The following is a 72,089-nucleotide window of genomic DNA, read 5'->3' as shown; positions in this document are numbered from 1 at the left end:
CAACACTTAGCTGGTCACTGATTTTTGACCTTCCCAATTAAAATCCTTAACAGAACCTACCTGGGCTCAGTGTCAGGTGACATAACACCTCTCTCAGGTGTTAACACTAACCTCAGGTACTGATGACATCACCTAATCGCCAATCAACCAGACACTATAAGGACCTGCTCAGTGCACTCCTCAAGAGTATCAATTGTGTCCATAATCGAAGTATAGCATCAATTCATGTTTCTTCAAGTCCTGTGTCCAGTGTTCAGGAGAGGAGCATGCCCATACCCGCATTTCCATGTGTGGTGTTTTAGGTAGAGTCTTTATACCAGCTAAGTACATTGCTGCATTCACAGAGGGAACCAAGTACACTGGGCAGTGACCCAGGTTCTCACAGAGCGAGGTACATATCCTCTTGCTGGGACCCCTGATAAAGAGATCCGGAGGGGGTCTTAGACTCCACACCAGTGTATTTGGTTGCGCTAATCTCGTCATATGTGCATGTGTACACCTCTACAATTGCTGTCTATCTCTGTTATAGAGGGTCACTGCAATATACTCCATTGTATCCATTTGTTTATTGCATGCTACAAGCTTTTCAAACAATGCCAACACATGCGTGTACCTTATTGCCCACTACGCACTGTTTAAACAGTGCCAATACATCTATGTACCTTATTGTATGCTACACATGCTCAAACAGTGCAAAAACATCTGTGAAACTCATTATATACTATGTGCTGTTCAACATGTGGCAACAACTTTGTGCACCATATTGCAAAATGCACTGGTCAAACAGTGTCAATACCCAGTACACATAGCATGCTGCCCAAGCAATGCCTACAAGCTCTGTGTGCTTCGTTGTATGTTACCAACCCCCATACTGATTCATTAAGGAAAGTAAGGCAAAAAAAAGTTTTCTCCTGGACAAAACCATGTTACAATGCAAGGGGTGCATATTAGTTTATTAATTTGCAAATAGCTTAAATACTGGTAGTTTTTTCATGTAGCACACAAATACTTGATAGCTTTATTTTTACACTGAAATTTACAGTTGATCTAGGACAAGCCCTTCACCAACTATAAATTTGTAACCACATTTTAAATTTAAAATCCTCCAATGCAACATGGTTTTGCCAAGGTGCAAAGTTACTCATTTCTAGAGATGGGCGGGCTCGGTTCCACTTCAGATCCAACAGCAGGGAACAGGAGGGAGGGCAGCTTTCCTGGATCCAAGAGATCTAGATGACTGCTCCCGGAGGTTTTATAGCCTGGTCCACTAAGTTTACCCCTATGACATTCACATAGGCATAACTACATCTTCCTATACTTTGCTAACCCTTAGTGAGGTCCCACTAGTTATGTACACAAACATCAGCTTTTAATTAGAGTTGGGTGGGCTCGGTTCCCCAAGAACCGAACCCACCCGAACTTTGGCTATCCAAGTACCGAGCCGAGCAGGCTCAGTACTCTCCCGCTCACTCGGAATCCAAATCGAGGCCGAACATCATCGTGACGTCGTTGGATCTCGGGGCTCGGTTCTAGCGATACTTGAAGATTATAAATACAAGCCTCCAGAGCAATCCATTGCCATTTGACAGAGGGAGAGAGCAGGGTGTAGTCACAGGCTGATTAGAGCAGGGACAGAGAATACAATATTCTGATTCCAATTGTGCTAACAAAAATCGCTGGAGAAGAGAGGAGGATAGAGGAGGTTTTTTTTTTCAATATTTGGCACTCAAAGTGCTTTTTGGGAGTCCTCCATTATTTTGCCTAAATATTTCTGGCTGTCAAAGTTAATATCTGTCAGCAGTATCTACTAAATAATTTTTAACACTCCCCAGTGCTTTTGGGGTATCCCCCATTATTTTGCCTAAATATTTCTGGCTGTCAAAAGTTATATTTGTCAGCAGTATCTATCAAATAATTTTTAGCACTACAAGTGCTTTGGGCTCAGAATGGATTCAAAGAAGTCCACATATGAGCGGAATGAGCAACCAGGTTCTGTCACCAGTCCTGATGGTAATGTTCCCAGTACGTCATCTGGGCAAGGCGATGTCAAACTACACAGTGTTTCGAAATCAGTCCAAAAAACACACACCAAAAAAACATTTACTGTGTTGAAGCGAAAAAGAAGTGTAACTGAGCAAAATTTAAGTGCCGATAAAAAAAAAAATTCTAACATGCCATTCTACACACGCAGTGGCAAAGAGAGAATGAGGCCTTCACCTTTCTTTATTAGTGGCAGATCCCAAAAAGTTACCGAGCCTACAATTGGTGCACAACTACTGTTACGCGTCAAAGCCGAGCTGCAAGATAACAGTAAGGCATTAGAGGATAATGTTTGCTCTGATTCACAAATGACACCAATCCCTGTGGAGAGTCCATCCAACAGTGAGATATCGAATCGTGAGCAGTCTGCTGATGTGTGCCATACTAGCCCGAGTGTAGCCAGTGATACATAAATTGAGGATGCCACTTTGAATTAGAAGAGGATGAGGGGGAGATTTGTGTAGGCGACGAGGGCGCTAATGAGGATGTTAATGAGGATGAGGTTGTTTGTGTAAGTCCTGCACCAGTGGCAGCAGTTCTGGCATGTGACAAGAAAAGGCCATTGTCATGCCTGGGCATAAAACAAAAAAATCCACTTCTTATGTGTGGAATTATTTCTACCCAAATCCAGACAACAATTGTATAGCCATTTGTAGTGTATGTCAAGCCACAGTCAGTCGAGGGAGGGACCTTAACCATCTTGGAACCTCATCTATGTTACGCCATTTAACGAGAGTTCATGGCAAAGTGTTGGGAAAAGCTGAAAGTTCTTCGAAAAAAATTACATGCACTCCATCATCAGCTAACACCCTCCGGTCACCGACATCCCGATGGCTACAAAGTACACCCACCACACCATCCTCATCAATATCCTCAGTAGCGCTCGGAGTTAGCCCGGCATCCCACTTATTAAGGCTGGATGGCTCGTGCACTATTATTGATTCTTCTGAGTAAAGTGTTAGTCCCACTGCTGCTGCTGCTGTTGCTGCTGCTGGGGGTGAATCGTCAGCCCAGAGGCAGGTCAAGAAAATGAGCAGTCCTACATTTCAGCAATTAACTGTGAAACAATCATTTGCTAGGGGAAGCAAATATGACAGCAGTCACCCAGTCACCAAGCGAATCACAGACGCCATGGCTGCAATGTTAGTGTTAGATCTGCGTCCAATCTCCACAATAAACGCAGCTGGTTTTTCCCAGTTAATTGAGGTTATGTGTCCGCGTTACAGAATTCCATCGCAACACCATTTCTCCCATAAAGCAATTCCACAACTATACCAAAAAGTGTGTAAAAATGTAGAGATTGCGCTGAAAAATGCCATTTTGCCCACTGTCCACTTAACCACAGATATGTGGACAAGTGGAAGTGGCCAAACCAAAGACTATATGACTGTGACAGCCCACTGGATTGGTCATTCACCTTCACCAGCAGGAACAGCAGCAGCATTTACACCACTGCATAACATTTGTCACAGGCAGGCCACTCTTTGTATTACCAGCTTCACTAACAGACATACAGCTAACAATTTGTTACGCAAACTAATAGATGTGATTGATACATGGCTTATACCACTTAAACACTCCCCAGGATATGTCATTTCTGATAACACCAACAATATAGTGCGAGCATTAAAGCTGGGTGATTTCCAACACATTCCCTGTTTTGCTCACACCATCAACTTGGTGGTGCAGAGCTTCCTACGAAATAACGGTGAGGTGCAGGAGATGCTTTCGGTGGCCCGTAAAATTTCAGGGCATTTCAGGCATTCAGCCACAGCATGTAGGAGATTACAGCAGCACCAAGAGCAGTTTAACTTGCCCTGCCACCAACTTAAGCAAGAGGTGGTAACTTGTTAGAATTCCACCCTGTAAATGCTTCAGAGGATGGAGGAACAGCGCATAGCCATCCAAGCATATTGCACAAGCCATGACATTGGGAAAGGAGGGGGGATGTATTTCACTCTTGCACAGTGGGGAATCCTTTCAGTGCTGTGCAAGGTGCTGAAACCATTTGAAGTTGTGACGTGTGAGGTGAGTGCAGACTCTGCTAGCTTGAGCCAAGTCATTCCTTTAATTAGACTATTGGAAAAACAGCTTGAGAAACTGAAGGAGAAGCTGAAAGCAAGCAATTCCACAAAGTATGTTGGCCTTGTCGATCAAGTACTTCATTCGCTTCTCAATGATCCTCAAGTTATTAAGATCTTGAACTCGGATCAGTACGTTTTGGCCACTGTGCTTGATCAAAGGTTTAAGACCTACATTGAGTCTTTACTTGTAAATGAGCGAGATGTGAACTTTTGCAAGGAGCTATTGCTCAGCAAGTTGGCCGCTGAACTGGGCCTTGGTCCTCCTTCACTTTCTCAAGCTGCTGCTGCTCGTAAAAAATTAAATTTACCAAAAAGAAGCAGGGAAGATACAGGGGGCAGACCAGAACAATTTAACATCTCGGCTGGTTTGAAGGATTTTTCAAAAAAATGTGTCACCTTGCCCATAACTCCATCCAATACGAGTATAAACATGCAAAGGATGGTGGAGCATTATTTTCAAGAGGTAATTGATATGGAAATGTCAGACAGTCCCTTTCCTTACTGGGAGGAAAAGCAGGCCATTTGGATACCCATGTACAAACTTGCTTTGCAATACCTAAGCTACCCACCCTCCAGTGTGTACTCTGAACGAGTATTCAGTACAGCCGGGAGCTTAGTCAGTGATCACCGTCAAAGGTTATTTCCAAAAGATGTGGAGAAAATGATGTTTATAAAAATGAACTATATCTTCCACAAGGAAGGCCTTCACCATCAAAGACATCCAAGCACTGACTGTTCTCTAATGGCGGATTCAAACGTCGATGAATTTATAGTCTGTGATGATGACGTACACACTGATGAGGGTGAGGATGAAGCTGAAGATGATGACGATAACATCTTTTTAAAACTTTCTATGTAAGTGTAGGGTGCAATCTACCCCCAAAGAGGAAAGGGACTTGTGGCATTTCCATATCACGTACCGTCTTGAAAGGCTGCTGTTTGGGCAATTTCTCCTTAAGGGTAGGGTGTCATAGACAGAGTGACCCCCAAACTGGCTTTGTCCATTTCTCTTAATATTGTACAGTCTATAACGGCTGAATTTTTTAGCATTTTCTACAAGTGGAGGGGGGTAATGAGGTGGTACCACTGGTAGATGTCTTAGTTCAACACAATCATCATCATACCCCTCCTCATTATCTCATTCAAGTATAACACATTCATTTTCAGATCCAGAAATATCCCCCTCATCCTCTTGCACATTTGCAAGTTCCAAAGTCGCATCATCAATTTCTATGTCTAAATTATTACTTTTGCTACTACTCATCCTAACATTTCCAAATGATTGAGACAATGTGAAAGGAGGCTGCTGTATAATGACAATGTCAGAATTTGAAACATCACTCACATATAGCACTAATGGATAACCTCCTTAGACTCTCCTCTGTATTCTGTGAGTGCCAAAGTTGCTCTTCAGCCTCAGTGTTATTTTTAGGCACTGATTTGGCTGTTTTGGAGGTGACAGACCTACAAGGTGGTGCATGGGAAGTTACAAAAGATGCATGACGGTTTTTGCTCATTTGCTTTTGTAATGGGCATTCTAGTACATACTACAATAGTGGGACCACTACTAGCAAGAAGTGGCCATGGTCTGAGCCTTTTCTTGCCATTGCACGTACTTTACAAGAGTATTGACAAGAGGAGTAAAGCTATTTGAAGTTGGAGCTATTTGTAGCTGTACTACACCAGGCAAATACCCAATACTTCAGACACTGCTCCACAATATCATTCAAATTTATACAATTGGTTCTTAAAGAACATGTTCTTTGGTTTTTGGAGGGGGTGGGCTGCTCCCAATCAGACAGAACCATGTTTTTGTCCACTAGCTAGATTAGATGTCTGAGATACTGCCTCTCACCCATTTACCTTCACAGTCAAACACTTAGATTTTAAAAGCAAGAAAATAATTATTTTTCTGAGGGTGGGTGTGCTGCTTAGAGGCAAAGAGCTCACAGAAGTGGCAGAAAAGAAGAGTGGTGCAAGATGGAATTGTCCTTGGGCTGCCCCACCCACCCATATTACAACTGGAGTGGCATTACATCTGCTTCAGACAGACTGTGACACGGAGCATGTGGGCAGCATGGAATCCGTCATGTTCGAATAGGCTGCATTGAACAAAGATTTAAACCCATATATAGACACAGTTGAGGAGACTATACTTGGGCTAAAACATGACCCACCAGATGAGATCCCAGATTTAAGAGAGCTTGTACATGAGAGATATAACGCACTTCAGAAGAATAATACAGAGGAGGCCCTGAGGCAGGATGATAAATATTTCTAGTTTAAAGAACAGCTAAGAGACCTGAGAAACCAAATGGGTGTGTCACCGGCCGCTGCAGACAAAGCTTTGGAGATGAAGACGAAGAGATTGCCGTCACCCAGAGCACTCCTATGACACAGTTGGATATAGGGAACCCAGTGAAAAACAAAGTATGTGGTCACACATACAAGAGAGAAGCAATTGAAAGGATGATTGAAAACAAACTTCCTAAGGATAAATCCGCCAGGTGTTCAAAAAATTGGCTGTGATGACTCTGACATGAGTATATCTGATCTTGTTCCAGACAATGCACTAAAAAGAGCCATTCACAGCAAAAAGCAAGGTCATCACTGAGCTTCAAATCGTCCCCAATCCCCCAAAAAATTAAATATAGCTCAGTACCTTTGACGTAAACTGCAGATTACAAACACTTTGTGCAATACTGATGAAATAGCAACAAAGTAGAAGGTTTGAGTAATACATATACACATCTATTTAAACATCCATGCCTATATTACTTCTGTAAGTAATGTTGTTCTTTGTTAATAAAATTGTTGTCTTTATACTTTTAAAAATAATTATAAATAATCCTCCACCATTCTTTGGATGTTGATAGTAGGATCAGCTGGAGTTACGGCAGAGGTGTCACTAATTTTGATCAATTTTACAGAAAACCAGACCAGTGGGTAAATGTATCAAGCTGAGAGTTTTACAGCGGGTTTGAAAAACCAATCAGATTCTAGCTATCATTTATTTAGTACATTCTAGAAAATGACAGCTAGAATCTTATTGGTTGCTATAGGCAACATCTTCACTTTTCAAACCCGCTGAAAAACTCTCAGCTTGATACATTTACCTCCAGATGTCAAAATGTTGTGCTGAGTCATCTGCATCATCAATTGGTCTCTTGGCGGAAGCTAAGTTTTGCAAAGCACACAGCAGTATATAGCACATTGAGGTAACATTGGCACACAGTGTTAGATGAAATGAAAAGTGGTGCAAGAAGGAATTGTCCTTGGGCCCTCCCACTCACCCTTATGTTGGATCTTAAAAAGGACATGCACCCTTTAACAAACCAAGCACTTCAGCAACAAGGATTGCCACTTTTGTGGCTGAAGTGCTTGGTTTGTTTGGGCCCCAAAAATTCAAGCTAACAATGAGCTTAAGGCACCTAAGGTAGCAGTGCTGTTAATGAACTCTACTGTGGGAAGTCATGCACCAGTGGAAGTAGTTCTTGCCAGTGATAAGAAGAAGGGCATTGTCATGTCTGGGCATAAGACCAATAAATCTGGCACTTATGTGTGCAATTATTTTTACACAAATCCTGACAACAGTTGTCTAGACATTTGTAGGATTGTAAAGCCACAGTCAGTAGAGGTAGGGACCTTAACCATCTAGGAACCTCATCCATGTTACGCATACTTGCCAACTCTCCCGGAATGTCCGGGAGACTCCCGCATTTTGCGAGAGTCTCCCGGACTCCCGGGCGAGTGTGGCAATCTCCCGAATTCTGCCCACTTCACTATGAAGTGCCTACTTCCTAGTGAAGTGGGCAGAATTAGATCCCAAACGCCGCGATTCCCGATGAATCGCGGCGTTTAGCCCCGCCCCCCGCTGTCAAATGACGCAATTTGCGTCATGACGTCACAGGGGGCGGGGCCGAAATGACGCGATTTTGGCCGCCCCGCCCCCTCACGCCCCCCTCCACTGGCTGGCTCCCGGAAGAGAGCTGAAGAAAGTAGGTAAGTATGATGTTACGCCATTTGAAGCGAGTTCATGAAAAGCTCTTGGGAAAACAGAAACTTTTACTAAAAAAATAACAACAAGCAGTCTAGCATCAGCAGGTAGCTCTTCTCTCAGCTAGATCCCAGCACCTGCAATCTACACCCTAAACACTTTCATCATCAATATCCTCACTAATGATCGAAGTTAGTCCTGCATCTATGTTGCTATGGCGAGATGACTCCTCCCCTATCCAGATTTCCTCAGAAGAATCATTGAGAGTTAGACCCGCTGCTGCTGCTCCTTCTGCTGGGGTGGATCTTCAACCCAGAAGCAGGCCAAGAAGAAGACTACTAATAGTTTAAAACATTTAACAGTTAAACAATCCTTTGCAAGAGGAAGCAAATATGGCAGCTGTCAGCCAGTCGCACAGCGGATCACAGGTGTCATGGTGACTATGTTATTATTAGATTTGTGTCCAACATCCACAATTAATGCAGCAGGAATAAGACAGTTTATTAAGGTCCTGTGTACCCGTTACCAAATTCCATCTCAACACCATTTTACTATACAAGCAATTCCTCACCTGTACCAGCAGGTTACAAAAAAGAAAATTATTGGGCTATAAAATGCCATTCTACCCACTGTACACTTAGCCAAAGTAATGTGGACAAGCATAGCTGGTAAAAACTAAAGATTATATGACTGTGACAGCCCACTGGGTTGGTAAATCGCTTTCAACGGCAGGAACAGCAGCAGCATCTAACAAACAACGCCAGATCTTTCAGAAGCAGGCTACTCTGTGTATCATCTGTTTCACTAAGAGGCATACCGCTGACAACCTATTTGAAAAACTAAGGGATGTCATTGCAACATGGTTTATCCTGCTTGGACTCTACTGAGGATGTGCAAATTCTGATAACGCCACCAATATTGTTAGAGCATTCATAAATTTATGTTTGCTGTTTAATCATACTTGCCAACTCTCCCGGAATGTCCGGGATACTCCTGCATTTTGTGAGAGTCTCCCGGACTCCCGGGTGAGTGTGGCAATCTCCCGAATTCTGCTCACTTCACTAGGAAGTGCCCCACTTCCTAGTGAAGTGGGCAGAATTATATCCCAAACACCGCGATTCCCGGGGCCAAAATGATGCAATTTTGGCCGTCCCGCCCCCCTCACGCCCCCCTCCACTGGCGGGCTCCCGGAAGGGAGCTGAAGAAAGTCGGCAGGTATGTGTTTAATGTGTCAAGGAAGGATACCTTAGTTCCATTGCTGCTATGGTAATGCTGTTTTATGCCTGTTTTAGCGCAGTGTGCATTTGCTATTTACATTCTTAGAGCATTGCAGAGGGGGGGAATTCTATCACATTCCATGCTCACACATCAACTTGGTGGTGCAGAGCTTTTTTAAAAATGACAGTAACATGCAGGAGATGCTGTCTGTGCCCCAAAATATTTCAGGCCATTTTTGGCATACTGCACAGCATGTAGGAGAATGCAGTAGCTGCAAGAAGAATAGAATTTCAGGGGGGATGTACTTTAGTCAAGCGTAGTGGAGAATACTTTCTGTGTTGTGCAAGGTGCTGAAACCACTCAAAGTTGTCACCTGTGAAGAAAGTGCTGTTAGCTTGAGTCAAGTGATTCCCCTAACTAGACTTTTTGAAAAGCAGCTAGAGAAATTGAAGGAGGAAATGAAACAAAGCAATTCCGCTAACTATGTTGAACTTATTGATCAAATACTTTATTTGTTTCACCAGGATCCAAGAGATATCAACACATTCAAATCGGATCACAACATTTTGGCAACTGTGCTTGATCCTACGTTTAAGACCAATGTCTTCTCTTTCTTTCCAACTGACCCAGATCTCAAGAGATGCAATAAGCTCCTGGTCAACAAGCTGACAGCTCAAGTGTTACATGACATCTCCTCCTACAGTTTCTCTGGCAAAAGCTGCTTGGAAATTACGTAGCTTTCCCAAAACACCCAGTGATGATGCAAATGAGTCAGCACAACATTTTGACATATTGTTTGGTCTAAAAGAATTGCCCAAAAATTGTGACTGCTTTGTCGTAAAATAAACTACAAATTCCATGAGAAAGACCATTACCAGCAATTACATCAAAGTACACAGACTTCTGTCATGGTGGATTCCAACGGTGATGAATTAGTATTGTTTGAGGATGATGTACACAATGATGAGAGTGAGAACGAGGGTGAGGATGATGACAGTGTAGATTGCAGGTGCTGGGATCTAGCTGAGAGAAGGGAGCTAGCTGATGCTGGTATGCTTGTTAATATTTTGAGTAGAACGGCCTTTTGGCAATTTTATGTTTTTCTACAGTAAACTTTCACCTTAGAGAGGTTTCTTTTTCTTTAAAAAGGTAAAAGTTGTTTTTTTTAAAAAAAAAAAAATATTGTTTCCCTGACTTAAAATCACTCTGCTCTTGAACATCAGCTTTAGCACATGACATAGAGGGGCTAATATCATCATGACTGAGACTAAAGAGAGACAAGACCAATGTGACGGAAGACTGGAGAGTGACAAGGACGCTGCCACCATTCCTGTTTCTGTATGAGCTATAGCACAGTATACTGTGACTGTAGACTTTTAAGAACACTGCCAGTCCTATTATTTCTCTTTCAGCACTGACAATGAGCAACGGCACATAGACTGGCAAAAACACTGGCACCTCTCCTGTTTCTGTTTGAGCTATAATAACACAGTACAATGTCTCTAGAGATTTTTAAGAACACTGTCAGCCCTATTATTAGAATTTCTCTTTCAGCACTGAACACTGCCACTTCTCCTCTTTCTGTGTGAGCTATAAATCTTTAGAATATCACTGGAGACTTTGAAGAACAATGTCACCCCTCTTTTCTCTGTTTTAGCTATGATGCTGCCCAACTGCACTGGAGACTGCCAATAACCCTGCTACCCCTTCTCTGTTAAATGGCGCCGGATCACCATGAAGGGCAGTATTTATAGAATCCAATAGTCGCGAGATCCTATGACCCGATGATGAGGTTTTGCCTCGTTTTCAGTTCCGAGAGTGCTTGTAAGTACCGACTACTGAGCCCGAGCATCTCTACTGCTTAGTAGTAGATATGTCAGTTATACTGTCCTTCACACAATTGCCTTCAGCTGAAAACACTTAGATTTTAAAAGAAAGAAATACATTTATAATTTTTTGAGTGTGCTACTCAGAATCTAAGAGCACACTGTTTTCATCTGCTCAGTACTACAGATGGCAGTGATACTGACTTTCATAAAAACACTTGGGGCCTGATTCATCAAAGCACGCATTGTTTGTGCAGCCCGCACTCAGAATTATGCATACCTATCTAGGCTTTGCGTGCACCCGAATTTATCAAGCCACAAATCTGTTGAAACCGAGTACGGCTGAATTGTAGTTCTACAATGTAAAGTAGAGTAAAAATTTGTGTTTACACTTTCATTAACCCTTTTATTGCCCCACAACTACCACACAGGGATGTGGGAAGAGCCCTAGTGCTTTCAGCACGGGGCTGGGTCTCCCTAATTTTTTTCTGGACCTAACTCTCTGGGGAATTCAACCTCGTACTAAACAGCCTGGAGTTGGTTTGTCATTATGACAGGGGGATCCCTTGCTGCCTGTTCCCCTGCTATAGTGCCACCAACCCTCCTGGTTTGCCTAGTACTGGTATTTGTAAAATCAGAGGGACCACGCTTTTTATCCCCCTGATTTCACGGCAACCAGCACTAGGCTGGCAGCACTAGGGTTAATATTAATATGCGCAGGGCCCCCACACATTCTTTTTTTTAAAAAAAATATTTTTCTTTTCCCTTTGCATAGAGCCAACGGGTCCGATGGCTGTAATTCTGCCCGACCCACCAGCTCAACTTAGTCTAGTCCCATAGTTGGAGCAAGAGATATGACAGAAAAGGGAGGTTACTTCCTCAGTTGTAGAGCTTGCTCCAGCCATGGCTACATGGCTCGAGTTTGTCACTCCCCTACTGTTTGTTGACTATGGAAACACACCACTTCCCCTCCCAGAACACTCCCCAATGCAGTAGGCTGTAGTAGTAGTAACTGTCCCTTACGCTCACCTACGCACGGAACAGGGCTGCAGTCACAGTAGTATCTGCCGATTCTGAGCATGCGCAGAGTGATTTTGCATTTGATACGCTCAAAATCAGCACATATATATATATATATATATATATATATATATATATACTGTATATAAAATGAAAATTATTATTATTATTAGCCTTTATTTATAGGGTGCCACAAAATTTGAATATTGCTTAGTGCAAGAATATATGCCTGTATTATGTAATTATGCCTGCATCAATCAAAATACAATAGACCAGTAAAGCCTTGAGTTACTTGCATAAATTCACTACATGGTTACTGATAACTCTTAGTTTACCACACCAGCTTTACGTAAATAACTTTGAAAGAGATCACTGTAGCTGAGATCCACTTTTTCCTGTGCTTCCAACGGGATATGTGGGCATAAGTGTAATGTAAACAGACAACTGCCAAATGGGATCTGTTTAAAGATGAACAGTCTGATTCATTCTAACCGCTGCATATGTAGCAGGACAATTCTGTTTGTAGAGATGTTCCACCAATGTGTTACTACCAGGAACCATAGTTACTTGTCCATGACTCATGTAATTCCACAAGTGCAAAGCATAAGAGTCATTGAAAGTTGGCAATTTTCCCCACACCTGGTAATACCTTCTCCAAGCTGGGTAAGGAATAGGATAAAACCGTTGAGGATTTAAGAAAGTGATGTTTCCACAAGTGATATCTTCTACACTCTTAAAGTTAGGTAAGACACAGTACTGTTTTAGAATACGGCTAAAGAGTCTCGGTCCTTGTTGCCCCCATATTTTGCCATTATAATTGTGAACAAAATCTATCATACTTTTCCAGTTGAAATAATCATGGGAAGAAAATCCAAAAACACCATTGCTGGAAGACTGAGAAGACTCTGCAGCCAGAAAGTTCTTATGTGGGATGGTCCGAATTGAGATAGTGTCAGTGTCCATATAAAGGCCACCAAGTTTCCACATCAGAGCCAACCTACAGCCATCAGCACTGACATGGGTCCAGTGGATTTCTTCTTTTGGATTGACCTGCAAATAAAATTAAAACACTGTTGTCAGTTTTTAATAAATATAGGTAAATATTAAACAAGTAGTGGATACTTTGCTGTTGTTATGTAAACGGATGTGAAAATAAAAATATTTCTACCAAATGAGACAAAACATATTTAAATTTTTACAAGTTTTTATGTTACTCTGCACTGCGGTGTATTATTTTGAAGACTTATCATTCCATTTCAATGCATTTGGCAAATACAATAAAAAAAACAACAACTTATCTCTGTAAAAGCTTAGCGAAAATATCACACACATATATTTATGTTTATATTATAAATAAGCACTGCACCACATATTATAACTAGCATTAGCACCAAGTATATTTAATTATTATGAGGGGCAATCATTTTTTAAATCATGTTTGGGGCAATCTTAGGATTGGGAAACTCTTGTAGTGCACACTTGTGATACTACGGCCTGTTTCATTAAAGCACGTATTCTGAGTGCAACCTGCTTGTGGTATTAAACGCATATATTTTGGCTTAGCGCACTCCCGAATTCATCAAGGCACGGATCTCAAGATACGTTTTGTGACTGGGAAAGTGTTGGAAGGCAGATATTTATCTCACAGGCTCCTGTCTTGGAGCCTGATTCATTAAGGAACTTAGGCAAGAAATTTCTTACTTAAGACTCCTGAACAAAACCATGTTACAATGCAAGGGTTGAAAATGAGTTTTCTATTTTGCACGTAAGGTAAATACTGTCTGTTTTTTTCATGTAGCACACAAATATCAACTTTAAATTTCAGTGTACAAATAAGCTATCAAGTGCTACATGAAAAAACAGCCAGTGTTTTACTTATGAGCAAAATAGAAAACTCATTTTCACCCCTTGCATTTTAACATGGTTTTGTCCAGGAGACATAAGTAAGCAATTTCTTGCCTAATTTCCTCAATGAATTAGGCCCTTGTACATTTTAAATCCCCAGGGAAAATGTTGTGTTTGGAAAAGCTTGTTCAAAGTTTGTTTGTTTTAGCATTAGGCAAAACTGGTAAGAGTCCTTTGGGTTATGAATGGAGAGAGAAGGGCGGGCTCCATTCATATGGCCCATTTTGGGTATTTCAGAGAGCTAGCAAGTAGCTGGTGAATCAGGTATTGCACCTAAAGAGGTGCTTTTAAAAGGATGCTAGACAGTTCATTGTGTCTCTCATAACCTAGGGAGAAGGTCAGATGCTTCCTGAGAGACACTGCAATGTATGACTAGTAAGTTCTGTTATTTTTCTGTGTGTGTGGAACACAAGGTCCATCACTTGAGAGAGGGTGCTCCTCAAGTGATTACTGATCAGGACTTAGACTAGCCCTGTAGCTTGAGCAAGAGATACGGCAGAAAAACAAGTAACTTTGAGATGCTCAAAGCTTGATTCGGACATGGCTGCATGTGCTTGAGTTTTACACGCCCCTACTGTATATTGACTATGACAAAACGCCATTTACCCACCCTATTCACTTCCCAAAATCGTAGGCAGAAGAAGATGGAGCAGATGGAGCGGACAGGGCTGCATTCATGGGCGTATCTCTCAGTTCTGGGTATGTGCAGAGTGATTTTGCGTATGATACGCTCAAAATAATAAAAAGTATGCAAAAGCATTCATGGGCTGTCAGTGTATGCTGAGACTTGTAGTTCCACAGGTGCTTGTACTATAATTGAACAGTATTGACATGCTTTGGAAAGAAAAAAAGAGAAGTGTGTTTTGTTTAAGACACTCTAATGACAATAATACTTCATTAAAAACTCAATCTTTATTTCAGAACATTAAAATAAAAATTGGAATTTCTTATGTTCTTATTAAAAAAACTTGTAGCGAAATATTAAAATGTGAATACCAAGTAATGCCCAAAAAAGAAACTATTAAAATAGGCAGAACTATGCTGCCTAGCCGTGACGCTGTTCAGATAAAGATAAACCTTATTATATGTTCTTAAGATATACTAACTGTGTAAGGCAGTTCAGAATTGGTAGAGTTGGATGAGACTGCTTCCTCTAGCAACCAGGGGAATGGTCTCTCCAGCACAGAGGGGACCAAAGTTACTCAGGGACCCAGGCAGATTGTGGTGGTAGGGGATTCAATTATTAGGAAGGTAGATAGGGCAATCTGTTACCGGGACCGTGCATGCCGAACAGTGTGTTGTCTCCCGGGTGCTCGGGCTCGGCATATTGCGGATCGGGTGGACAGATTGTTGGGAGGGGCTGGGAATGACCCAGCGGTTTTGGTGCATGTTGGCACCAATGACCGAGTTAGAGGAAGAAGGGGTGTCCTAAAGAAGGATTTCAGGGACATAGGTCGCAAACTTAAGGCAAGGACATCCAAGGTAGTATTTTCGGAAATACTACCTGTGCCACGCGCTAGTCCAGGGAGGCAGCGGGAGATTAGGGAGGTTAATGCGTGGCTAAAAGATTGGTGTAAGAAGGAGGGTTTTGGATTCTTAGAGCACTGGGCTGATTTCTCGGTCAGTTGCCATCTTTATTGTCGTGATGGATTGCACCTGAATGAGGAGGGGGCTGCAGTGCTAGGGGAAAGGATGGTTAGAAAGTTGGAGGAGATTTTAAACTAGGCTCCGTGGGGGAGGGGCAAGCAAGTATTTATGGGATAGACATTGAGAGTAGTAAGGAGGAATTTAAAAAGAGTAAAGTGGGTGGAGAGGGGGGAAAGGGAAGCATAGCCGATAAGGAGCGGCCTTTTTTAAAGCAAAAAGAAATACCTAAGGGAGGCAATAGACTTAAATGTATGCTTGCAAATGCAAGAAGCCTGATAGGTAAAATGGGGGAGTTAGAACTAGTAGCAATGAATGAGCAGTATGATATTATAGGTATTACTGAGACCTGGTGGGATGATACACATGACTGGGCAGTCAACTTGGAAGGCTATTCTCTCTTCAGGAGGGATAGGGTCAATAAAAGGGGAGGAGGAGTATGTCTTTATATTAAGCCAGAATTAAAACCAAGTATTCAGGAAGTTATATACGAGAATATTGGTGATAATATAGAGGCATTGTGGGTGGAAATATCCAGCGGAGGAAAAAGTTCAGAGAAGTTTCTGATAGGGATATGCTATAAACCGCCAGATATTAGTACGATTGAGGAAGCCCAACTTCTAAAGCAAATTGAAAAGACTACACAACTAGGTCAAATTTTAATTATGGGGGATTTCAATTATCCGGACATTGATTGGAGTACTGAGACCTGCGGTACAGCTAGGGGAAATAGGTTTCTGAGCACGCTAAAAGACCATTACATGTCCCAATTAGTAGAGGAACCAACTAGGAACCGGACTATACTGGACCTAGTAATAACAAACAATGTAGACGTAATATCAAATATTCAAGTAAAGGAGCACTTGGGAAACAGTGATCATAATATGGTCTCATTTGAAATTAGTTTCCAGAAACAACAGTATAAGGAATCAACTAGGACTTTAAACTTTAAAATGGCAAATTTTAATATGCTAAAGGAGTCTATAAAGAGCATAGACTGGGACAAAGCCTTTGAAGGAAAAAATACGGAAGAAATGTGGGCTGTCTTTAAAATGTTGTTGGAAACATACACGTATAAGTTCATTCCTATGGGAAATAAATGTAAAAGAATTAAGTCTAAACCAATGTGGCTAAATAAAAAGGTAAGGGAAGAAATGCAAAGGAAGAAGCGGGCATTTAAATTGTTTGAGTCTGAAGGGTCAGAGCAGTCCTTCCATAGGTACAAGGAATGTAATAAAACATGCAAAAAGGAAATTAGATTGGCTAAATTAGAAAATGAAAGGCACGTTGCAAAAGAAAGTAAGACAAACCCCAAAAAGTTTTTTAAGTATATAAATGGCAAAAGGATTAAAAAAGATAATATAGGACCCCTAAGAAGTGAGATGGGTGAATTGATAAATGATACTAAGGAAAAAGCAGAGGTATTAAACACGTTCTTTTCTTCAGTATTTACCAGAGAGGAAAAAATGGCAGGAGTAATACATAAAAATGGAAATGAAACCATGCCATTAATTAATACTTGGTTGTCAGAGGAAGAAGTCCAAAGGCGACTGAAGAATATTAAGATAAATAAAGCTCCAGGTCCAGATGGCATACACCCAAGGGTCCTTATGGAGTTAAACTCGGAAATAGCTAGACCGCTATTCTTAATTTTCAGAGATTCAATCTCATCAGGCTCAGTACCAAGGGATTGGCGAATAGCAGATGTGGTGCCGTTGTTTAAAAAGGGGACGAGATCACAACCAGAGAATTATAGACCTGTAAGCCTGACATCAATAGTGGGAACACTACTGGAAGGTATTTTAAGGGACAGTATTTAGGATTACTTGGTACGCAATAAAATTTTTAGTGGGAATCAACATGGATTTGTGAGGGATAGGTCATGTCAAACTAATCTAATTAGTTTCTACGAGGAAGTTAGTGGGAACTTAGACCAGGGCAGGACAGTAGATGTGGTCTACTTAGATTTTGCAAAGGCCTTTGATACAGTGCCACACAAGAGGTTGGTTTACAAAATAAGGGAACTGGGTCTAGGAATCAAAATTTGTACTTGGATCGAAAACTGGTTAGAGAATAGGGAACAGAGAGTTGTGATAAATGGAACATTTTCTAATTGGTCAAAAGTCTTAAGTGGAATACCTCAAGGTTCTGTGCTGGGACCACTCCTTTTTAATATATTTAATAATGACCTTGGTGATGGTTTAGAGAGTAAAGTTTCTATTTTTGCAGATGACATTAAACTCTGTAAGGTAATAAAATCAGAGCAAGATGTAGCTTCTCTACAGAGTTACTTAAAAAAACTGGAGGATTGGGCGGCCAAATGGAATATGAGGTTTAACACAGATAAATGTAAGGTTATGCATTCAGGGATCAAAAACAAGAACGCAATCTATAAATTATATGGAATTAATTTAGGAGAATCTATAATGGAAAAGGATTTGTGTCACTCACCGGACCGTGAGTGCCTCTTCCCGGACATTTAGGAACCGTGGCCGTCCTCCATCCTGAGGGCCTGCGCATGCGCAGCCCTCTCCTATACTTCAGTGTATGTCCCTTTAACTCAATTGGCAGATCAGGCAACACTCCCTATATTAAGCACCTGTGGTCAACACCACGTTGCCTGATCTTGGAGTCTCATTCCCCATGAGCCTCTGAAGGTGTTCCTGTGTTTCCTCGTGTATTCAGCTCTGCTGATTCCTGTGGTTTCCAAACCACTTCTACCTCTGTGGTTTCCTAACCACTTCTACTACTGTGGTTCCCATACCACTTCTACCATCAACTGTATCATCGTGACTGTTTGCTGATTCCTATCCGCCGCCTCCGTGCACTACAGTCTCCTATACCACTTCTACCATCAACTGTATCATCGTGACTGTTTGCTGATTCCTATCCGCTGCCTCCGTGCACTACAGTCTCCTATTCCACTTCAACGCTATTATATTCCATTGTGACTGTTTGCTGATTCCTATCCGCTGCCTCCGTGCACTACAGTCTCCTATACCACTTCTACCATCAACTGTATCATCGTGACTGTTTGCTGATTCCTATCCGCTGCCTCCGTGCACTACAGTCTCCTATACCACTTCAACGCTATTATATTCCATTGTGACTGTTTGCTGATTCCTATCCGCTGCCTCCGTGCACTACAGTCTCCTATACCACTTCTACCATCAACTGTATCATCGTGACTGTTTGCTGATTCCTATCCGCTGCCTCCGTGCACTACAGTCTCCTATTCCACTTCAACGCTATTATATTCCATTGTGACTGTTTGCTGATTCCTATCCGCTGCCTCCGTGCACTACAGCCTTCTCTCCTTATCCACTCACCTGTTCATCATCAAGTCTGTGAGCTGACTCCTAGCTGCTGCCTCCGTGCACTGCAGTCTCCAGCTTGCAACTCGTCTGTGTTCATCATCGTGACTGTGAGCTGATTCCTATCCGCTGCCTCCGTGCACTACAGCCTCCAGCTGGCAACTCGCCTGTGTTCATCATCGTGACTGCTAGCTGATTCCTATCCGCTGCTCCTGTGCACCTCAGCCTCATCTCATCTCTCCCGTGGGTCCGCAGAGTCCTGCTGCCGCTGCCAGTCCTATCGTCCATCTACTGCTGATCCGCTCTCCACGCCTTCCTGGTTCCCCTGGTCGCTACCCTCCTGTCAGCATTGGATTCGTGTCCCTGTTGGTCTACTTACCTGTGCGCTGCACCTACTAGACTCCTGCTTCTTACATCCAGGGACTTCTCATCCTGTCGGCCTCCTGCCGCCCAGGTATCACTGCACTCCTGTCTGACTGCCTTCTGAACCACGGTATGCATACTTCTCATTGACTGTGCTGGTGTATTGCATACCTTGCTGGACTGTGTTGGTTCTCCTCTGGAGTCTGCAATCCGCTGAGTCTTTTGCCATCATTGACTGTGTTACCTTGTGCTGGATTACTTCAGAGACTTCCTACATTTGCAGACCTGTTCAGTCATTTATATATATTGTGCATATTACTGTGGATCGTGTTTAATGTGCCCGTGTACATCCTGTGTTGCAGTCTCTCCCCGTACACCTCCTCACATATATTTTCAGTGGTACAACTTGCTGAAGGCAGACCACTGATTCCTGTTCCGGTATCACCTGTTCCATTCCTCTCACATAGCAGTGGTACAACTTGCTACCGCAGACCACTGACTTCCCTGATACCTCCACTTGGATTCCATTCCTTCACTCAGACAGCGGTACCACTTGCTATCCGCAGACCGCTGACTCTCATCACCTCCTCGTTTCTGTTGGACATTCCTCCTCACTATAGCAGTGGTACAACTTGCTAACGCAGACCACTGACTACCTCCACTTGCCCTTGTCCATACAGTTCCTCGTGTATTATTACCTCCATATTACCAGTGCTGCTAGTCATAGACTTTCCTGAGCATCTCATCATCTACTATTGCCTGTTCCGTGATCACCCTGCTACCAGAGTACACTATTACCATCTACATTGCTCTGGTAAGCTTACCACCTGGTGATCCCTGGGTAAAGACTCCTAGTGCCCGTGACAATTTGGGAGTGCTCGTAGACAGTAGACTTAGCAATAGTGCTCAATGTCAAGCAGCAGCTGCAAGGGCAAACAAAGTATTGGCATGCATAAAAAGGGGCATAGATGCAAGAGAAGACAGTGTAATTTTGCCACTGTATAAATCGTTGGTAAGACCTCATCTTGAATATGCAGTACAGTTCTGGGCACCACTCTATAAAAAAGATAATTTGGAACTAGAAAGGGTTCAGAGAAGGGCGACAAAATTGATAAAGGGTATGGAGTCATTAAGTTATGAGGAAAGGTTAGCCAGTTTAGGCATGTTTACTTTAGAAAAGAGGCGTCTAAGGGATGATATGATTACTATGTACAAATACATTACGGAGAGCTTCATGGGAACTTTTTACCCCAAGGACCATACACAGGACACGTGGACATCCCCTAAGGTTAGAGGAGAGGAAATTTCACAACCAGCAAAGGAAGGGGTTCTTTACAGTAAGGGCAGTCAAGATATGGAATTCATTGCCAAGGAAGGTTGTGATGGCAGATTCAATAGATATGTTTAAGAAAGGGTTAGACAAATTTTTAGCGGAAAGGTGTATCCAGGGATACGACCGTTAATTTAAAATAAAGGATAGTAGTGGATATAGGGTAAAAATTGGATTGCAATATTGAGTCTGGGGGGATTTTCAAAATTGAAACAGATTGGCAGTTGCTTACTCTGGATTAATTTCAAATATAAGTGCAGGATCGCAGGAGATCCAAAATAGGTTGAACTTGATGGACTGGTGTCTTTTTTCAACCTCATCAACTATGTTACTATGTTACTATTATTTATAAATAATGAATAAACAAAAAAGATAGAAATGGCGCTATGACACAATACCAGTACAGAAATAATAGGTATTCCAATATTAAAATCTAGAACTGGTTCCTTGTTATATCACACTTCCCCTGTGCGGGCGGCTGCCAATCCTCTAGGCCAAGCGGTGTGGCAGGAAGAAATCTAGAAAAAATGGAGGAGGAGGCGCACAATAGTGTAGTACAGTATTGTAATGGTGCTAAACAGGAATCCAGAAAAGGAACCTAATCACCAAAGTAGAGTGAGCCAGAAATTTCCACCATATAAACACCCACAATTATTGGTGTGGATGAAAGTAAAACATATATGGTGAGGAATCACACAGAGCCACGTATCACTCAGATTAGTCCCATTAAACAGTGTGCTAGATAGGGAGACACAGGTCACACTAGTGCAGATATATGCGTACCAGAAGCCAAAACTTTGAGGCTTATCTGTAAAGATGTCCTGTAGACTGTGATGGTTAGGTCACTCTCCAACCACAACGGATCAACCAATTGATTGTGATCTCCTTGATCTCTCTGATCACAGCTGTCTGTTGTTGCTGTGTCCCTATCTAGCACACTGTTTAATGGGACTAAGGTCCCTCTCTCCCCACTGTGGAGGGGGGAGAGGGGGACATTAACTGTGGGGGAGAGGGGACATTAACTTTGGGGGGAGGGGGACATTAACTGTGATTGGGGGAGAGCGGGGGACATTAACTGTGCTTGCGGGAAGGGGAGAGGGGGACATTAACTGTGCTTGCGGGGAGGGGAGAGGGGGACATTAACTGTGCTTGCAGGGAGGGGAGAGGGGGACATTTACTGTGATTGTGGGGGGGGGGGAGGGGGGGACATTTACTTTGGGGAGGGGAAAATTTACTGTGATGAGGGAGTGGGGGGGAATGTACTGTGATGAGGGATAGGGGCGAATGTATGGTGAAGACGGAGGGGTGCACATGTGAGGAGGGGGGCACATGTGTGGGGAGGGGGGCACATGTATGGGGAGGGGAGGCCCCACCAGATTAATTAATACTGGGCCCCACAGTTTCTGATGGCAGCCCTGCCTCTCAGTGCTGGTTCTTCTCATCAGACCCCTGACCTGGAAGCAGCTCATGCACTCTGCTGCTGCAATCACCTATTACCTGCTCCACTTGTTAGTGGTAACTTCTGCAGATCATCACTGTCATCTCTCCAAGCGTGCTGCTGTAACTCACCTACTACCAGCTTCACTCGTTAGTGGTGACTACTGCAGATCATCGCTACCATCTCTCTAAGTGTATTGCCGCAACTCACCTACTACCTGCTCCACTCTTTAGTGGTAACTACTGCAGATCATCGCTACCATCTCTCTAAGTGTATTGCTGCAACTTACCGACTACCTGCTCCACTCGTTAGTGGTAACTACTGCAGATCATTGCTACCATCTCTCTATGAGTATTGCTGCAACTCACCTATTACCTGCTCCACTCGTTAGTGGTAACTATTGCAGATCATCATTACCATCTCTCTAAGTGTATTGCTGCAACTTACCGACTACCTGCTTCACTCGTTAGTGGTAACTACTGCAGATCATTGCTACCATCTCTCTAAGTGTATTGCTGCAACTCACCTACTACCTGCTCCGCTAGTTAGTGGTAACTACTGCAGATCATCGCAACCATTCTTCCAAGTGTGCTGCTGCAAATCACCTATTACCTGCTCCACTTGTCAGTGGTAACTTCTGAAGAACATCGCTACCATCTCTCCAAGTGTGCTGCTGCAAATCACCTATTACCTGCTCTACTCGTTAGAGGGAAGCAGGGCCGTTCTGGCCATCTGCCACTTCTGGCAAATGCCAGAAAGGCCGATGGCTAGATGGGCAGGCCCGACTCTACTTGGCTTCCTGGTCGCTGGGTCCTCCCCAGGACTTGCGTGAGAGGTGAGAGAGACAGGGGGTTAGGGGATGCTGGGAGAGGGGGGAGAGAGCTAGGGGGGAAAGGGGGTGCTGGGAGAGGGGTGAGAGAGACAGAGGGGATGGGGGTCCTGGGAGAGGGCTGAGATAGCCAGGGGGGAAGGGGGTGCAAGAAGAGTGGTGAAAAAGCCAGGGGAGGTGGGGTACAGGAAGAGGGGATGAGAGTCAGGAGGGAAGAGGTGAGATAGGCAGGGGGGAAATGGTGCAGGAAGAAGGGTGAGAGAGCCAGGTGTGTAGGGGGTGTAGGAAGAGGGGTGATAGAGCCTGGGAGGTAGGGGGTGCAGGAAGAGGGGTGAGAGAGCTAGGGGGAAGGAGTGCAGGAAGAGGGGTGAGAGAGCCAGGGGGGAAGGGGGTGCTGGGAGAGGAGTGAGAGAGCCAGGGGGGAAGGGAGTGCTGGGAGAGGGGTGAGAGAGCAAGGGGGGAAGGGGGTGCTGGGAGAAGAGTGAGAGAGCCAGGGGAAGGGGGTACAGAAAGAGGGGTGAGAGAGCCAGGGGGGAAGAGGTGAGAGAGCCAGGGGAGAAAGGGTGCATGAAGAAGGGTGATAGAGCCAGGGGGGTAGGGGGTGCAGGAAGAGGGGTGAGAGAGACAGGGAGGTAGGGGGTGCTGGAAGAGGGGTGAGAGAGCCAGGGGGAAGGAGTGCAGGAAGAGGGGTGAGAGAGCCAGGGGGGAAGAGGTGAGAGAGCCAGGGGGGAAAGGGTGCATGAAGAAGGGTGATAGAGCCAGGGGGGTAGGGGGTGCAGGAAGAGGGGTGAGAGAGCCAGAGAGGTAGGCGGTGCAGGAAGAGGGGTGAGAGAGCCAGGGGGAAGGAGTGCCGGAAGAAGGGTGAGTGAGCCAGGGGGGAAGGTGGTGCTGGGAGAGAAGTGAGAGAGCCAGGGGGGAAGGGAGTGCTGGGAGAGGGATGAGAGAGCCGGGGGAAGGGGGTGCTGGGAGAGGAGTGCGAGAGCCAGGGGGTTAGGGAGTGCTGGGAGAGGGGTGAGAGAGCCAGGGAGGAAGGGGGTGCAGGAAGACATGTGAGAGTGCCAGGGAAAAGGTGGTGCAAGGGGTAAGGTGAGAGGGACAAAGGAGAAGATGGTGCAGAGGTATAGGTAAAAGAAAGTGTAAAGGGAGAGACATCTTAAGAATGGGAATGTCAGGGATGCAGCCATCATAAAACACAAGTAGTAATGAAGAATGGGAATGCACAGAAGGGACAAATGTTAAAATAACAAACCAAGCCTTCATAATCCATTCACTTATATTTTCCATACTTCTAAATTTCTACTTCGACCACTGCCCTCTGTTCCTGCTCCCGACTGTCTGTGTGAGCTGACAGCTGCAGATCCCTCATCGCCCAGCGCGCCCAGTAGGAGAACAGAACACAGAATGCCATAATCGTGTAAGTTCATATATTTTCTCGTGTGCAATGTGTTTTTAACCATCCTTGCTTGAACTGGGGGCACTACTGTGTATCCTATGACGTTTAAAACACTATGTATTGCTTATTATTGTGCTGTAATGTGTCTTGCATATTTATCTGTACAGAGATTTTTAATTAAGAGGAAAAAACACTGCTTGTCATAAAGTTTATCTGTGATTGTGTCAATATATCTATTGTTTGCATTGTAAATGGTGCATTAAGCTGTTCCTGTGACTCACACTATCAGTATCTGATATGCTGTACCAATTTTTATTTGTGAATGAGTTTTTGTCTGTGCAATACTAATGATTTGGGGGCACTACTATGGCGTAATGTTATTTGGGGGCATTATTGTGGCATAATATGATTTGGGGGCACTATTGTATGGTATATGATTTGGGGGCACTACTATGCCATAATATGATTTGTGGGCACTACTGCATGGCCAAATATGAATTAAGGGCAATACTATGTGGCATAATATGACCTTGGGGCACTAGTTCATATTATGTGGCATAATATGACCTGGGGGCACTACGGTGTGGCATAATATGAACTTCTGCCAAAGGCAAGTTTCTCATTGTTGAATATGACGGGGGCCCAAAGAAGTTGCTGTACTGGGTCCCAAAATTCCTCTTGTCGGCCCTGCCTGTGAGTCAAGGGGGTAGAAGTATCCAGGTAAATAATCTAAATGTTTCCTATCTAATCAAACTGATGGATCACCTCCAATTATCTCTCACCCACCTCCTCTATCCCCCTTCATTTCTATACTGTTTTATTTAAAATGAATAGAAAACACATATATCCAGTTACTGTAGTAAAAAAAATGTTTTTGCTGTAGAATACTTTTAACGCAGCCGTGTGGGTTCAAATGATCATTCAATAGTTATGTTTTTTCTGATATATTTGGTAGAGTTTTATTTCACGTGGAATGATTCAGAAAAATTCTGCCATTACTATTTAATTGAGGGGAAAGGGTACCTGTTACCTATATGTGTATAAGTATTCTGTTGTTGCTATTTTGAGGGAGATTTGAAAAAAGCAAAACATTGGTTTCTTACAGTGGCGCCTGTATAATTGGTGGTATTGCTGTAGTATGGGGTGGCGTGGTGGTGGCAATGTTGTAGTGCGTTTGGGGCTTAGTATTGCTAATAAGTAGGAGAGGGTATTGCTGTAATGTGGGGGGTCATGCTGGACGCTGTAATGTGGGGGGTGATTCCGGTTGCTGTCATGTGGGGGGTGATGCTGGTTGCTGTAATGTGGGGGGTGATGCTGGTTGCTGTAATGTTGGGGGTGATGCTGGACGCTGTAATGTGGGGGTGATTCCGGTTGCTGTCATGTGGGGGGTGATTCCAGTTGCTGTCATGTGGGGGTGACGCTGGTTGCTGTAATGTGGCTGGGTATTTATGTAGTATGAGTGTGTGTGGGGTTATTTATTATTGTAATTTGGGTACTAATAATGTATTGTCATGGTATTTATTGATGTAATTGGGGTGCTAACAATGTAATGTTGAGGGCCATAAGGAGAAATAAATACCCCCCCACACACACACTCATACTACATCATATTGTACTGCACCAGCAACGTGCACTGCGCCAGGATCAGTTTGCAACAATATAGTGCATGGAGCCCACAACACGTGGGCATGTGTGCTTTAAATGCCAGGGCTGATTTTTAGTCCCAGTCCGGCCCTGGTGGCAACTACTGCAGATCATCGCTACCATCTCTCCAAGTGTGCTGCTGCAAATCACATATTATCTCTCTGTGGACTATAACTGAGCATCACTCAGTACTCCTATTCATTTGTGACTATCTATTGCCTACATTCCCCTTTGTACTCAGTTCACTATTGCTGCTCACTGGGAACTCCCCTAGAGGGCCGGGACCTGCAGGGTGGAAGCTGCCAAGCCCAAATTCCCTTGCGGGAACCTCTGGTGAAAACCTTCCACTTTGTTAGATTCCGCGCCTCTCAGGGAATTACCAATCCCAGGCAGAACAGAAGGCTACCACTCATCCTAGTGAATCCTGACACAACCATTTTATTTGGTTCCCGACACCCTGATCACAGCTCAAAAAGAACATTTTATGCTGCTTCCTCATTTGGTCACAAAATCTTTTGACTTCACTGCAGAGATATCCCAAGGACTTTACCCTGCAGAGGGGAGTCCCAAAGCAATGCAGTCGAGACTAATATCATGTATCTCCTGCCTACTAGCACTATAGTTATCTTGCAAGCTGGATGTAATAGAAACACTTCTATTAAATCCAGTTTATACTGAATATTTTAGTGATGGCAAAAACAGAGACTTTGCAAACAAACACACATCGCCTCCTGTTAAAAATAAAAATAATTTCTAAAAAAATGTGGAAAAAAGGTCAGAATAAACAGTTTGAAAGTAAACTGCACATTTTTGGTAAAATTTTATTTAGGATGCCTAGCTGCTTTCATTTTAAGGTGAATAAATGGGCTTGCACTAAATGTAAGCAATACAAAATAAAGCATTTTGAAATTGCAATTTTTCACTAATGTTTCCTATATTTACCTGCATATGAAATGGACTAAATTACATATTTAATGCAAAGCTGTAATATAAGAAAACCTTTTCTCACCCAAGAAAAACATTACGGCTATACTGTAAAGTCTTTCAAAATAAACATCCAGTTGAATGTTCATAACTAAAGTCTGTGGCCCAGTATTATTCAGATTGTTAGTTTGGTCGGGTACATGAGTCAACCCCTGGTGGATTACAGTCCGCATCCCATCATACTGTGTAGAAGACACAGTTGGAGGCACTGAAGAAAGAGAGAGACAGCATTTCAGCATTTCAGCACCTCTTTCAGAGTGCTATGGAAAGAGGTGCTACATAGGAGGCACTGCTGAGATATCGAGTGTCAGACTCAGTGTCACATAGTGACAGCACCCATGGTGGGAATTACCGGGAAATAAATGTTCACATGGTATGAGGTCAGGGGAACTGTCCCGGAGCGCAGTCTGTATTCAGATGTGAGAGATGTATCGGGTGAGGTCGTACTCCAAGCACTGCAGTGGGTGCATGAGGCCAAAGGTGATTGTGATACATTAAGCAGATGGAGACTGTGTGGGCAGCATTTTGGTGAAAGCTGCCGCTATCTTTATGAGGGAGCTAGCACTCAGGAAGCTGAGAGAACAGAAAGACAGTGGTGTTCTTGGCTCATCATTTGACCTATGAGACTGCTGACAAACACTGACATGTCTCAGGGAGCGGGCATGCAGGCCATCAGTTAGGACAGTCACATAACCCCCCTCCTCAGACCTGGGGAAGGGAATCAATAATGTTTCAGCATCGAGTATTTTCACTGACCGGCAGGGCAAACTGCACCAACTGACTGGCAGAACAGGCCATGATGGAGGATACAGAAGGTTCCCGTCATTCTCTGGAATGAAGCCAGGCCCCACTGGAAAAGAGGCCTATGACTTTTGGAGGGAAACTGGCTACCAATACATGGGAGAGTGGAGTTGTTCAGAGTATATGAAATGGCAGACAATAGCAGAGAGCCTGCGTGGGCCGACAGTGGATCTCGTGCAGGTATTGAAAAGGGATGACCCCCTCACCCGACTGTTAATGCACTCGATGATGTGTATGAAACATGGGATGAGATGAAGCATCAGTTAAAGCACACCTACCAGAAGCCGGGAGAAAAACTGTCTATATATGTCACTTAGATAAGTTGATCTACAGAATCGTGGAAAAGAGAGGGATGGCTCGAGAGGATGTGAACCTGGGCAGACTGACGAAAATGCTTTGCGAGGCATCTACTCAAGACCCCGTGGCACAGAAGTATAGATACTCTGATGCTAGAAAAAAAACACTCTTTCAAGGAATTGGTGAAAGACATCCGGAGAACAGAAATTATAATGGATGCTAGAGAGTAGCATGTGTATAGATTGGTGACCATTGCCACAAAGGCTGAATGAAACAGAATTAATCAAAATTGAGTAACTACAAATGCTCATATTGCACAAATCACACTTTTGGCCACACAAACCCGAAATTTAGACCCTGCTGGTTTCAAGAGTCTAACTGCAGAAGGATTCCTACAAGAAGGCAGTAGAATAGGAAAATTTGAGAAGGGAGCACTCAGAAAGGCTGTTATGTTTGTGGAGAAGTGGGCCACATTGCCTAACTGTATGCAAATCGGTGGAACCAAAGATGATCCCCCACTCCACTAATCCGAGGCAGTAAACCATCAGGAAAAGGGAGGGGGGCCAGCAAACCCCCTGCTGGCCCTCTAAGAAAGATCCAAGCTAAGAAGTTGGGGAAAGCCAAGCAGGAGTGGTGGAAGTCTGTCCCAGAAGGGGCTTGCTCCAAACGTGTCAGTGTCTATAAATGGCTATCAATGCTCAGCTTTGCTAGATAGCAGGTGTCAGGTGTCCATCATTATTGAGGGGTGGTAGAACAGATACCTATCAGAAGTGCCATTGAAGCACTTGACTGGATTGACACGCTGGGGTCTGAGCAAGCTGAGTTACCCTTACCTAGGTATGGTGACTTTGAAGTTTCCTCAGGAAGTTACGTGAGTTAGTTGCCAGCTGCTAGATGGTTGCATCGGTGTGCCTTGAAGTTGAACAAGATGCTAGAGAGGTACCGATCATCATATGCATGAATGCAAACATCTTCAGACAACAGCTCCAACTAGTGGTGTCATGAAGCAGAGGGAAAATATTACCCACAGAGTGTCATCATCCATCCAGTGTGTTTGGCTGCCTATCAGAAAGTGGAGAAGCAGGCAAGAAAGGTGAGAGAAGGACTGAGGCCTGAGAGTTTTGGGTTCTATTTCAAGGGAAGCGGTGCATCCTTAGCAGACAAGGAACAAGTGATCAGAGATATGATGAAGAGAGCCCCAGCTTTCTCCACAGGGATTGGGACCTTATCCCACCCCATGGAGTGGAGCATTATATCAACTTGAATGATGAGAGACCATTCAGAGAAAGGTCCAGGCGAGTGGATTTGGAAGATATTCAGTGTAATTTGCAATAGCTGCTTGAGACAGAGGTCATCATGAAGTCAGAAAGCCATTATTCCTCTCTGATAACTCGAAAGAAGAACAGGGACATTCGCTTGTGTGTGGACTAAAAGGCACTGAATTACAGAACAGTCCCTGACCAGTATACAGGGATTGACAAGGATTGACAAGGCCTTGGACTGTCTATCAGGAAGCAGATGGTACTCTGTGTTGGACCACAGGGGTGGGTATTACCAGATACCCATGCACCCTAAGGACGCTGAGCTGACTGCATTCATCTGCCCACTGGGTTTCTACCAGTTCAAATGGATGCTTCAGGGAATCTCCAGAGGTACATGGATCAGGTAAAGGGAGACAATAGAGCGCTTACTTTACTATTTTATCAAAGGGAGACAAGAACTTCAGAGAGGTCATAGTCTACCTGGATGACCTGATAGTTTTTGGACAGACCCTTCAAGAGCATATCGAGAGGCTACTCAAGGTCCTGGATTGGCTATTGGAACATGGCCTGAAGCTCTTTGTGGACAAGAGACACCTATGCCAGACCACTGTAAAATATGTGAGGCACGTGGTAAGCAGAGAGGGAGTGGCCACAGATCCAGCTAAGGAGGAAGCTGTGCTACACTAGCATCAACCCACAAAGTTTGGTGGATTATGGTATTTTCTAGGTTCTTTGGGTACTATCAGAGGTTTGTGCCAGGATACTCTAAACTCACTGAGCCTTTAACACACTTGACTCAAGGAAACCAACTTCCGATAGGGGCAGTTCCCCGAATAAAAGAGAGACACCTTTTCGTAAGGTGAATGAAGAATTTGGATGTGGAAGAGGCTTTCAAGAAGCTGAAGAGGTGCCTGATAGAGGCTTCAGTACTGGCCTATGCTGATCCCACCATACTGTATGCTTCATTTGAAGGACTCAGGGGAGTGTTGTACCAGGAGCATGATGGGAAACTCTGCCTGGTGTCTTATGTCAGCTGGAGTTTTTCCCCCACGAGAAAAACCATCCAGTCCCCAAATTGGAATTTCTGGTTCTCAAGTGGGCAAAAGTGGATAAGCTGCATGACTAGCTCTACAGTGCTACTTTTCAGGTGCAGACAGATAATAATCCTTTGTCCTCAGACAACATCGAAGCTTGATTCCATTGGACATCACTGGCTGTCAGTATTAGAGATTTACAAATTTAGCATCAAATACCGGCCTGGGAAAACCAATGTGGCTGCGGATGCTTTGTTAAGATTGAAAGGGAGGCCGTGTGGCGGAATGGAGGAAGGTTGCGTAGAAGTTCCCACTTCAGAGGTGAGAGGGATGTACCATGACCATTTCTCCTTCTGAAGAAATATGGCATGTGTCTATTGAGAAATACTTTACCCACCAGATCTGCTCCCTTTGTGAATATTCCTAGTAGTGTGCCCCTGTAGTTAGCTTGCATTGATTTCATCTCTCAAGCCAGATAAAGGGAACATTAGCAGTGTATGGGTGGTGACTGACCATTACACTCATTATGCGCAAGTCTACAACACCAAAGATCAGAGGGCTTGTACAGTTGTCAAGGTATAGTGGGAGAAGTTCTTAGTGCAGTAAGGACTACCAGCATGTACCCACTCTGACTAAGGTCAGGACTTCAAGAGAGATTTGTGTGAGATCTGCAGGATCAAGAAGTCAAAGGCTACCCCTTTCCATCCACATGGTGATTCACAGCTGGAGAGGATTAACCGAACCCCCCTCAATAGGTTTGGCACGTTGAACCCTAGTAAAATGGCACAATGGAGCAGGCACATATCCCAGGTGGTGCATGCCTACAATTCCATGAAGAATGAGACCACAGTGTTTTCTCCTTATGCTCTGAAGTTCGGGAGAGAGGCAAGATTTATTTATTGCTTCTAGACCAAGAGTCTGAGAGAAGTAGGAGAACATGGAGGGACAGTGGAAGGTTGCGAGGTCAACGGCTCAATGCACAGTCCTAGAGGCTTTTGAGAAGTTTGGAACCATCATCCTCTGAGTCTGATGAAGAGTGGGGGTTTGATGTGGAGTTTCATTCCCTGTAGGAGTCAATACATTTTCAGAGGAGACATTCTAGAGCTGCTAGGAGGAACAATTCATTCCTACAGCTGAACTTTAGGAGATGGTCCTGGCTCTTGCTGGATGTTCTTGGGCCCCCTGAAGCCTTCTTCACAGCTATTGAACCCCTCTCCTTGAAGTTCCTGATGATCTGATAATGGTTGATTTAGGTGCAATCTTACTAGCAGCAATATCATTGCCTGTGAAGCCCCTTTTGTGCAAAGCAATGATGACTGTATGTATTTCCTTGAAGATAACCATGGTTAACAAAGGAAGAACAATGATTTCAAGCACCACTCGCCTTTTAAAGCTTGCAGTCTGTTATTCTAACTCAATCAACATGACAGCGTGATCTCCAGACTTGTCCCCATCAATACTCTCATCTGTATTAACAAGATAATAACTGACCTGATGTCAGCTGATCCCAATGCCGCAGGGCTGAATGCAGTGGAAATGGTGTTTTTCTGATAAAGTTAATTGTCATGGCAAAAAGGGACTTTGAAATTAATTGCAATTCATCTGATCACTCTTCATGATATTCTGGAGTATATACAAATTGCCATCACAAAAACTGAGCCAGCAGACTTTGTGAAAAATAATATTTGTGTCATTCTCAAAACTTTTGGCCATGACTGTACATAAATCACATTAATGTAATGAAAATTATACTTTGGAATGCAACAAAAGCAGTATAAGCAAATTACTGCTTTTACTGCTTTTATCCAAGTGATTTAAAGGGGGAGTGCACTTTTAGATAAATCATCCCACCTAGAGGAAATAGTTGCTCCTTTTATTACCCGAATCCTACAACAGGGTTGTAATGTTTTGTGCTTGGTTTCAAAATGAGAAGCCCTATGCCTCTATCAGTGCAGTGTTATGTACCATATGTGATGCATATTTGCTGTGAATGCATCCATATGGCAGCATCTACAATACAGAATAGTTCAATATTACAGTATGTTTAATACCTGAGTGCATTGCTATGTTACATACCTTTTTGTACCAGGGGAGAAGTGGGGTATCTCTAAAAACTTGTTCCATTTTCAGAGGAAAGAAATATAGATTATTAAGGGATGACAGGGCTGGGAAATATTTCTTTGCTGTGGCTTCAGAGTTAGTGTCATTTAATCCTTTCATGAAGTAGACCACTGGTCTGTCCTTGTATACACGAGCTGCTGACTCAATGGCGCATAACACCAGCGAAGGTGGCTGCATTCTGTCAGTGGTCTCCAAAAATATGACACTAACCCCTCCTCCTAAAATGTCAAATGGATATGGAGAACTCAAGGAAATGTTTCCTGTTGTTGTGTTAGACAACACATCTGTGGCATCTTTGTGAGCTGTTAACAGTTTTGAAGACAAAAATTTAAATATATTTGTTTCTGATAGAAAAGACACATTAGAAAAATTATGCTGCTTGTAGGTGATTCCATAAAAGAACCCAAGGACTACCAAGAGAAGCAAGAAGACCAGTATCCTCAAGGCTTTTAACATTGTTGTAATATGGTTGTCAGACTGCAAGAGAAAACACATTATTCCATGTTAACACACTGTAATATTACAACAGAAATCTAAAAAAAAACAAAGCTATTGAACATATAAGTTAGGGTAAGCTGAAGGAACCAAAGGAAATCCGTCTGCCAAGTTCCCATAGTGAAATGCAGTAAAGAACAAATGTGGGCCCAGATTTCATATAAATTTGGGATAACAGATTATTTACTGATGTTGAGGAGCTGTACACAAGTCATTTAAAAAAGTGTACAACTGTTATTTAAATGATGTATTGTGGTGTCAAGAGCCAACTTTTGCCTAGTGTCACCCATTGTCATGGTAAAGTACATGCATTTGCTGGCCAAGATAACAGAGTGTTTGGGGATGCAAAAGTTTGCACTGTCTAAGAAGTTGGACAGTTTTGGGGAGTTTCTTGCTGAGTATGTATTAGAAGCATGCGTCTGCTACTTTGCACATATAAACAAAATTATGCTATTTAAATAATCTAATATCCTCCTAACTCCTTTGCCTTTTCTACCACCCCCAACTCAGTGCCACCCTATGTGTGTCGTCCATTTTCCTTTAGGATGCAAGTTCTTACAAACAGGGCCCTCTTTCATGATCTCCTTATATTATAATATTGCATTTATGAGATGCCACAAAGGTCCACAGTGCCATTTATAAAATTTACAGCAGTATACAATGCTTAGATAGCAACCATCCACTACAAATTACATAATACATCGCAGGTCAAGTTTTTAACGGGACAGCGAGTGAGAGAGTGATGGTAATGTCCAACATGACGTAAGTATGGGCTCAAGAAAATGAAAACAGGGTTAGAAAAGCAGCCTTAGATTTACAGAGGGAGATGCAAAAGTAGGAGGAAAACATGAGGAAAGATGGCTCTGCTTATATTCTAAAGGGAAGGGGAGAGTGGTTTGAGTGGCATGAGTGGTGAAGTGGAGGTGATAGTCGAGGCAAATTGATTATAAGGAGGGCTGATAGGCTTAAAAAAGAAATGAGTGTTAAGGGCACACTTGATGTCTGAAAAGTAAAAGCCAATCTGATAGGGCATGGGAGACGGTTCCATAGGTGGGGAGCAGTCCAGGTGAAGAAATAGAGGTGGGAGTGGGAAGAGGTAATCAGTGTGGTAGTGAGGCAACAGTTGTTGACAGAGCTGATGGGGTGGGAAAGAGTGTCAATAAAGAAGAGGTTAGAAATGTAGGGGGAATTGTCTGAGAGCTTTGTAGTTCAGGGTCAGGAGTTTAAATTTAGTGGTAGATGTTTGTAGCCGTAAAAAAATAGAGTAATATGCTGAAACATTATACTCTTATTACGATTTCTGCAGCAGATACAAAAACAAATAAAAACAAAAACAACAGAGAACAAAAAACAAACAGCAAACAGCAAACCAAAAGCAAAGACAAGAGCAAAAACACAAACAAAAATAAGAAACAAGAAATCAAAAAATAAGAAACAAGAGACAAAAACAAAAAGCAGAAAACAAAATACAAAAAACAAAAACAAATGAGAATGAAAATAAAATAAAATACAAAGAAAATGAAAATAAGAATAAACAAAAATAATTAAAAAAGTATTAAAAATTAAAATAAAAATTAAAAAATCTTAACAAAATTAAATATTAAAGTGTAACAAGATAATATGGCTTAAATGAAATAAAGTTATAAAGTTATAATATACAGCAAAAACTGACCTAAACTAAGGATAAAGTTAAAGTTAACACAATAATATTTACAAAATGGTCATACATATATACTGATCATAGGCATTGTATGTGTACATGATGAAAAGAGAATATAATCTGATAATTGTTACCATCAGTGGGCCTGATTCATCAAGGCACGTGTTTGCCAAATCACTGAGCATGCTCAGAACCGGACCATACACCAGAAAGCGCAGCCCTGACTGCTCCATCCTCGAAAGCAAAGGACACTTATTACACCCTATACTTTGGGGAGGGAACAGGGTGGGTAACAGGCTTTGATTGTATTCAATTTAAAGTACGGGCATGCCAAACTCAAGCACACGAAGCCATGTCCGATTCAAATGCTGGGAATTCTGGGGCAGAACGGTGGCTTAGTGGTTAGCACTTCTGCCTCACAGCACTGGGGTCATGAGTTTGATTCCCAACCATGGCCGTATCTGTGTGGAATTTGTATGTTGCCCCCGTGTTTGCATGGGTTTCCTCCGGGTGTTCCGGTTTCCTCCCACACTCCAAAAACATACTAGTAGGTTATCAAATTGACCCTAGCTTCTCTCTCTGTCTGTGTTTCTGTGTGTGTATGTTAGGGAATTTAGACTGTAAGCTCCAATGGGGCAGGGACTGATGTGAGTGAATTCTCTGTAGAGCGCTGTGGAATTATTGGCGCTGTACAAATAATTGATGATGATGATGATGATTGCAAATGCTACTTGTTCTTCTGCCGTATCTCTTGCTCCAGCTGGTCTAAGTCCTGATCATTAGAGATGACAGTCTCCTGTGGATGCTCATGTGTTTGCAATCAGGAGCAACTGTAAATTTTTATTTTATGTTCAGTAGACATTAATAACATTCTAATAAATATATTTCATGGAGGGGGACTGTTTTTTTCTGTTTTATCATTAATGCCTTTATTATTTTAACTGGTGACATTGATCCTATTTTTTTTGTGTGTTCTTTTGTGAATTTATGGAGGACACTGCACCAAGGGGATGTTTTCATCCATTCGCTACTCATCTTTCCACCATTCCAGAGGTATCTAACCCTGAAACCCACAGGTAACTCTTCTCTCTCCTTTCCAGAGGTATCCAACACTGCAACCCACAGACTACTCATCTCTCTACCATTCCAGAAATATCCAACCCTGCAAACCGCAGGCTACTCATCTCTCCACCTTTCCAGAGGCACCCAACCTTGCAACCCACAGGCTACTCATCTCTCCTTTCCAGAGGTATCCAACCCTGCTACCCGCAGGCTACTTGTCTTACCACCTTTCCAGAGGTATCCAACCCTGAATAACAGAGTAACAATACAAATATATACATTGCGGTGACGTGACCCTTAATAGCCACTCATTGACCTACAAAATCCAGAGTGTTGTATCACATAAATTCGATCTTATGAAACATATCTTATGTGCATATGTAGTCCATCTGTACCTCAATCTTTAATCTTTTCTCAGTCATATTCACCCCAAAAAATGTGGCATAAAATTGTTATTATATCTCAGTATTGTGGTCCTATGACCTAATCTCACAGCTCATTAGTCATTCTAATAGGGATGAAAATAGAATTCCCCCTGTTGGTGTTTCATAGGTACTTTATTCCATAATTAAATTATGTCTTTACTCCAATATAAACTACAGTAGCAGAACCTAGTTAGCATTCATAAATCAAAATTATAAAAACCAATGTAATTCAAAGTGTATGTTTAACCCCATAGGGGTCAGTGTATTCATGTCACTCACCGGACCGTGAGTGCCTCTTCCCGGACATTTAGGAACCGTGGCCGTCCTCCATCCTGAGGGTCTGCGCATGCGCAGCCCTTTCCTATACTTCAGTGTATGTCCCTTTAACTCAATTGGCAGATCAGGCAACACTCCCTATATTAAGCACCTGTGGTCAACACCACGTTGCCTGATCTTGGAGTCTCATTCCCTATGAGTCTCTGAAGGTGTTCCTGTATTCCTCGTGTTTTCAGCGCTGCTGATTCCTGTGGTTTCCAAACCACTTCTACCTCTGTGGTTTCCAAACCACTTCTACTACTGTGGTTTCCATACCACTTCTACCATCAACTGTATCATCGTGACTGTTTGCTGATTCCTATCCGCTGCCTCCGTGCACTACAGTCTTCCAAACCACTTCAACGCTATTACATATCATTGTGACTGTTTGCTGATTCCTATCCGCTGCCTCCGTGCACTACAGTCCTCTAATCCACATCACGCTATTATATTTCACTGTGACTGTTTGCTGGTTCCTACCCGCTGCCTCCGTGCACTCCAACCTTTGCTTTACATCCACTCACCTGTTCCTCATCAAGTCCGTGAGCTGATTCCTATCCGCTGCCTCCGTGCACTACAGCCTCCAGCCTACAACTCGCCTGTGTTCATTATCGTGACTGTTAGCTGATGTCTATCCGCTGCTTCCGTGCACTACAGCCTCCAGCCTACAACTCGCCTGTGTTCATCATCGTGACAAGTTAGCTGATTCCTATCCGCTGCCCCTGTGCACTGCAGTCTCTTCTCAGCTCTCCTGTGTTTCCTCGAGACTGCGGCTCTCATTGCCATTCGCTACTCTCCGTGATCAACAGCTCCTGGCCTACTCTGCTCTTCCGTGTTCCATCGCTACTGATACCTATTGGTTGCTACTGGTTACCTCCGTGTACCGCAGAGTCCTGCTGCTGCTGACCGCGCTATCACCCATCTACTGCTGACCCGCTCTCCACGCCTTCACGTGTCCCGCTGGTCTACCCTCCTGTCAGCATTGGATTTATATCTCATCAACTACTCCTCTGCTGGATCATCTCCACTCTCCTGGGTCCTCCTTGAGTCCAGTTCCACGTGTTACTGATTCCTGTGGATTCGTGTCCCTGTTGGTCTACTTATCTGTGCGCTGCACCTACGAGACCGCTGCCTCATCTATCCTGGGACTTCTCATCCAGTCGGCCTCCTGCCGCTCAGGTATCGCTGCACTCCTATCTGACTGCCTGCTTCTGAACCACGGTATGCATACTTCTCATTGACTGTGCTGGTGTATTGCATATCTTGCTGGACTGTGTTGGTTCTCCTCTGGAGTCTGCTATCCGCTGAGTCTATTGCCATCATTGACTGTGTTAACTTGTGCTGGACTACTTCAAGAGACTTTCTATATTTGCAGACCTGTTCAGTCATTTATATATATTGTGCATGTTACTGTGGATCGTGTATAAGGTGCCTGTGTATATCCTGTGTTGCAGTCTCTCCCCGTGCACCTCCTTACATATATATTCAGTGGTACAACTTGCTAGTAGCAGACCACTGATCCCTGTTTCCGGTATCACCTGTTCCAGTATCCTCTCACATAGCAGTGGTACAACTTGCTATCGCAGACCACTGACTCCCCGGATACCTCCACTTGGATTCCATTCCTTCACTCAGACAGCGGTACCACTTGCTATCCGCAGACCGCTGACTCTCATCACCTCCTCGTTTCTGTTGGACATTCCCCCTCACTATAGCAGTGGTACAACTTGCTATCGCAGACCACTGACTACCTTCACGTGTCCTTGTCCTACAGTTCCTCGTGTACTATTACCTCCATATTACCAGTGCTGCTAGTCATAGACTTTCCTGAGCATCCCATCATCTGCTGTTTCCTGTTCCGTGATCACCCAGCTACCAGAGTACCCTATTACCATCTACATTGCTCTGGTAAGCCTACCACCTGGTGATCCCTGGGTAAAGACTCCTAGTGCCCGTGACAGTAAGATCAGGCCATGACAGACCCAGATACGGAACCTACAGCCAAAGAGATGCTGCAGCATCTGGTCAGCCGTGTGGAGCAACAGGATGCCCGCCAACAGCTGTTACTTCAGTGTTATCAATCGTTAACCTCCCAAGGAACATCTGGACAGACTGTGACAGCTACTACTGAGGCTCCTGTGCTTTCCTCCGTTTCCCCAGTGCCATCCCAGGTGTCTACAGCTTCTACGCTTCACCTGCCTACTCCGTCAAAGTACGATGGGGACCCCAAAACTTGTAGGGGTTTCCTTAACCAATGTTCAGTCCATTTTGAGCTCCAACCTCAAAATTTTTCTACCCATCGTTCCAGAGTGGCCTATCTTATCTCTTTGTTTTCTGGACAAGCCCTGGCTTGGGCCTCCCCTCTGTGGGAAAGAAACGACCCAATATTGCAAGATAGTGCCAAATTCATTTCTACATTCCGAAGTGTGTTCGATGAACCAGGTCGTGTGACCTCCGCTGCTTCCAGCATCCTCCGTCTGCGACAAGGATCTCATACAGTAGGACAGTACGTCATTCAATTTAGGATCTTAGCCTCTGAACTTCAGTGGAACACTGAAGCCCTAGTTGCCGCCTTCTGGCAGGGGCTCTCCGATAAAATTAAAGATGCACTGACTACCCAGGAGCTTCCTTCGTCGCTTGAAGATCTGATCTCTCTTTGCCATCGTGTTGATATGAGATTTCGTGAAAGAGAGGCTGAGAAAACAACTTCTGCTAAAGCACCTCTTCGTTCTAACCCTCAATTTCGTCCAGTTTCACCCTCTGTGATTCCCATGGAGATAGGACGTTCCAAATTATCTTCAGAGGAGAGGAAACGAAGAGTAAAGAATAGACTCTGTATCTATTGTGCTGATTCCACTCATATGCTCAGCTCTTGCCCTAAGAGATCGGGAAATGCCAGGCCCTAACTAGTTCTGGAGAGGTGAAGTTAGGGTCCCTGGAGTCCTCTCCATCTTCCATGAAATCTAAAGTCTGCGCCTTTGATGTTACAATTTCCTGTGCTACCAAAACCTTTGAGTCACAGGCATTGATTGATTCCGGAGCAGCAGGAAATTTTATTTCCAAATCATTAGTAAATCAATGGTCCCTACCAGTGATTACCTTAAAAACACCCATTACTGTGACGGCTATAGATGGATCACGTCTCATCAACGGTCTCATCACCCAGAGTACGTCTCCAGTAACCCTTCTGATTGGTGCCCTGCATCATGAAGAAATATCGTTTTTAATCCTCCCTGTTACGACTAGTCCAATTGTCTTAGGCCTTCCATGGCTTCAGTGTCACTCTCCCCAGATTGACTGGCGCACCCCTCAAGTCACGTCTTGGGGGTCTGAATGTCACCATCGTTGCCTTTCCCAAGTCATTCCTCTCAAAGTACAGCAATCTTCCATCTCATCTACCTCACCGGGACTCCCTCCTCAATATGCTTCATTTACTGATGTTTTTGATAAAGCTCAGTCTGAACGTCTTCCTCCTCATCGTTCTTGGGATTGTCCGATCGATCTTCTACCTGGCAAGACTCCCCCCAGGGGCCGGGTCTATCCACTCTCGTTACCTGAAACTCAAGCTACATCTGAGTATATACAGGAGAACCTCCAGCGTGGGTTTATTCGACCTTCCACCTCTCCCGCTGGAGCCGGGTTCTTCTTTGTTAAAAAGAAGGATGGATCTTTACGCCCTTGCATAGATTTTCGTGGACTCAATGCCATTACTATCAAGAATCGGTATCCCATTCCGCTGATCACTGAGCTATTCGATCGCATCAAGGGAGCCCGTATCTTTACTAAGTTGGATCTTCGTGGTGCCTACAATTTAATCAGAATTCGTTCCGGTGACGAATGGAAGACAGCGTTTAACACCAGAGACGGGCATTACGAATATCTGGTAATGCCTTTCGGGCTGTGTAATGCCCCCGCTGTTTTTCAAGGTTTCATCAATGAGATCTTCCGGGACTTATTATATGTATGTGTCGTCGTTTACCTGGACGACATATTGATCTTTTCACAGGACCTGCCTTCTCACCACCAACATGTGGCAGAAGTCCTTTCCAGGCTACGGAAAAATTCATTGTTTTGTAAATTAGAAAAATGTTCATTTGAATTACCCCAGATTCCATTCTTGGGGTATATAGTTTCCGGAGTTGGCCTGAAGATGGATCCAGACAAGGTGAATGCTGTACTACATTGGCCCCAGCCAACTACTCTTCGTGCTATCCAGCGTTTTTTAGGTTTTGCCAATTACTATAGACGCTTCATTCAAGACTTTTCTTCCATTGCATCTCCTATTGTGGCCCTGACTAGGAAGGGGGCTAATCCTAAGCAATGGTCACCTGAGGCTCTTCAAGCCTTTCAAACACTAAAAGAGTCCTTCTCTTCGGCTCCAATCCTTCGACAGCCTGATGTGACACTCCCCTTCTTCCTGGAAGTAGATGCCTCTAATGTGGGCTTAGGAGCTATTCTCTCTCAACGCTCGGAACAGCAAAAATTCCATCCTTGTGCCTTCTATTCTCGGGGCCTCCTGCCCGCAGAGAAGAATTATACTATCGGGGACAAGGAGTTACTAGCTATCAAAGCTGCATTAGAGGAATGGAGATACTTATTGGAGGGAGCTCGCCATCCGGTGACGATCTTCACGGATCATAAGAACTTGTCATATCTCCAGTCTGCCCAATGCTTGAACCCTCGTCAAGCAAGATGGTCTCTTTTCTTTTCCCGTTTTGAATTAATAATAACCTTCAAACCAGCTGCCAAGAACAAAAAAGCTGACGCTTTATCTAGAGCTTTTGTGACGTCCTCTGATATAGAAGAGGTTTCCAACCATACCATTCTAGACCCCAAATGTATCTCACTGGCTGCTTCATCCACCAAAACTCTACCATTTGGGAAGACCCTCGTGCCTTCTACTCTAAGGAGGAAAATCCTTTCGTGGTTCCATGCCTCTCGTTTTTCTGGACACGCCGGTGAACACAAGACCTTTGAGATTCTCTCTCGAAGTTACTGGTGGCCCTCAATGAGGAGAGACGTCAAAGAGTTCATTGCTTCCTGTGAGCTATGTTCCCAGTTCAAATCCTCCCGCAGAACTCCAGCAGGGTTGCTGCGACCACTACCCATTCCGTCCCAACCGTGGACCGAATTAGTATGGATTTCGTTACTGACTTACCACCTAGTAAGAATCATAACACTATTTGGGTGGTGGTGGACAGATTTTCGAAGATGGCTCATTTTATTCCTCTATCTGGTTTGCCTTCCTCGTCTACTCTGGCTGAACATTTCATTAAAGAGATCTTCCGTATCCATGGATGTCCTTCTGAGATTGTGTCGGATAGAGGAGTACAATTCGTTTCCAGATTCTGGCGAGCCCTTTGTAAAACCTTGGGCATACGATTAGCACTCTCATCTTCTTACCATCCGCAATCTAACGGACAAACTAAACGTGTCAATCAAGATCTTGAGACTTTTATAAGGATGTTCTCTTCAGCCAATCAAGACAACTGGGTAGAGTTGCTTCCTTGGGCTGAATTCGACCATAACAACATGTACCATGAGTCATCATCCAAAACTCCATTTTTTGTGGTCTACGGTCACCATCCGTCTTTTCCGGAATTTCCTGCCCTCCCGCCCACCCAAGTTCCTGCGGTGGAGACTGCTTGTCAGACCTTTAAAAATATCTGGTCTCAGGTCAAAACCTGTTTAAAGAAGACATCTATCAAATATAAATCTTTCGCAGATAAGAAGAGGCGGGCTATTCCACCACTAAAAATTGGAGATCGTGTCTGGTTATCTACTAAAAACATTCGTTTGAAGGTTCCATCTATGAAATTCGCCCCTCGTTTTATTGGTCCATATAGGATCATTCAAGTAATCAATCCAGTATGTGTGAAACTTCTTCTTCCTAAGAATCTTCGGATTTCTAATGCCTTCCATGTGTCTTTACTCAAACCTCTCATTATCAACCGTTTCTCAAATCCTCCCTCAGCTCCGCAGCCAGTTCAAGTTCATCAGGAGGAGGATTTCGAGATTACTGAGGTACTAGACGCAAAAATTTCGCGAGGAGTCCTCCGTTTCCTCGTTCATTGGAAGGGCTTTGGTCCTGAGGAGCGCTCTTGGATCAAAGCTGAAGATCTTAATGCTCCTGCCCTTTTGAAGAAGTTCTACTCCAAAAATCCGGACAAGCCCGGTTCCAGGCGTTCTGTGCCCACCTTTAAAAGGGGGGGTACTGTCACTCACCGGACCGTGAGTGCCTCTTCCCGGACATTTAGGAACCGTGGCCGTCCTCCATCCTGAGGGTCTGCGCATGCGCAGCCCTTTCCTATACTTCAGTGTATGCCCCTTTAACTCAATTGGCAGATCAGGCAACACTCCCTATATTAAGCACCTGTGGTCAACACCACGTTGCCTGATCTTGGAGTCTCATTCCCTATGAGTCTCTGAAGGTGTTCCTGTATTCCTCGTGTTTTCAGCGCTGCTGATTCCTGTGGTTTCCAAACCACTTCTACCTCTGTGGTTTCCAAACCACTTCTACTACTGTGGTTTCCATACCACTTCTACCATCAACTGTATCATCGTGACTGTTTGCTGATTCCTATCCGCTGCCTCCGTGCACTACAGTCTTCCAAACCACTTCAACGCTATTACATATCATTGTGACTGTTTGCTGATTCCTATCCGCTGCCTCCGTGCACTACAGTCCTCTAATCCACATCACGCTATTATATTTCACTGTGACTGTTTGCTGGTTCCTACCCGCTGCCTCCGTGCACTCCAACCTTTGCTTTACATCCACTCACCTGTTCCTCATCAAGTCCGTGAGCTGATTCCTATCCGCTGCCTCCGTGCACTACAGCCTCCAGCCTACAACTCGCCTGTGTTCATTATCGTGACTGTTAGCTGATGTCTATCCGCTGCTTCCGTGCACTACAGCCTCCAGCCTACAACTCGCCTGTGTTCATCATCGTGACAAGTTAGCTGATTCCTATCCGCTGCCCCTGTGCACTGCAGTCTCTTCTCAGCTCTCCTGTGTTTCCTCGAGACTGCGGCTCTCATTGCCATTCGCTACTCTCCGTGATCAACAGCTCCTGGCCTACTCTGCTCTTCCGTGTTCCATCGCTACTGATACCTATTGGTTGCTACTGGTTACCTCCGTGTACCGCAGAGTCCTGCTGCTGCTGACCGCGCTATCACCCATCTACTGCTGACCCGCTCTCCACGCCTTCACGTGTCCCGCTGGTCTACCCTCCTGTCAGCATTGGATTTATATCTCATCAACTACTCCTCTGCTGGATCATCTCCACTCTCCTGGGTCCTCCTTGAGTCCAGTTCCACGTGTTACTGATTCCTGTGGATTCGTGTCCCTGTTGGTCTACTTATCTGTGCGCTGCACCTACGAGACCGCTGCCTCATCTATCCTGGGACTTCTCATCCAGTCGGCCTCCTGCCGCTCAGGTATCGCTGCACTCCTATCTGACTGCCTGCTTCTGAACCACGGTATGCATACTTCTCATTGACTGTGCTGGTGTATTGCATATCTTGCTGGACTGTGTTGGTTCTCCTCTGGAGTCTGCTATCCGCTGAGTCTATTGCCATCATTGACTGTGTTAACTTGTGCTGGACTACTTCAAGAGACTTTCTATATTTGCAGACCTGTTCAGTCATTTATATATATTGTGCATGTTACTGTGGATCGTGTATAAGGTGCCTGTGTATATCCTGTGTTGCAGTCTCTCCCCGTGCACCTCCTTACATATATATTCAGTGGTACAACTTGCTAGTAGCAGACCACTGATCCCTGTTTCCGGTATCACCTGTTCCAGTATCCTCTCACATAGCAGTGGTACAACTTGCTATCGCAGACCACTGACTCCCCGGATACCTCCACTTGGATTCCATTCCTTCACTCAGACAGCGGTACCACTTGCTATCCGCAGACCGCTGACTCTCATCACCTCCTCAGTTCTGTTGGACATTCCCCCTCACTATAGCAGTGGTACAACTTGCTATCGCAGACCACTGACTACCTTCACGTGTCCTTGTCCTACAGTTCCTCGTGTACTATTACCTCCATATTACCAGTGCTGCTAGTCATAGACTTTCCTGAGCATCCCATCATCTGCTGTTTCCTGTTCCGTGATCACCCAGCTACCAGAGTACCCTATTACCATCTACATTGCTCTGGTAAGCCTACCACCTGGTGATCCCTGGGTAAAGACTCCTAGTGCCCGTGACAATTCAATTTATAAATCCAACTCATCTCTTGTTTTGCAAGTTTTGCTATTACATTTCTATCCTTCCAATCTTGTTCAAGTTTAGCAATTCCTATATAGGAAATTAAACAATTGGTGGAACTATTGTGAACCTCTTTAAAATGGCTCAAAAGAGTGTGGTTAAATTCCCATCTTGTATTTTATATAAATGCTCTGACATCCTTGTTTTGAGTGGATGTGTTGTTCTTCCTAGATAGTTTTTTCCACATTGACACTTTAAGGAGAATATCACATTTCTACTAGTGCAGGTAATAAACTGATTGATTTTAAATTTATTACCATGCACTTCAATTTCAATTGTTTTCCTAGATGGGTTTTCCCTATGGTATTTTTACACATTCCACGTCTATGGAATCCATGTGAAATGATGGTCCCCCTTTTTTGTTTTTTATAAGATTCCTTTTACTAGTTGATTCCTCGAATTTGTAGTTTTCCCGTAAATAAAATTAGGCTTATTTGGAAGGATTGGGCCCAATTATCTTTTTTAAAGATCTCCCAATATTTTCCAATTGTTTTCTCTGTTTCTCTGTAATGAATATTATATTATTATTATTATTATTATTATTATTATATTAAAGAAACTGACCAGTCAAGTTTAATTTCTTTTTCTTTTGCAGTGTCTTTTATTTTTTTCGGGTATCCTTTGCTTATAAACTCTTCTGATGGTTTTTCAGATCGAAGGTGAAATTCAACATCCTCCATACAGTTTTTGTCTGTATTGTTTAACCATCTCCTATGGTGTTTACTTGAAACTGGTAATAGTGAGTTGGAGTCAGTTGTTTACTGTACATTTTAGTATGAATACATCCATCCTTAATGTAAATTGTTAAGTCTTAAAAATTAACAGTTTCTACATTTATATCAAATGTTAATTTTATATTATATTGATTCCAATTTTAAATCTTGACAGAAGGATTCAAGAGATGACTTACTTCCTCTCCAAATAAATAAAATGTCATCAATAGACCAGCACCAGATCACCAGGCTCGCCCCAAATAGATGTTTTGACATATAGTGCCTTCTTCCCAATATGACATAAATAAATTGGCATAACTTGGGGCAATCCTGGTTCCCATTGCCGTCCCGAACTTCTGGAGAAAAAATTATACATTAAAATAGAAATAATTACTATTCAAAATAAAAGATATACCTTCCTTTAGGAATTTTTTAAGATGTTGCTCTATATTATGTAACCTGAGAAAGTATTCAACAAGTATTCCTATAATTGTGTAAAGAGAGTTTACATCTGCTCTTACCAATATGTATTGTTCTTCGCATTTAATTGCCTGCAGTTTATTCAAGACATCTGAAGTGTCTTTAAGATACAATTTAGTTGAAGTGACTATTAATTTTAGATGTGTATCAATAAAGGCTGATAAATTTGATGTTATTGAATTAAGCCATGGGGGATTTATTCTAAAATGGTGTCAAGGGGTTTTCATTATTAGGATAATTGTACTTCTCTTCATTAATAACATTCAAAGTTCTATATTTTTTTAAAGTAAAACAATAAGGTTATCTTGAATCTTTTTTAGTGGACCTTTTTTAATTTCTTCATATGTATTTTTCTCCATTAATAAACAAAATAGTTATTTTTCATAGTTCTCTCCCCCCTGTATTACTATCGAACCACCTTTATCCAAAGGTTTTATTATGATAGTCTTATTTTCAGACAAACTTTTTAACGCTTCTTTTCATTCCTTGTATAATTTTTCTTTTTATTCTGTCTTCTTTTTGAAAAAATGTTAAAGTCATCCTCTACTAGTTTCGAGAAGCTGTTCAGAAAACTCCCCCTTACATGTGTGTGATTAAATTCCGATTTTTTCATCAATTTGCTCTTTTGTGGTCTGTTTACAGGATCTTGTTTGAAACTATTCATTGTATCTTGTTGTAGAAATTTTTTTTTTTAGTGTTAATTTACAAATACAATTTTGGAGATCAAGAAAAAGCTTGAATGTTATTCGAAAAGGCAAATTTCAAACCTCTTTCTAAAATAGAAGTTTTTTCATTACTTAATACGTGAGTACTTAAATTGTAGATTTGGTTTTGATACCTTCTTCCTTTCTTATCTTAGATATTGATCTTTCTTTTTCTTTTTTTACTTTTTCCATAATTTTTTTTATTTTCTTATAGAGATTTTTCCCCACCTCCCTCTTTTCTTCTTTTTCTTTTTTCTATTTTTATCCCTTATTTCCATCTTTTGGGATACCTCTTGTACCCCAAAAAAGGGAAGGTTTTGACTCCTCCTAGTAGTATGTTAATTATTAAAATTTAGTAGTTAGGCGATATCTAAGTAAGTGATCAGTGACTACTTGACCTGAATGTGTAAGGATTGTTACTGTAAAGCAATGGTGGGCAACAAGAGTCCTGTGGGCTGCCTGCAGTCTGCTGAGCCTTTACTTCCAGCCCCCTTCCTTCTGCTCCTGATCTTATTAGATCAGCTGACTCCAGCGTTAAGTGACCTCCTCTGCACACAGCAGGAAGGTCATGCGGCATACCAGGCAGAGGAGGGAGTGTTTTGAAATGTTCAGCATCAAGGAGTTTCATCACCTGACAATAGTCTAGAAAAGCAAACCATGATACTCGATCTGTGTAATCGGACCAACCACTTAATGTAACTTAGCTATAAGACTCTGTACCGGAAATATGGTAAGCTTTGCATCTGGTCTATAAACAGAATCTACCAAGGGGTTAAATGTACAATCAGCCTGAACCTAGCAACATTTACTAAAATTATACCCTATTGCAGTGGATTCCAAACTTTTTCAGTTCAAGGCACCCTTAGGGTCTCCAAAATCCCCCACCTTGTTTACCACTGACCCTGTCTGAGGCACCCCTGTGAAATCTCCAAGGCACCCCAGGGAGCCTAGGCGCACAGTTTGGGAACCACTGCCCTATTGTATGCACAATACACAACATATGTAGTGACTATTCTAGACTTTAAGGAGTCAGCACAGTAAGGGGCCTTAAGGTTTCCTAAAACAAGCCCATCCCCAAAAGTAACTCCCATGAGATAACACTGCCCAATCCACTACAGGAATCAGAGTACCTCATCCCCCTTGACCTTTTTTCAAGAATGCAGTGTCACGGGCACTAGGAGTCTTTGCCCAGGATATCACCAGATGATGATCTTACCAGAGTAGTGTATACTACACAGTAGTCCTCTGGTAGCAGGGTGACAAGCGGAACAGGAGAATCAGCAGATGGTGAGAGGATGCCAATGGAAAGTCTATGACTAGCAGCAAACTGGTTATAGATTAGGCAGATATGAACACGAGGATCTTGATGGACGTGAAGACGTGAGGAAAGTCAGTGGTCTGCGTACAGCAAGTTGTACCACTGCTATAGTGAGAGGACTTGTCCAGGAGTAGATAGATGGTGGTGAAGTCAGTGGTCTGCATACAGCAAGTTGTACCACTGCTTGTAGTGAGGGGACTGGTTCCAGGTGCAATTAGGTAACGGGGAAGTCAGTGGTCTGCATACAGCAAGTTGTACCACTGCTATAGGTGAGGATAGGCACAGGTGTCGATGTGTGGAAACATAGAATGTAGACACGGAGAGCACAAGGAACTTGATCCCAAACGATATACACAATTCAATAATAATATGACAAGCGCTGCTTGGCAGAGACAAAGTCACTACTGAAATCCAGGCCAATGGGAGAAAGTCAATAGCATATCTATCTCATGGAGATAGAGGATTCTATAGGTAAACAGATAACAGTCCAAGCGGATATGCAGTAAACGAATATAGACAATAGAGAGTAAGCATACCGCGGTTCAGTTGAGCAGGCTGTCCATGAGAGAATACAGGAATAGTAGAGCGGCTGAATGCCAGCACGAGTAGAGACCACAGGTAAATGGTAGCAGTAATCAGCATCTGGGTTAGAAAACAGGCAGAGAACTTGACACGAGTAGAACAACGATGATTAATGCAGGAATCACAGGAGACAGCAACACGAGTAGAACACTGGAGTAAATAGCAGTCTGGAAGCCGCAGAAGAGTAAACAGGAATCAGCAGGGACTGAAGACACGATGAACACAGGAGAGTTGAAGCGGTCTGGAAACCGGCAAAGCGATGTACAGGAATCAGCTGGAACTGAAGACACGATGAACACAGGAGAGTTGAGGCGGTGTGGAAACCGGCAGAGCGATGATCAGGAATCAGCTGGAAACTGAAGACACGATGAACACAGGAGAGTTGAAGTGGTCTGGAAACCAGCAGAGCGATGATCAGGAATCAGCTGGAAACTGAAGACACGATGAACACAGGAGAGTTGAAGCGGTCTGGAAACCGGCAGAACGATGATCAGGAATCAGCTGGAAACTGAAGACACGAGGAAGTACACAGGAACACCTTCAGAGACTCACAGGGAATGAGACTCCAAGATCAGGCAACGAGGTAATGAACTCAGGTGCTTTAAATAGGGAGAGTTGCCTGATCAGCCAATTAACTAAAAGCAAAAGGTCTGAAGAGTTCATAGGGGCTGCGCATGCGCAGATCATCAGGATGGCGGACGGCCACGGTTCAGAATAGTTGGAGAAGAGGCACTCACGGTCCGGTGAGTGACACGCAGGAATCAGAAATTTTTAAAAAGGGGGCAATTTCCTGGGACAAGTTGTTGTTTTGATTCGGAGAAAAGCACCAGCTGGAGGCTATAGCTTGATCAGACTTAAAATTTTTAAGCCACTGAAAAGAAGCACAGCTGCACTATACACCATGGACTAAAGGTCTGCATCCTTTCGTGTACCCACCAAAAGTGAGCTGATATTAGATCAGACCACTGCCAAGCTGGCAAAATAGAACTTGGAAGGCATACATTTCCCGAGTGCAATGTGTTGTTGCCCTTCACGCTTTTTTTGCTACAGGCCGGGAACTGCTAAAATTGTTGCTAAACTGTAGCTTTTGAGTGATGTTTATTGTTATATTTAATAAACCTACCATCTGTTTTTGGGAGATATCTGTGGTGAGATATCTGTAGTGAAATTGATCCCTTGTTTGATCCCTCAAGGAGGATCTGGTTGTTGCTCCCTTTAATCGGTCAGTATTCTAGTATCCCTCCCTCCTGGATCTCCAGAAAGGGAGGTCCAGAAAGTAGGTATGCTGTTAATATTCTTTGTCTATCTTGAAACTTCTTACTTCCAACCACCAGAAGCTACCACTTTTCCCATTAATTCTGTCCTCATCCAGGATAGCCAATGGTGCATTTCTCAGTAACCATCATGTTTTCTGCCTGGACACGTAAATAAGCAATTTCTAGTATGGTTAATCTTTATGTGTTGTGCTCCAGTGTGACATCTACTTATCGCGTGTGAAAAACATGACTCATGTCTGACAAATATCTGACCGACCATCCTGAATAGCAACACTGGTTTACATATTAATTCTGCATTTATCTGCATCTCTTAAGGTGTGTTCCTGAACCAACGTGTCTCTAATTCCTCTTTGGCTGTCTGACTTCTGTTTATTCAACACTTTTAACAGAATTCTGAAGCCTTAAACATGATGGAGTCCATCAGTGAGGACCACGCTTCAGAGATTGTCTGATAATAGATTGAATCTTTAGTCTCATTCCTGGCAGTTACAAAAAGTTCATATAAAACTAGTAGGATTTTACACACAGACAATACAAGACTTTCAAAGTCCAGGAGAAAAGGTGCTTTGTGTATTTGAGTTGAAGGATTAGGTGACTTTTGTATTAAAATTAGCACATTAATGATCTGCAAAAATATATGTACAATGGGTATATGCTAGTTAGGTGGTGGTTCCTCAGACAACTCCTCCCCTTACACCAGCTTAGCTTGTAGATGATAATCATAAGTTTCATAGTTTCATTAATCAATGTTGCCATCCCATTTCTAAATCAGTGCATTTAATGTACAGTGTATTCTTATGCTCCTTACAGATGCAGCTATAGCTATATAAAAATACGGATGCATAGTTGTAGCGTTATGTCTAGCAAGGTGAACCATAATATTACTGTCCAGTATTATGTCCAGCAATAATAATACCTAGTAGGATGTCCACCAGTACCTACTTGTTGTTTTGAGAACAATCAGATGACATAAGATTCCTGGTTCTTGATGACAGCTGATCCTCTTGGTAAAAACAAGATTGTCTGGAAACTTGCTGCACTTCCTCTTCAAAGGATTTTCTTAGATGGTTTTAATGTTTGAATGTCAGTGCAGTGTTTTTAATAAATTGAAAATTGAGTTATAAATGCCTATATTGTGTTTTTACCTTCTCTTTTTTGAGTCATACTAGTTTACAGACATGAGAATGGAATATAAAAGAATTGCCTGCAGGAGAAGTATAAAAAAAACCACAGCCTAAAAACACCTATCACTACAAGAAAAATGTAAGTAGACATACAAAGGGGGGATAAGGAAAATGCCTGCTGACATTTTTACTCCACTCAGGTCATCTGTGTATACACGGCATAATAAGATATATCTGAGCACTTGTTGCTAAGATCTAGAACCTTGTGGTGTATGACCTACTTCACTATATGAATTTATTATTTTTTTTATGTGGATCCTCATATGAGTTGGAGGAATCTGAAAAGGAGGACAAATCTACAGAGAATTTTATTTGGAGATCTCTATGGAATTTTTTCTTCCATTAGGTGGACTTTTAATCTAGATATTTTGTTTGAATTGCTTATGCATATCTTCATGCACATTAGGGACCTGATTCATTAACAAACACAAAACGAATATAATGTGCGTTTTTTTGGTTTTTTTTTAAATAAAAGCATATATATCGGGCATGTCTCTATTCAACAAGGAGCAGATCTGTAGAAACGTCTGTTAATGAATATGGATGTAAGTCCACTCTGCTTTAACAGACAATACATTGCATTATATGTCCAATACATATGTGGAATATAAAGTCCCAAATGAACGCATATAAAAAAAATTATTCAACTAATGTCAACTGTTAATAATATAATCATTGAAAAAAACATGAAAAAATAAAAAATTTCTCCCCTCTTCCCCCATAAAATACATTTATTAGGATGTTATGAATGTCTTCTGTACATAAAATATATTTTTACTCTTGGTCCTGTTTGCAAATACATGTTCTAATATGCATACAGACATGATCACTAGTAATCTGCACATACACCAGACCTGTAAATGGTGCAAGTGATCAAATGAAAATCACGTACCTTAGAAAAGCGCAAAGCTTCAATTGGATGCTGCTATATGTGCTTGAGCTTGGCACAAGCATACTGTGCACTGAATTTGCCTAGTCCCCTCCTGTTCCGCCCTTGAAACTGTAGGCTGTAGCAAGGGTCCTTTGTGCTCAAAGATTAATTGGATGTTGCTGTGTTATTTGGTATATGCATCGGTTCTGGGCATGCACAGTGCAATTTTATGCAAAATACAGCACGTATTGGCATTTACACTCCTTAAAGAAAAAGACCCTACTAATGACCTCCTCTCGGCTAAATCCAGGGGCCATGTCTCCCTGCTCATCCTACTGGATCTCTCCATAGCTTTCAACACCATGGTCCACCCCCTCCTGCTGCAGCCTCTTCTTTCTCTTGGCCTCTCTGGCACCGCTGTTGGATGGTTCACCTCATAACTCGCCAACCACTCTGAGGGTAGCTCAGAGTGAAATATTGGGAAAGTTGTGAGGCTGAACTAGTGTAAATAATATAGGTGGGAGTAGGGTAAGCACTAATAAAGATTTGATATTTGGGACAGAGTCTGGTCTGATTTTGTAGGAATTCCATAAGTTGGTAGCAGCATGAGAGAAGTCTTGTAGTCGGGAGTGAGAAGTGGTTACCAGAGACAAGGCGCAGTTAAGAAGTTAATCTAATACGGCGTGAGGAAGAGTATTCCAAAATTTGGATTTTTATATAGCTCCATGTAGCAAGTGTAAATACTGTACAGTGCTGCACAACTAACTAGTAACAGTTGACATTTGACACAACGCAGCAATTTTTCATTGGTACCCCGTAGGATTACAGATCCCTGCATCTGTCCCTGGTACATAAAATCCACGATGAAGAAAAATTCAAGCTACAATGATACTATTGAACTTCAACAGCCAATTGAAAATCAGAGAATTCAGTTGACTATTGGAAAGATGCATCTACCAGTGCTACAAGTGATAGCTCTGGTTGCCTTTCTGCAACTGCTCGGAGCAGTGCTCCTTTTGTGCGGCCACTCAGATTGTGCTATAGCAATGCAAAACTCCTAAATGTGTTGATGGACAGAGTAAAACCTTCTGGTGATACACTGTCACGGGCACTAGGAGTCTTTACCCAGGGATCACCAGGTGGTAGGCTTACCAGAGCAATGTAGGTGGTAATAGGGTACTCTGGTAGCTGGGTGATCACGGAACAGGAAATAGCAGAAGATGAGATGCTCAGGAAAGTCTATGACTAGCAACACTGGTAATATGGAGGTAATAGTACACGAGGAACTGTATGGACAAGGACACGTGAAGGTAGTCAGTGGTCTGCGATAGCAAGTTGTACCACTGCTATAGTGAGGAGGAATGTCCAACAGAAACGAGGAAGTGATGAGAGTCAGCGGTCTGCGGATAGCAAGTTGTACCGCTGTCTGGGTGAAGGAATGGAATCCAAGTGGAGGTATCCGGGGAGTCAGTGGTCTGCGATAGCAAGTTGTACCACTGCTATGTGAGAGGATACTGGAACAGGTGATACTGGAAACAGGGATCAGTGGTCTGCTACTAGCAAGTTGTACCACTGAATATATATGTGAGGAGGTGCACGGGGAGAGACTGCAACACAGGGTAAACACGGCACCTTAACACGATCCACAGTAATATGCACAATATAGATATATATATATGAATGACTGAACAGCACTGCAAATATGGAAAGTCTCTTGAAGTACTCCGGCACAAGATAGTACAGTCAATGATGGTAATAGTCTCAGCGGATAGTAATCTCCAGAGGAGAACAAACTCAGTCCAGCAAGGTATGCAATACACCAGCACAGTCAATGAGAAGTATGCATACCGTGGTTCAGAAGCAGGCAGTCAGACAGGAGTGCAGCGATACCTGAGCGGCAGGAGGCCGGCAGGATGAGAAGTCCCTGGATAGATGAAACAGAGGTCTAGTAGGTGCAGCGCACAGGTAAGTAAACCAACAGGGACACGAATCCACAGGAATCAGTAGAACGAGAAACTGGACTCTTGGAGGACCCAGGAGAATGGTGATGATCTAGCAGCAGGATAGCGGATGAGACACGAATCCAATGCTGACAGGCGGGTAGAGACCAGCGGAACACAGGAAGGCGTGGAGAGCGGATCAGCAGTAGATGGACGATTAACGCTGGCAGCAGCAGCAGGACTCTGCGGATCCCCGGAGGTAACCAGTAGCAACCAGCAGGTGCAAATAGCGATGGAACACGGGTGAGCAGAGTAGACAAGGAGCTGTTGATCACGGAGAGTAGTGGATGGCAATAATAGCAGCAGTCTCGAGGAAACACGGGAGAGATGAGATGAAGGCTGCAGTGCACAGGGGCAGCGGATAGGAATCAGCTAACAGTCACAATGATGAAACACAGCCGAGTTGCAAGCTGGAGTCTGTAGTGCACGGAGGCAGCGGAATAGGAATCAGCTAACAGTCACGATGTTGAAACACAGACGAGTTGTACGCTGGAGACTGTAGTGCACAGAGGCAGCGGATAGAAATCAGCTAACAGTCACGATGTTGGAACACAGACGAGTTGCAAGCTGGAGGCTGTAGTGCACGGAGGCAGCGGATAGGAATCAGCTCACAGTCTTGATGATGAACAGGTGAGTAGATGTGGAGAGTGGCTGAAGTGCACGGAGGCAGCGGATAGGAATCAGCAAACAGTCACAATGATATGAGATAGAGTTGAAGTGGCTTAGAAGACTGTAGTGCACGGAGGCAGCGGATAGGAATCAGCAAACAGTCACAATGATACAATTGATGGTAGAAGTGGTATGGGAACCACAGTAGTAGAAGTGGTTTGGAAACCACAGCGGTAGAAGTGGTTTGGAAACCACAGGAATCAGCAGCGCTGAATAAACGAGGAAACACCTTCAGAGACTCATGGGGAATGAGACTCCAAGATCAGGCAACGTGGTGTTGACCACAGGTGCTTAATATAGGGAGTGTTGCCTGATCTGCCAATTAAGTTAAAGGGATATACACTGAAGGGTAGGAAAGGGCTGCGCATGCGCAGACCCTCAGGATGGAGGACGGCCACGGTTCCTAAATGTCCGGGAAGAGGCACTCACGGTCCGGTGAGTGACAGTACCCCCCCTTTTAAAGGTGGGCACAGAACGCCTGGAACCGGGCTTGTCCGGATTTTTGGAATAAAACTTCTTCAAAAGGGCAGGAGCATTAAGATCTTCAGCTTTGATCCAAGAGCGCTCCTCAGGACCAAAGCCCTTCCAATGAACGAGGAAACGGAGGACTCCTCGCGAAATTTTTGCATCCAATACCTCAGTAATTTCGAAATCCTCCTCCTGATGAACTTGAACTGGCTGCGGAGTGGATTGATTACTTGAATGATCCTATATGGACCAATAAAACGAGGGGCGAATTTCATAGATGGGACCTTCAAACGAATATTTTTGGTAGATAACCAGACACGATCTCCAATTTTTAGTGGTGGAATAGCCCGCCTCTTCTTATCTGCAAAAGACTTATATTTGTTAGATGTCTTCTTTAAACAGGTTTTGACCTGAGACCAGATATTTTTGAAGGTCTGACAAACAGTCACCACAGCAGGAACTTGGGTGGGCGGGAGGGCAGGAAATTCCGGAAAAGACGGATGGTGACCGTGAACCACCAGCCCTTGACTTTTTGAAGATGACTCCTGAGATCCATCTTCAACGTCCGATGACGTCACGAACGCCCGATGAGGAGGAAGGCGTTCAGACTGAACCTTATCGCACAGATCCGTAGATAAAGGATCCTGTGGAGGAGGACCTGGTGGAATAGACGAATGCTGTCTTTTGAATGAAACCACTTGAGAGAGACAACGATGATGACATTCAGCTCCCCACGATGTAACTTGAGAAGTGCGCCAGTCAATCTGGGGAGAATGACATTGAAGCCATGGAAGGCCTAAGACAATCGGACTTGTCGTAACAGGAAGAATTAAAAACGAAATCTCTTCATGGTGTAGCCCACCAATCTGAAGCGTTACTGGAGACGTACTCTGGGTGATGAGACCATTGATGAGACGTGATCCATCCATAGCAGTCACAGTAATCGGTGTTTTCAAGGTAATCACTGGTAGGGACCATTGATTCACTAATGATTTGGAAATGAAATTTCCTGCTGCTCCGGAATCAATCAGTGCTTGAGCCTCAAAGGATTTGGTAGCAAAGGAAATCGTAACCTCAAAAGCACAGGCTTTTAATTTCGTAGAAGATGGAGAGGACTCCAGGAACCCTAACCTTATCTCCCCAGTATTGGTTAGAGCCCGGCATTTCCTGGGACAAGAATTGAGCATATGCGTGGAATCGGCACAATAGATACAAAGTCTATTCTTTATTCTTCGGTCCCTCTCCTCTAAAGTTAATTTGGAGCGACCTATCTCCATGGGTATCACCGGAGATGAAGCTGGGTGAAATTGAGGATTTGAGAGAAGAGGTGTTTTAACCGAAGTTGTTTTCTCAGGTTCTCTTTCACGAAACCTCAGGTCTACACGATGGCAAAGAGAGATCAAATCTTCTAAAGAGGAGGGTAGTTCTTGTGAAGTCAGTGCGTTTTTAATTTTATCGGAAAGCCCCTGCCAGAAGGCGGCGATCAGTGCCTCAGCATTCCACTGAAGTTCAGAGGCTAATATCCGAAATCTAATGACGTACTGAGCCACAGTGCGAGATCCTTGGCGAAGACGGAGAATGCTGGATGCAGCGGAAATAACACGCCCTGGTTCATCGAATACACTTCGGAACGTGGAAATAAATTCGGCACTATCCTGTAACAATGGATCGTTTCTTTCCCACAGAGGGGAAGCCCATGCGAGAGCTTGTCCAGAAAACAATGAAATAAGATAGGCCACTCTGGAACGATGGGTAGAAAAATTTTGAGGTTGGAGCTCAAAATGAACTGAGCATTGAGTAAGAAAACCCCTACAAGTTTTGGGGTCTCCATCGTATTTTGACGGAGTAGGCAGGTGAAGCGTGGAAGCCGTAAACACCTGGGATGGCACTGGGGAAACGGAGGAAGGCACAGGAGCATCAACAGTAGTTGTGGCATCTTGCACAGACGGTCTTTGGGAGGCTAACGCCTGGTAACACCGCAGTAAATGCCGTTGGCGAACTTCCTGTTGCTCAATACGGGTAACCAGATGCCGCAGCATCTCTTTGGCTGTAGGTTCCGTATCTGGGTCTGTCATGGCCTGATCTTACTGTCACGGGCACTAGGAGTCTTTACCCAGGGATCACCAGGTGGTAGGCTTACCAGAGCAATGTAGGTGGTAATAGGGTACTCTGGTAGCAGGGTGATCACGGAACAGGAAATAGCAGAAGATGAGATGCTCAGGAAAGTCTATGACTAGCAACACTGGTAATATGGAGGTAATAGTACACGAGGAACTGTATGGACAAGGACACGTGAAGGTAGTCAGTGGTCTGCGATAGCAAGTTGTACCACTGCTATAGTGAGGAGGAATGTCCAACAGAAACGAGGAAGTGATGAGAGTCAGCGGTCTGCGGATAGCAAGTTGTACCGCTGTCTGGGTGAAGGAATGGAATCCAAGTGGAGGTATCCGGGGAGTCAGTGGTCTGCGATAGCAAGTTGTACCACTGCTATGTGAGAGGATACTGGAACAGGTGATACTGGAAACAGGGATCAGTGGTCTGCTACTAGCAAGTTGTACCACTGAATATATATGTGAGGAGGTGCACGGGGAGAGACTGCAACACAGGGTAAACACGGCACCTTAACACGATCCACAGTAATATGCACAATATAGATATATATATATGAATGACTGAACAGCACTGCAAATATGGAAAGTCTCTTGAAGTACTCCGGCACAAGATAGTACAGTCAATGATGGTAATAGTCTCAGCGGATAGTAATCTCCAGAGGAGAACAAACTCAGTCCAGCAAGGTATGCAATACACCAGCACAGTCAATGAGAAGTATGCATACCGTGGTTCAGAAGCAGGCAGTCAGACAGGAGTGCAGCGATACCTGAGCGGCAGGAGGCCGGCAGGATGAGAAGTCCCTGGATAGATGAAACAGAGGTCTAGTAGGTGCAGCGCACAGGTAAGTAAACCAACAGGGACACGAATCCACAGGAATCGGTAGAACGAGAAACTGGACTCTTGGAGGACCCAGGAGAATGGTGATGATCTAGCAGCAGGATAGCGGATGAGACACGAATCCAATGCTGACAGGCGGGTAGAGACCAGCGGAACACAGGAAGGCGTGGAGAGCGGATCAGCAGTAGATGGACGATTAACGCTGGCAGCAGCAGCAGGGCTCTGCGGATCCCCGGAGGTAACCAGTAGCAACCAGCAGGTGCAAATAGCGATGGAACACGGGTGAGCAGAGTAGACAAGGAGCTGTTGATCACGGAGAGTAGTGGATGGCAATAATAGCAGCAGTCTCGAGGAAACACGGGAGAGATGAGATGAAGGCTGCAGTGCACAGGGGCAGCGGATAGGAATCAGCTAACAGTCACAATGATGAAACACAGCCGAGTTGCAAGCTGGAGTCTGTAGTGCACGGAGGCAGCGGAATAGGAATCAGCTAACAGTCACGATGTTGAAACACAGACGAGTTGTACGCTGGAGACTGTAGTGCACAGAGGCAGCGGATAGAAATCAGCTAACAGTCACGATGTTGGAACACAGACGAGTTGCAAGCTGGAGGCTGTAGTGCACGGAGGCAGCGGATAGGAATCAGCTCACAGTCTTGATGATGAACAGGTGAGTAGATGTGGAGAGTGGCTGAAGTGCACGGAGGCAGCGGATAGGAATCAGCAAACAGTCACAATGATATGAGATAGAGTTGAAGTGGCTTAGAAGACTGTAGTGCACGGAGGCAGCGGATAGGAATCAGCAAACAGTCACAATGATACAATTGATGGTAGAAGTGGTATGGGAACCACAGTAGTAGAAGTGGTTTGGAAACCACAGCGGTAGAAGTGGTTTGGAAACCACAGGAATCAGCAGCGCTGAATAAACGAGGAAACACCTTCAGAGACTCATGGGGAATGAGACTCCAAGATCAGGCAACGTGGTGTTGACCACAGGTGCTTAATATAGGGAGTGTTGCCTGATCTGCCAATTAAGTTAAAGGGATATACACTGAAGGGTAGGAAAGGGCTGCGCATGCGCAGACCCTCAGGATGGAGGACGGCCACGGTTCCTAAATGTCCGGGAAGAGGCACTTACGGTCCGGTGAGTGACATACACTTAAGAATTGCTACTATAGGGAGACTCGTTGATGAGATTCTGTCCTACTACTGCACATTTTTAACCATATAATTATTATGTTATGCTATTTTTTGGAACCTTTTTAGTTAAAATAAGGCTTGGATATATAATATTTAAATATATTCAATACATTGCATTATTTTTATTATGTGACTTTAAGATATGTTTCATTAGGCCTAGTGTGCCTTCTTTCTATCAATCTTCATCTCCTGCTCCTCTGTGGGTCTCCGCTTTTGAACAGGGCAGAGAATGGGTGACCCAACAGGTTATCGGAATTTCACAGAAGCAGAGATTATTTGATATTATGTATGTATTGATCTTGTAGGAGCTGATGATGGGTCCCTAGGTATAATTAAGTAAGTGAAGAAAAGGTTACATGTCACAGTTTAATAGCGGACCTTACAATTTTCCATCCGCACATGGTACTAAAGTGAGGTTCTACTTATCTGTTAGGAGAACAGTTCATATGTGTTATGTGGTGAGTCAGGCACACCTGTTTATAAGATTTATACATTCATATAAAATGCAGTTATGTGGAATGCAGATGTAGCAATAAGGAAAGAGGATGTAGTTATTAAAAAGGCAGGGTAAGTCACCGCCCTTGGCCTTGGACTACATGTTATTAAATGCTGTATCTAAATTGTCTCTGAAAGAATCTTTTCAACTATAATTGAGCAGAAAAAAATAAAAATGTTTACAGATCATCCTATTAATTGAAAAATAGTTTTAAATATATCTTTAGCGTTCTCTTTTAATGCAAATAACAATGATATACAATGCATTCCTTATAACTACATCTTGTATGATTCAATGTATAACCTTAAATAAGGGTGTGGCATCCCATAACACATATGACCATCTATTACTCAAAATAAGCTAATTCTTATATGTGTAGTATGTCCCTATAAATAAATATATACAGACACATTAGCCACCTACTAATAAATAATCCATTATTTTAGATTTTTACAAGAAAAATATGTGAGTTTAATTAATTTCCTACACTTTGCTGTACCCTAGTCCTTCTAACGTAGGCATAAACTTACAGCCACAAAATACTGCCTTACATGTGTATTTTCAATTACATGTATCTTAAGATAAAAGATAGTCATCAACATGACCACGATAAAGATGAATATAATATGTATAGAGTTTTAGAAAAAGAATAATTGAATACATAAATCAATAAACTGACGTGTTCACGCCCCTAAAATAAATAAGGGAATACGTCACAGGGGTAAATGTATAAAGCGGAAAGTTTTCCGGCGGGAAAAAACAATCAGATTCTAGCTATCATTTAATTAGTACATTGTACTAAATGATAGCTAGAATCTGACTGGTTGCTATAGGCAACATCTCCACTTTTCAAACCCGCCAGAAAACTCTCAGCTTGTACATTTGCCCCCAAAAATCGAAAACTCAACAGTAGAATGTACATTTAGCTAATATAGTTCATAAACTAACAAAAAACATATATATTGGAGAGTAAGAGTGCTATCTGTTTTAAAATTAGAAATAGGTAAATTAAATTATACTTATATTCAATCTCTTGATAAGATGTTCCTTAATACATTTTTCAATGGTGAAATCCAAACATAAAATTATTATACTATAACATACACACACTGAGAGAGACTACAGTCAATTTAATAGCAGCCAATAAACCTACTAGTATGTTTTTGGAGAGTGGGAGGAAACCGGCACCTCCAGAGGAAACACGGGGAGAGCATGCAAGATAAGGCCATGGTTGGGAATCGAACTCATGGTCCCACTGCTGTGATGCAGAAATTCTAACCACTAAGCCGCCATGCTGCCCTCTTCAAATGTGAATCTGTGAGCCGCATTCCATAATGTAGATCCCCTCAAGGTAATGCACTTACTAAATATATTCTTAAGCTTTTCACATATGTCAGATCTCAATAGTTAGTCAATAATGTATGTAGAGAGGTTCAGACGGAATCATAGAAAAGGTTGTCTCATATCAAACATGTTCACGTGAAATGAAAATAAAACAGATTCTAGTGCAATGTGTTTTGAAATAAAAACATACAAATTGTATTAAACACTAGAAGAAATAAGAGCCAACTCCATAAAAATGTGCCGGTATTCCTATCAGAAAGCTGTAAATAGCGAGCATATCACAGATATTAAACAGATGCCAGGATAAATGGCAGCTGGCAATTTTCAAACAATCATGGTAGTTGCTCCTGTTTCAAATAACCAGTATCTTCTGATACGTTTCGAGCCTGAACATAAAGGGTCTTTATCAAGGCAGGTACAGGTTCAGTGAACAGGATCCATATCTATAGTGACTGTCGTATTTATATCACACTATTATTTCCAATAAAATTTTTGCTTTTCATGTTTGGATTTCACCAGTGGAAAATTTATTGAAGAACATCTTATCAAGAGATTGAATATAAGTATAATTTTATTTACCTATTTCTAATTTTGAAACACTGGTTTATGTGAAACAGATAGCACTCTTACTCTCCAATATATATTTTTTTGTTAGCTTATGTTTCTCAACGTGTGTATAGTTGGTTTGAGAGAGCTTGGAGCTGCAGTCATGTGGGAAGCCCTCTAAAAGAATCTCTTTCTTTTCTCTTATTAATATAGTTCATAGCCAATACTTTATCTTTCCTTTTTTGCACTGAAAACATACAATAAGCAAACATATTGTTTATTAAATTCCTAAATTCTCTGCATAATAGAATTAAAAATGTGAATAACCGCAAATAAAAAAAATACAATTTCTATTTTTGCACAAGAAAAAAAGTTATTTTGAAATGTGTCATTGTGTTTTAGTGTACTGTTGCTCAGAAAATCAATGTATACAATTTAAATAATACAAAAATACATAGTAAAGTTTAAAAGTGAGCACAAACTTTTTCAAGAGAATATTTATTTACAGCAAAGTGATACCATAATAGCCAAAAAAGTTATATAAAGGACCCTTAACTCTTCAAAAAGTCAAGATGCATTAGTTTAAAATGAAATATGCTATAAGAGTAAAATATGAAAAAAAAACTATAGAACAAAAAAAGGAAGAAAGTCAAATATTCTAAAAAAAAAATAGAATTATAAAGAACATTGTATATTCTGTATCATAAGAATAGCATGCCGTACCTTATATCTGTAGACATATAATACAGGAAATGTCCATGCACCAGATAAACTAGACAAGTGAAGCACTGATACAGAACTCAGATATTTGTCAATGTTTAGCTCTGCTCTCAGCTTACAGATTTATAAGGTGCTTGTTCCACGTGTTATGCACTATTGACTATATAATAATGCAAATATTACTATTCTCATTCATTTGAGTCTATCTAGTATTTTTCTGACCAGACTCTTTTTTTTTTTTTTTTTGCTGCATTATTTTTCTTTCTTGCTTATGGCAATAGTGGTTTAAAATCTTACCAATGCTTCATATCTCAGTTTTGCTGTATTGTAACTACACATTATACATTCATAACAACAATAACAGCAATATCCGTGGTATACACCACCTCCAAGTTACTACACTGATTACATGAACAAGGATTCTCACGTGACCAAAACAGTAGTGCAAAACTATGGAATAGACATAGAATTGCTATTATAGGTATAAACTGCTGTCAATAATATGTTTATAAACAGTGAGCTCTATGTCATTTCTTACAATCGCTGAGTTTTGGGGCCTGATGCTGAGATGATCACCAAATAGGCATAATTTACACTCAAAAGAGTCGCCAGATAAAATGGCATATTTACGCCCCATATGCTGATCCATATGTATCACAAGATGCCTCCAGCTGTAAACCTGCAGTATATACACCAGGTTTATATCTGGTTTACATCTGGCATATGTACACCTACATATGCATACACACAGGTCGCAAGCACAAGTAAAGTTTGTTAACATTTGATTTGATAGTGAAAAACACATCCGCTATTATGTTTCATATCGTGCTGCAGATATGATACTTCTGAGTTTACAATCAGCCATAAAAAAACAAAAACAAGAGAAATTACGTATTCAAAAACTGGTACACTCATCTGGAAGATATATGTATATTTAATACAGCTCAATGTAAGTGACACTTTGATTGTAAGTTCCACAAAAGTGTTACAAAGTTTAACAGCGCAGAAAGAACCTTTAAAAAAGACCTTTAAAAGAAACTGGAATATTCTGTAGATGAATCCTATAATGAATAAGATCCTTCCTAAACAACCCACATTATTTTTAGGAAGGCAAAAAACCTAAAAGACATTCTGGCCCTTTGCAGTCTTTACGAGAATAATTATTTTGAAGTACTATGAGGCAATAAATGTAGAGGGTTCCACAAGTGTGATCATTGTAAAGATTGCAGATTCATAAATGGGAATTCTAACATATTTTAGAATTTTAAGAACACAGAAAGTTTTGACATTAAGGACTTCATTAACTGCACTACTTGTTCTGTGGTATGTCTCTTAGAATGCAAATGTGTTCTTAAATACATATTTCAAACCAAGCGTGCTCTGAAGTTACGCATACAGGAGCATTAAAAAATAGTCGATAGTCATTCTTTAGCTAAGCACTTTTTAATTAGCATAATTTAGATCCCAAGCATCTTTTTTTCAAAGCTTTGCACACCTATGTCTTGGAGAAAGACGGGGAGATCTGCAAAGGAAACTTTGTCAAAAATAAATGTTTTGGATATTTTAATTAAATATTATCTTCATCATCAGCTATTTATATAGCGCCACTAATTACACAGCTCTATACTGAGAACTCACATCAATCCCTGGCCCATTGGAGCTTACATTCTAAATCCCCTAACATTAACACACACCGAGGGAGACTAAGGTCAATTTGATAGCAGTCAATTAACTTACTAGTATGTTTTTGGAGTGTGGGAGGAAAGTGGAGCATCCGGAAAAAATCCACGCAAACACAGAGAGAACATACAAATTCCACAAGTAAATATATACAGAGACATTAGCCACCTATTAATAAATAATACACCATTTTAGTTTTTGCAAGAAAAATATTTGAGTTTAATTAATTTCCTACAATTTGCTGTACCCTAGTCCTTCTAATGTACACATCAAACTTAACACAGGCCATGAGGATCAAACTCATGACTCCAGTGAAGTGAGGCAGAAGTGCTAACCACTAAGCCACCATGCTGCCCATAATATTATGTCTCTTAATGGTTTAAATGAAAACTATCAAATTGATCCTTTTTTATAATATGTATTTAATTAGGTACATTAATAGATTATGTCAGGTTATATTTCTTTATTGATTCTATGTACCTCTTTAATTAGTTTAATTAATTAGCAATTAATATTTCCCCCCATTGATATGTAGTATTTATATTTCTTGTATCTGAAGTTACAGATATATAAGTTACAGATGTCTAAGGTCTATGAATAAATGTTCATTAATTGCAATAGAGCCGATACTCCTGCATTATGACCACTTTATCCTCTATTTTTTTATGTTATAGCTTAGATAGAGTGTTTGGTGCTTGATTTTTAAAAAAATTAGGTAGAAATAAATGTAAATTAGGCAGGCTAATGTATTAAGGCGGATACATGCGCTTTGCGTTCGTGATGACACGGACAAATGTGCAATAGTTTTTTTTTAATTCTAGCATAGTCTATATTTAAAGCTCTTTGATATCCTCTGAGAAAGTCAGGGGGATATCAAATCCTCCTATTCTAATTGAACACATACTTGCCCATGCTCCTGAAATTTCCGCTAGGGTCCCAAAAACTCCCAGAAGAGTAGGCATCCTCCGAGGTCGTTGGTGGAGGTAGAGCTTAATGATACAAAATTGCATTACCAAGTTCCCCCCCCCTCCCCTCCACTATGTAATGCCGTGAATTTTGGCATTTCATTGCAGGGGGCAAGCCCATGGTGATCACACCCTCTCATACACTCTGTTTTAAAAGTGGCAAGTATGATTAAATGGTGAGAACTTTGTGGTGACAAGCATTTTTCATACTGCTCTACAAGATATCAAAAGTACTGTCTAATAGCTAAGTGCTTGTCTCCATGTGCCTTGATGTACGTGCAATATTGTTTTTGTTTGGTTTAATAAATGTTAAGATTTTACACTACACTATGTTGCTATTTTCTTCTGGTTTACAATGAGTGATGTAGAAGACACCACAAAAAGTTGCATATGAAGAAAATCCTCTGAAAGAGGGGATATGCGCTGTGGTACGGGTAATTTAGTATGATATTGGTGTGGTCAGTTGGAGTTTATTTCTCACTTGAAGACATTCTTTGTAGTGGAGTTTCACGGCAATTTCATTATATGTCTGGTATAAAGACACTTTTAATAAAAATAACAATATTGCAGTATGCTTTTTTTCATTTCTTCCTTTTACATCCCTTTACCTATCATTCGGGCTGAATCTATGGTACTGAGATCTTTATGTAAAGTAGTGGATTACCATAATTTACAAACAGACCATTAATGATCATATGTGGGGTGTGTGGCTTTAATGGGCATGGAGTAGGATGCTTAGCGTTTACTCTCCCACAAATATCCTGGTAAATATCCTTCCTCTCTGCACTCACCTGCTCAGAATTGACACCCATCAGCCAGTTGGACTCCCTGTGTCTCCCTGGAGTGTTCCTGCCATCTGTGGTGCATGGGGCCGGAGGTGGGGAAACTTCTGCTCAAACTCGTACCTGTTGCTCTTCTCCTGTTGAACGGTCAAGTTGCTCAGCGGTGGATTTCCCCCCTCGCTCCTGGGACCGAGGATTGTTGGGTTGTGCTGTTTTTGGTGCCTGCTGTGCATGGATTGCCGCGGGCTGATTCCATCGTGAAGCCTGACGTGAAGCTGCCATCTTGACTGTGTCATCCATAAAAGGCTAGAGAAAGACAGAAGCAAAATGACTGGGTGAGTGAACTGTTCCCTCCTGTGGTGCTGACCCTTGTCCTGACTCTCAGCTTACCACCTTCAGACCCCCGGAATCTAGACCTCCACTTCATTGTACTAGTCGGGACCCTGCTCTGTGTGCATGCCTCTACCTCACTGGGATTGACCTGTGGCTGGGCGGCTGCTTGGGTCCCTGATGGCCACTGTATACCATCAGCCATCTATTGTATACCATCTATTGCAGCACCGGGCGCAGGGGCTGGGCGGGACTGCCTACTTTATAACTGAACCCCTTCCCCTTCATGACACTAACCATCTAAATAACGGCTGGGCTGAAGATAGACTGATTTCCCATGGACATGCCAGATATTGGGGCTCCAGGTGTTGCCAGTGTAACCCCCCACACTCTCTCACTCACATTCCATCTTCTTCACTTCACTGGTAATAACCACAGATATAACATTTTTTAAGCCTGAGGTCTGGTAACGTTGTTTTAGCATCACAACGAGCTGAATAACATAGACCCAGTGTCTGGATCCAGCCGTGATATTGTAGGCCTTATACATCGGTGGTAGTCATATACACCGACAACAACTAATCCTCCAAAAAAAAATGTGATTGTTAGAATGCCTAAGAAAATAAAATAATGACTTACAAGAAAAATTACACTTTACATAACCGACAACGGACCTCCCTACGCTACATCCCGAGTGCTTTAAATTCCGACACTTCAAATTCACCTCACTGCTGATAGCTGCAGTGATATGTTTGCATTTAAAGCGCCAATGCCAGAACCCTAACTTGTCAATTAAATATTCAAGTGATGGGATCCTGCCATTGGCGCTTTATATATAAACATATCACTGAGGCTATGAGCAATGACGTGAGTTTGAAGTGCCGGAATTTACAGCACTCGGGATGGAGGGTAAGGAGCTCCGCTATCGGCTGTGTATGTAAAGTGTAATTTTTATTGTAAGTCATTATTTTCTTATGTTAGGCATTGTAACAATAGGATTTATTTTGGAGGTTTCTCCGATGTCGGTATTATATTATACTTCTCCTGTGCACTACAGAATGCCAGATCTGTTTGTACAAACTTACATCCATCCATGATCTATTAATTTCTAAATCCCTTAACCTCCTTGCCATTACAGAAACATAGCTCACCTCCTCTGACACTACATCCCCTGCAGCTCTCTCCAATGGGGGACTCTCCCTCAGCCACACTCCCAGACCTGGAAACAGACAAGGTGGTGGAGTAGGCATTCAACTCTCTCCAAGCTGCTCCTTCCAAGTCATACCCTCTGAACCCTCCCTCTCATTCTCTGCCTTTGAAGTCCACACTATCAGTCTATTTTATCCTCTCCACCTTCATGTTGCTGTCAGTTATCGCCCCCCAGGTCCAGTTTTCCAATTCTTTGACAACTTAGCAGCCTGGCTTACTTAATTCCTATCCTTTGACCTACCTACACTCATACTAGGAGAAATTTTTTCACTTACTTTCTCCTTTGGTCTCACCCAATGGACCTCATCTCCCACCCACACTGATGGGCACTCCCATGACCTTGTCTACTCCCGCTACTGGTCCATCTCCAGTTTCTCCAATTTAGCCTTCCCACTCTCCGACCTCAACCTCCTTTTCTTCAGCCTCAACTTAGCACATGCCGTTCGCCCTGCACCTAAATACACGCGTACACAACAAAACCTACTAACCTCTACCTGCAAAGTGCTCCCGCACTGCAGAGCGCCACTAGATCAAATGTCATTTCTATCCTGATTTCCTCCACTATAAATTCACCAATTCATCTTAAAGCACTGCCCTTTCAATTGCCAAACAAACATTCTTCAAATCACTAATATCCACCGAGTGTTCTAACCCACGTCGCCTCTTTACCACCTTCAACTCACTTCTCTGACCACTCTCTTCTCCTACACACCCTTCAATCTATTGACCTTTGGGACACAGTTCTTTCCTAGTTCACTTCCTACCTATCGAACCGCTCCTTTAGTGTTTCTACCTTTGGCACATCCTCCACTCCCACTATCTCTTGTAATGCCACAAGGCTCTGTTCTTGGCCCTTTACTTTTTCATTGTACAACTCTTCTCTCGGGGCACTAATTCGCTCATTCGGCCTCCAATACCACCTCTATGCTGATAACATCCAAATCTATCTCTATTCACCTGACATCACTCCAACTGACTTTCTGCTATCTCCACATGGATGTCTCAACGCTACCCAAAGCTCAACATGTTCAAAACAGAAATTATTATCTTCCCTACTGCCAGAGTCACCACCTGTCCTCAAATCTCCCTCACTGTCAATAGCACCACAATTTCCTCAGTCTTCCAAGCCCGCTGCCTTGGTGTCACACTTGACTCCCCCCTCTGTTTATTCCTCACATCCAGACTCTCTCCCAGTCCTGTCGACTACACCTTAAAAACATTGGCAGAATACGCCCCTTTCTTTCTCAACATGCTACCAAAACTCTTATCCATTCTCTCATCATCTCCCATCTTGCAACCTCCTGCTATCTGGCATTCCTGACACCCATATATCCACACTTCAATCCCTTCTAAATGCTGCTGCAAGACTGATCTTCCTCTCTCACTGCCCAACATCTGCTGCACCACCTTGCAAATCCCTACACTGGCTCCCTGTGTCCTCCAGAATCAAATTCAAATTACTCACCCTTACCTACAAAGTCCTCAACAGCACGACAGCTGTATACACCTCAAATCTCATATCAAAATACTCTCCCTCCCTCTCTCCCTCTTAGATTTACCTCTGAGCTTTGCCTTGTCTCCTCTTTGGTAACCACCTCTCATTCCCATCTACAAGACTTCTCCCGTGTTGCTTCCTACTTGTGGATTTCCCTACCACACTCAATCAGACTTTCTCACAGCCTTCAAATCTTTGGATGCTCTTTGAAAACCCATCTCTTATTTAGAGGTGATCTTATCCTCGATAACATTAGTCACACTAATGCACCTTCACAACTATCCCAATCTCCACTCTAAGTCACACTAGCTTCTCTTGTTTCATCTTTACCCTCTTCCATTTAGAATATAACCTCTCTAATGAGCAGGGCCCTTCATACCATCTGTTTTCATGCCTGCATTTATTTTGTCTACCTTGTATGTCCTTGTTTTATGTTTGTCCTGTTTTCCCTACTGTACGGCGCTGTGGTACATTACGATAATAATAACAATAATAATAATTATAATCCCTTCAGTTCAGAGGAATCAAGGTTAGATCAGGCCTGCCGGGACTTGGAGCATGTACATTTGTCAACAGGGCTTCCTGCTGACCAGCTGAATCGGTTGCATGCGCAGAGAGAATGGGCTATTTTTTGGATAAATCTGCACGTAAACTTCTCTTCTCTAAACACGCTATGTATGCACAGGGGGATAAGAGTGGAAGTCACATGGCATATTTAGCCAAGATGGAACTGCAAAATAAAACTATATCTTCCATTTCTGACAGGTCATGGATCACTCATTTTTCAGACTGAGAAAATTGCTCTACTATTCCGAGCCTACTATGAGAATTTGTTTACCTCCAGGGCACACTCTTCCGCATCCCAATTGTATGAATATCTGTACCAATTATATCTCCCCAGGCTCTCGTTGGAGGCTGTGGATTCCCTTGAGGCCCTTATTAATGTCGAAGAAATTGAGGCGGCCATAGCGGCCTCTACATGTAACAAGGCCCTCGACATCTGTGTTGTCCCGTGTAACTGACTGTCTTTCTGCCATTTCATCTTGGATGTCCTTTCGCCAACTCAAACTTAATCTTTCTAAAACAGAGTTAATAATATTCCCACCCACCAACAAGAGCATACCTGACATTTCTATCTCTGTTGATAACATGACCATAAATCCCACCCCACAAGCTCGCTGCCTAGGTGTAATCCTTGACTCACACCTATCCTTTGTTCCCCACATTGACTCTATATCTAAATCATGTTACATACATCTCAAAAACATTTCCAGAATTCGCACATATCTAACACAAGACACTGCAAAAACCTTAATTCATGCACTTATCATCTCCCGGATTGACTATTGCAATTCCCTCCTTACTGGCCTTCCAAAAACAGACTCAAACCCCTACAATCTATTTTGCATGCTGCGGCAAGATTGATTTTCCTTGCAAATCTTTATTCCTCTGTTGAATCACTCTGTATGTCTCTACACTGGTTGCCTGTTTTCTACCGAATCCAATATAAAATACTCTTACTAACCTACAAGGCCATCAACAAAGCTGCACCAACATACATCTCCTCTCTTGTCACAAAATATCTGCCAACTTGGCAACTCCGTTCTGCACAAGATCTGCGTCTCTCATCCACACTCATTACTTCCTCCCATTCCTGATTACAGGACTTTTTTCGGGCTGCACCTACTCTATGGAATTCTCTCCCTCGCACAATAAGACTCTCCTCTAGTCTAAAAGCTTTCAAGCGTTCTCAGACAAGCTTATAATATTCCTCAACCACCCTCTTAACCTCAGTACATTACCCTATTACCACCGGTTATACAACTACCCCTTGATCACCATTGTTGTGTGACAGGATCATTTAGCTTATGAGTCACTTTTACCTTTGCAGTCTGGCTGGGCCGACTGTAAATGTAGACTTAACCTCATGTGTCAAACTCCCATTGTCCAATAGATTGTAAGCTTGCGAGCAGGGCCTTCTCACCTCTTTGTCTGTTTTACCCAGTTTGTTTATTAGTTTACTATGTTTGTCCCCAATTGTAAAGCACTACGGAATATGTTGGTGCTATATAAATAAATGATGATGATGATGATGATGATGAAGAAGCCCAGAGGGTAGATGGACTGCCCATGGAACTGTACAAAAAATTTGGCATTGTTTTAACCCCTACGCTATTAGAACATTGCAATGAATTCTATGAGGCAGCTGCTCTCCACCATCCATGTCGGAGGCTGTAATAGTGGTCATCCCTAAGCCGGGAAAGAAGTCACTGCTGCCTGAATCTTATCGGCCCATTTCTACAACAAATATAAAAATGTTAGCTAAAATACTTGCTTTGTGGCTAAACACGGTTATTGCTGAGCTGACCCACCCAGACCAAACGGGGTTTACGCCGTGGAAATCTACGGCCACTATGTATCAATAGACGTAGCTAAGGCATTTGATTCCATAGAGTGGGAATATCTGTGGGCAGTCATGTATAAATTCGGTATTGGTCCCAGGTTCTTGTCCTGGGTGAGGGTAGTGTATTCGACTCCAGCGGCCTGAATTAGTGTAAATGGTTACACCACTTCCCCATTGGTGCTGGGAAGGGACACGAGGCAGGGATGCCCTCTCTGCCCAGCCCTGTTTGCCATCACCATAGAGTCCTTGGTCTGTTTGATTCAGGCACATTCTGAAATACGAGGGCTCAGGGCTGGAGACAGGGTAGACAAGGTTGCGCATTATACCGACAATATGGTCCTTATTTTGCAAGATTCGGAGGCATCCCTAGCCACACTGCTACACCTGGTAGAAGAATTTGGCAGCTTCTCTGGCCTGAAGATAAACTGGTCCAAGTCTAGTATTTTTCCCCATTGGTGGGGGGTCCTGAAGAGCACTGCTGGGTTCCTTCCATTGCTGTGGACGTTAAAATTTAAATAGCTAGGAATATCGATCACATATACGGCTACTGACTATATACCACTAAATATTGATCCAGTGACCAGTTATCTTAGGGCCAAGATCTCTACTGGACGAGGTTGCCCCTGTTGGTGTAAAGGAAAGATAAACCTAATTAAAATGATCCTGCAGCCAAAATTCTTGTACTCACTGCACCATTCCCCAGTTTATCTCCCAAGATGGCTCTTTTTCCAAATCAACAAATACATGACCTCTCTGGTCTGGGGGGAGAAACAAGCACGTATTAGGCTGACCTCCTTATGCTGGCCCCGGACATCGGGTAGCTTGGACCTCCCTGATTTCAGGGCTTATTATTTTGCGCACAGCTGGCGCATCTACCGGAATGGATTGGGGACTCCCCGAAAACTATCCTTACGAGTTTCCTT

General features: G+C 42.9%; 1 protein-coding gene across 1 annotated transcript; it reads right to left on the bottom strand.

The window, feature by feature from the left end:
• Window positions 1–12,365: 12,365 nt before the first annotated feature.
• On the bottom strand, window positions 12,366–62,379 carry LOC142143594 (alpha-1,4-N-acetylglucosaminyltransferase-like). The gene is made up of 3 exons (XM_075201560.1): window positions 62,305–62,379; window positions 32,500–33,021; window positions 12,366–13,235 (listed from the first exon to the last, which is right to left on the bottom strand). Exons 2-3 carry the CDS (start codon window positions 32,998–33,000, stop codon window positions 12,648–12,650), a joined length of 1,089 nt encoding a protein of 362 aa, XP_075057661.1. The 5' UTR covers window positions 33,001–33,021; window positions 62,305–62,379; the 3' UTR covers window positions 12,366–12,647.
• Between the last annotated feature and the right edge of the window lie 9,710 nt (window positions 62,380–72,089).

This window comes from Mixophyes fleayi, chromosome 3 (genome assembly GCF_038048845.1).
Source record: "Mixophyes fleayi isolate aMixFle1 chromosome 3, aMixFle1.hap1, whole genome shotgun sequence".
Taxonomy (NCBI): Eukaryota; Metazoa; Chordata; class Amphibia; order Anura; family Limnodynastidae; genus Mixophyes; species Mixophyes fleayi.
This window is presented reverse-complemented; position numbering and strand designations above follow the sequence as displayed.

Coding starts and splice junctions, on each gene's coding strand:
- LOC142143594 (XM_075201560.1), bottom strand. CDS start 33,000: ATGTTAAAAGCCTTGAGGATACTGGTCTTCTTGCTTCTCTTGGTAGTC. Junction 13,236..32,499: donor TTCTCCCCTGGTACAAAAAG/GTATGTAACATA, acceptor TTTTATTTGCAG/GTCAATCCAAAAGAAGAAAT.